Here is a 72,089-nt window from a genome sequence, read left to right as displayed (position 1 = left end):
CAAAAAGTTATACATGAATGTAAATGGTACATTATTTATGACATCAAAGAAGTGGAAACAACCCAATGCCTATCCACTGATGGTGAATGAATAAAGAAAATGTGACATAGCAATAAATGGAATATTATTCAGTCATAAAAAGGAATGAAGTACTGATTTGTGAATCTTGAAAACATTATGCTAAGTGAAATAAGTGAGACACAAAAGGCCACATGTTGTATGATTCCATTTATATGAAATATCCAGAATAAAAAAACTGGTCAAGACAAAAGAAAAATTAGTGGTATCTAGTGGTTGGGACGGGGGAATAGGAAGTGACTGCTAATGGAAATGGAATTTCTTTTAGGGGGTGATGAAAATATTCTGAAATTAGATATTGAGGATGGTTGCACAACTCTGTGAATACACTAAAGACTATTGTACACTTTAAAAAGGTGAATCATATGATATGTGAATTATACCTCAATAAAGCTGTTATTTAAAAAAAAAAAAGAGTGTTTGGGGGAGGGTGGGAGTATAGCTTAGTGGCAGAGCATGTGCTTAGCATGCATGAGGTCCTGGGTTCAATCCTCAGTACCTCTATATTTAAAAAAAAGAAAAGAGTAGAGGAGAATCTGATTAGTTCAGTCCAATGCTGATTAGTTCAAATGAGTTTTGCAGACAGAGCTTGGAGTCAGATCTGGTCTCCACTTCTGAAGCTCAATTACATCATCTGTGACATGGGGAGCAGGAGAAATACTGAAATACTAACAATACTGATAGAGCAATCATGAGGATTAAACGAGGTAGTGTGTATGTAGTTCCTGGAAGATAACAAGTGACTGAAAAATTGGATTCCAATAATAAAGAAAAGTGGGATTTTGAATGTAGACAGATAAAGGAAGGCTCACCATTTAAAGAAATGAGATTTGGGGAAGAGCTGAGTGTTTTTGGTGATACATGGCTCCTGGCCTTGACTATGTTACAGGCAACAGGGCCAAGGGAGCAGCTGCATTCTCCTGCTGGTCCCCAGCTCCCATTTCTCTGTGCTTGTCTGCAGTCAAAGCCATATTAGAATCAACAGGAAGGAAGGATAAATTTCCTAAGCATTGTGAGGCCTCTGGCCACTGGCTCAAGGGCTGAGGCCAAGTAGTGAATCCACAGCCACTGGTCTGCCTTCCTGCCCTTCATCCCAGTGGTCTCTCACTCCAGCAAAGACTGCCTCCTTGCATTGCCCATGGGGGAGAAATCAAAAACTTGATGTCCGCTGGTCTGTATGCTCCACTCAGCTCAGGCCTGGAACAGTGGATTCTGCAGAGATGAGAAAGTCAGGCAAAGAACATGGTCAAGAAAGACAAAGAGAAGAAAGGCTAGCTGGGTCTGGGTGATTCAACCCCAAGGCTATATCTTTACACTAAAATGTAAAGTGTACATTGTCAGTTTCTAAAATATCTTATTGATTCTAAAATCTACCACTGATTTAATGATGACTTTTAGGAGAAAGGGTATGAGGTGGAAGGAGAAATACTATTAAATTGTAAACAGTTTAATTTTACTCATCAAAAATAGCTCTAATTCATTTTTAAAATCTGATCTCTTTTTTTCTTTCAAAATTACAATCAAGTTTGAGTCCATCCTCTTCACACTCTGAAGCCTAAGACTCTGCAGAATGACTGGACTGCAGGCCTTCCTGCAGAGTCCTCCTGATGGGCTGCTTTTTATCATGACTCATGCTACGTGACCTCTTCGATGTTCTCAGGATTGATAATATAATTTTGAGTCAAACTGAAGAATATTGGGTTCCCATCTACAGTGTCTGTTCAGTCAAACTTGTAATCCTTTAATTGAATCATATACTGAAGAAGTTAAAGGGCTTCTCTGAAAAGTCTTTGGAAACTCTGTGATAAATAGGCGTACAGCCCCTGACTAGTCCTTCATGGGCCATGAATCAATTAACACCGACCTCTCCTGGCTTTGAGAATTCCATGATTTATTATGCCAAGATATTTGGCTAAGTTAGCACATGCTCAGCAATCACAAGGTGAAGCTCACTCTTCTCCTCAGCAAGTCTTATTTGGCTTCTCTCATTTTCTTTTGACCTTTTGTTACTTGGGTAGAAACATTCTTCTTACTTTGTGGGGAATATTCCTTTGTGCATCAAGTGGGAAATCCTCTCTTGAGTGATAGAAACCAAAGAGACCAGATATCCCCTCTTCCCCACCTCCTGGTACTTGGAATATAAATCATGCAGCATGGTCAATCAGAAGTCAGGTCTATGACCTTGAATCTTGGGGGTCTTGTACAGAAAGCGTCAAGCATCTGGTGGCAGTGGTGGCACTGAGAGCCCAGCGGGCACTCCCCTGAGGGTCCAGTGGTGGCTGCATCAGTGGTAGCATCCTCAAAAGAATGTTCCTGTAGAGTGACCTCAGGGCTTTGGCCTGCTAAACCTGTCTGGGTTTTGCTTATTTTCTGAGTCTGGTTGCTAGCGCTCCTCTTAACACCCCTGCACTTTCCATTGTCTTTTTCTACTTAAGGAGGTCAGAGCAGGTTTCTGTTTGTTTGAAGGGTACCCGGGATTTGTTTCAATTCCATATGGTAAGACACGAGGATGTGGAAATGACTGTCATGAGGGAAGAAGATTTTGCTCATAGTTTTCCTAGAAACAGGAGGCACAGGGTACCATGCAGGGCCACCCCTGGGGAAACACTAGAGTTGGGCAGGAGGCAGAGAGAATGGGGGGAGATTGTAGGCAAGAGCCTTTATTGTGATTTCCCTGGGAAGGAACGGGTGAAGCAGAGTAAGCAGGACTAGCTAGTTTTAATAACTGAGGCAGGCTGTAGGGTGTAGGGTCTGTCCCTAGTTGTCTGGTACCTGGCCATGAGATGATTAGAGCAGGTGGACAGAGAGCCAGAGTGGAGAGCCCCTTAAGAGGCACTTAAGGATGTAGGCTCCAGATTGGTTGGTTTGCGTATCAAAGGAATAGTCTCAGGTGAGTCATTTACTATCTCTGGGAACTGGCTAACCCTGGGAAGGGTCAATCTCTCCAGGGTCAGCAGGGCCCCAAGATGTCAAAGCATCAAATACAGAAACTGGAAAATGTGGTTACTGATGACCTCTGAGAAACCTGACTGTACAACTTTGATTTTAAAAAAGAGTTCTGATTTCAAAATGTTAAATATGGAAAATGAAAAGAAGCATGTATCGTACACCCAAGATGGTATGGAGAATGCAAGGCACTGCTCTAAATTCTTTGCTCACATCTTCCTATTAAATCCTTGCAGCAACCCTATGAAGCAGCCATTATTTTGACTCCAGACTTATTTGTGAAGAAACTGAGTTTCCGAGGTTAATAAGCCATTGTTCTAAAGTCAGACACAGGAAAAACCAGCACCTGAACTCTTGTCTTTGTAACTCCAGAGCCGTGCTTCTAACTGCCTTGCTCACAACCTCTGCATCGTGCTGCTTTTGTGGATGCGAGGTTGGTGGGCCAGGGGCCAGGGGTGAGACTAAGTGGAAAGTCCAGTTGCCAAAATAGGGTAGAACCTGGGGGGACAGATGCAGCTGTCTGCCCCATAACCTCAACTACACAGGGGAGACAGCACATTATGTTATTCTCCATGAAAAACTTCTAATGAATCGAAGGTAAGGGGAATCCTAAAATGAAGCCCATGTACCCATCATCATCATCATGGGTCAGTCTTGTTTCCCCTTCACTCTCACTCACTCTTGGAGTGACCAACTATCCCAGTTTGTCCAGGACTTCCCTAATTTTACTACTGATGCCCAGTGTCCTGGAATTCCTTTTGTCCCAGCCAACCAACATGGCTGACCACCCTATGGCTTCCTTCCAAGGTGGTGTGTTATTTTACCCAGAAATATTGCAGAATGCATCTCTAAAATATAAGGACCTTTCAAAACTTAATTACAGTACCAGCATCACATCTAAAAAAATTCTTTGAGATCATGAAATACCCAGTTACTGACCAAATTTCCTCAGCTCTCCTGTGTGTGTGTGTGCACTAATTTTATTGAAAGAGGGTATATGTAAGGTTCACATACTACATTTGGCTGATATATCTCTTGAGTCTCTCAATTTAAAGTTCCTCTTTCCACTTGTTTCTCCATTTTTCTATTTAAAATTTCTGATATGTCTTGTAGAGTTTCCAACATTCCGGGTTTTGCTGATTCATACCTGCGGTGTCATGTAGCATGCTCCCTTGTCTTCTGTGTTTCTTATAAATTGGTAGTTAGATCCAGGTTTAATTTTTGGATGAAGAGGGGAATGATACTTCATCTATGGTCTTGTGTACTTCCCAAGAATTATATCAAGATGCACATTAATTCTGATGGACCCTCTTTAAGATTTAGCAGTAGGTACAGGTGGTATCAGCCTGATCCACCCATTAAAAAATTCTTCTTTAGCTTTTCACCCAATTATTTTAGCCACCATTGATATTATTGCCTAGATCCATTATTTCTTTTAGGAGTACATAGCGTTGATACTCTATCATGCCTTCATTGTTAGCTGAGATTTTTCTAAAAGAAGAACTTGCCATCTTCAACTTTTTGTTCACCGCTAAGTAGGGTTTATACAAATATCAGGTAAAACTTTTTAATGTGTTCCTTTTATTAAATTAGTTTTCAGAAAAATATGTCAGTATCTTATTATCTCCAGAGGTGAATATTGAGGTTTCTTTTTTTTTAAGATCATTTTGAACTCCTTGATGTTTTAACATATTTTATTTTAGTTCATTATATATATTTTTCTTTTTGAAGTTAAAATTGAAGCACCTTTGGCCAGTAGGAATATCACCTTGGGACCCCTCTTGAATCTTTTTGACCTGACCCCAGTAGTCTTTGATATCCTGCCTGCCTTCTGGTACAATGAGATGTTCTCATTTTTTTATATTTCTTAACCCACATGAGGAATTGACCGCTTACCCAAAGAACTTGAGTTCCTTTTAGTGGGAAATGGTATTTAGAAACCACAGTCTGGGCTGTGTCATTGTTTCTAGGGTTTTTATGTAGATAGAGCTAGGAAGTGAGTGTTTATAAAAGAGAAAATACATCATGTGTTCTTATTGATCTCTCCAACTCACATTTAAGGTCAGATGGTTTATACCCACGTTTTCTGACTCTGTATTTAGGTATTTCTTCCCCATGACAAAATTCTCAGCCCCAGTTACAGCAACGTAACTCCTCACTTGCTTACCCTACAATATTCTTGCAATAGTTCCAGAATAGCAAAATCAATATTACAACTAGGAATGCGGTCTTTGAAAACAACTCGCAATTTCCTTGCAGTCGTTTTCCATCTTAGACTGTATCCCAGTAGGGACATGCAGGCGAGTGACTGTATTTTACGGTGGTTTAACATAATTCCTAAGTCGCCCACTTGATATGGTTTAGTTCACTTATTTAATTTTGCTTTAGATTTTAAGAGATTAAAAAATTTTTTTAATTTAACTTTATGATTTTGTAAAATATTTACATACTTAAAGAGTAAACTATTTAGAGCAGATTGCACTCAGAGAAGTCTAGTTTCTGTCCCTCTGCCCTCCACATCATGTTTCTTACCATGTCAAGGTAACTTAAAAAAAAAAAAGTTTTTGTTTATTCTCCCATTGCTTTTTTACATGTCAGCAAATAAATATCTATTCATATCTGCTCCTTTTCTTAGGTTAAAAAGTAGCATTCTGTAACATTCTTCTGAACCTTACTCTTTTACATAAGAATGTATGTAAAGATGTACACACGTGTTTTCTCTGTCAGGCACAATGCTACTTTCTTCTGCTTAGGACCTTTTGATAGCACTTCAGTATTATGCTTGGGGCCATTTTAGACAGTGATGTCACCATCAAAACGTAAAAAAAGGCAAAAAACATGGCACTAAATACTGTGTTTACACACTTGAGTTTACACTGCAAGAACTGAAAGAAGGCAGAGTTGCCTTGTTTGACCTTGGCTGATGATGTGCGCATCAGACAACTATTTTTGCTGTTCTGTGCATACCTGGCAGTGAGCGTGAGAAAGTGCCACCCATATTGACTTTGGGTTTACAAAATAAATTATAGCTAGTCATTTAATTTGCAACTACAGAATCGCAAATAATGAGGAATGATTAAATTGCTCACTTCTTTTTTTGGTTGCATAGTACTCCATTGTGTGGATGTACCATAGTTTTTTCAACTGGTCCCCTATTGATGGACATTTGGATACTTTACAGTCTTTTCAATTACAAAATAATGTCACAATGTATATTATGCATTTGTGCATTTAAAGTTTTGACAACTTCTTGGAATGGAGTCTTTGAAGTGGGATTGCTAGTCAAATGATAAATGCATACATAGTTTTTTAAAGCATAGACAGTTTACTCCCCCTTAAGGGCTATACCATTCTGCATTATCACCAGAATAAATGAAAGAGTCTATTTTCCCATGACCTCATCAACAGACTATATTATCCATCTTTTGGATATTTGCCAATCTATAAATGGTTATTTCAATGTGATCTTAATTTGCATGTCTCTTATTCTCAGTGCCGTAGAACATCTTTGCATATTTCTATGGTGCATTTGTATTTCTTTTTCTGTAATTTTTGGTTTACTTATCTTGTGGGAAGAGACTTCTCATTGGCAGGGAAGGTAAGAAGTAAAATAAAATGCTGTCAGAGTGGGTGTTCCTGATAAAGAGACAGGAATAAAGAACACAAGCAGTGGGAAGGATCCTTGGGGGACAAACAGGTGGCAATCTTCAAGTAGAAAATATAGTCATGCCTTTTAAGGCAAGCTTGGCATGAAAGAAGGCACTGGCTCTCAGCCAATGTCTAGAGCTTAAAGCATATTTAGAGCCATGAGACAGGAAGTGTGGCAATGGGGGCTAGACAGGAAAACAATCAGATTAAGAAGAAGGGAGCAAGCAGAAGCCTTGTCATGTGGAAATGTTCAGTATGGTGGAGAAGGAAGATAGCTGAATCATTGTATAGTCAAGCGCACTGGCTCAGAAGTCATATAACAATTATATTCCTTTTCTCTCACTTAGTTTGCTCTCACCAAGTTTTACCATCTTCCTGAACCTCATTTTCCTCATCTTATAAATAATAGATGTGACCGCCTAAAGTTTCTGTGAAGGTTAAATGAGATTTTTGCTTAGTGGATTTTGCACCATTTGTGGTATACACTAAGTGAATAAGAAGTGATAGCTGTTATTGTGATATAGAGGAAACTCCTTACCTTCATTAGGGCATGCCTTAGAATAAAGGTAGGGCAAGGAATGATGGTAGGAGGCTTGGATGGATCGGCTATGAAGAGCAGGAGTTGCGAGATGAGGTGGAAGGTGACTTCCACACCATGGATTGTGCTTCAGGAAATAGAATATACCTTATGATACTCTGTAGGGGAAGGAACAAGAGTACAATGAACACTTTCTTTAATATCTGTGTTAGATTTGCGATCTTTGCCACCAGATCCAGGCACACTCCCCTTTCTAAGTATACTCTGAACTAGTTCTGGATCAGTTGGTCCTCCCTCATTTCAATTGATGTTTTTGGATGGTGATGATATCCCCCTTCCATCTTCGCTAACCACAGGGGAAAAGACATAAACCAGGTCAAGTTGGTTCATACTTATGTCTACTCATTTGAACTACACTGTGGCTGGTTCAGGGATGGGTACATGACATAAACAGAGCCAGTGAAGCATAATGAGCTTTTGGCTGGTCCTCAAGGGAAAGATATTCTCAGTCTTTCCAAAATGAATTTTAAACTGATAGGATGTAAGTTCTGAAAACATTACGGTTTTCTTTGACCATGATAGAAGAACCTGTGAAAGAAAGAAAGAAAGAAAGGAAGAAAGGGAGAAAGGAAGAAAGGAAGAAAGGGAAAGAAGGGAAGAAGGGAAAGAAAGGAAGAAAGGAAGAAAGAAAGAAAGAGAGAAAGAAAGAAAAATGAAGCCACCGTGAGCCACCTCACGGTGAGTTAAGCTGTAATTTAAAGACAGGAATTAAGTCTTGTGACAGCATGGTAAGCCCTGATCAAACTATGCCTGCAGCTGGTACAGCTCCTGAAATGTTCGATTGTGTGAGTGGATAAATCCCTTTGGGCATTTCTCACACAAGATGAATATTAGCTGAGAGTGGCCAGCAGTTATTGTTCTACCCAGTTCGTTTATTTTCTAAACACAGGGTGCCTCCCATGTTCCAGGCCAATGCTTATCTCACTGGAAGTTCAAAGCATCTTCCAGGCTCCAGGGAAATAGGTCCTTAATCTCCAGATGCTGAAAAACTGGGAACAAGCACAAGATGACTCTTGTGTACTAAATTTTTATCCAATCAATTCCACTTTGAGAGGCAGCAGGTGTAGCATTTCATTACAGACACTCCAAACTCTGAGATCCTGTTCCCATCTCTGATCTGGCTCCTGCCTGCCAGCACTTGTGTGGCCTGTTGAGAGACTATTATTAAGATGGAATTTGTATAGATTATTTTCCAGCCAACGAAATAATTTCCTTGTTATTTATTGACAGGGTCTAGTGTGCAATATAAATTTAGCCAATTTGAAGAGCCCGGCTCGCTGATCTTGTTAGAGAGAGCCAAAGGCTATTGTCTGCTTTTCACATCAAGTTAGCACTCCTGCTAGAATCTCATTTCTAATTGCAGGGGGTCAGTTTAGGATGCAGAGAGACCTCTGCTTCCCAAGCTGATAGTGCATAATGAAGCAACGTGTTCTGAATCCCCAGAGAGCTTATAACTGCCGGATGCAATAAAACTGAACATTCACTTGGCCCACCCCCTGTAGAGAACACTCTGGAATCCCTTGCCTAATGCATATAGCAGAAAGAAAATTGGAAACTGGCCAGAAGGTGTCCCAGAATTGACCTAAGATTTTGCACTAAAAACATCCATGAGACTAGGGGCCCTTTAAGCCCAGGATTTTGGCTCAAGCTAGCATCCCAAAAAGTGTGTCGTGGGGATGTGTTGGTTGTGTCCATGACAGTCTCAGAATGACAGAACTGTTTCATTCATCATCTCAGAAGTCCCAAATTACCAACCTATTAAAAAAGTTGTATCTGTGCTTATAATGATGGGTTGGTATTTATATTCTTATATGTTTATTAAAAATTACCTAGTAAATATTAAAATGTATAAAGAAGAAATAATCATACTACTCAGATATAGTCTATTTATTTTGATGATGTGTTCTTAAAAAGTTCTAGGCATAGAGGAAGCCCTATATTGGTGTTGTCATTATTGGTGTTGCTTATAAAAACTAATGGAAACTGTTTATATTGTTTTATATATGGCTTTATTCCTCTTAACATCAAATGCATTTCCATGCCATGAAAAAGATTTCCATTGCATTACTTTTAGTAGCAATGCAATAATTTTCCATTATGTGAATATACCATAATTTATTTACTCAAACCCCCTGTTGGTGGATATTTAGGATCTCTCTCAACCTCTCTCTTCTTCTCTATTTTGCTTTTGTAGGTGTGCTATGCCTAACATTCTTATAACAACAACAAAAAAAATTCTTCACGCAAGTCTATTATGGTTCCCAAGGATAAATATCTGGAAGTGATATCTCTGGGTCAAGGAGCATCAGCATTATAAGATGTCTAATACATATCACCAGATTACCTTCCAGGAACCTTTTAGCATTTTATACTCCCACAAACATTTCCTATCTCTGTAGACGCTTACCAAAACTGTGTATATTTTAAATTTGCCTTTTCTAATTTCTCCTTGAGTATCTTGTTTTTTGTTTTTAAGTACCAAAGAATTCATGTCATCTCTATCCTTGGTGGAAAAAACTGTACCATTGTAATCACTCTAATAAAAAGAGAACTGGCTTTGAAGTCACAGGCACTGGGCTCATCTCTTCCAAGAGAGGCCATGTTTTGGTTATCTCTTGCTTCATAACAAAACACTCCCAAACTTAGTGGCTTAAAACGATAACCACTGTAGTGCATCTTGTGGTTCTGCGGGTTGACTGAGCTCAGTTGGGTGGCTCCTCCGCTCCACACAGTGCTGACTGAGATGGAAGTGGTCCAAGGGCTTGATTGGGCTGGAACAACCAAAATGGCACAGCTGGCAGTTGCTGCTGACCTTCAGCTGGGAGCTCAGCTGGGAGTGAGTGTCTCAGTTCTCCATGTAACTTGCATTTCCACATTGTGGTGTCTGAGTTTCATGAAGCAGGAGATGGAAGCAGCCAGTTATTTTAAGGCTTGAGTTTGGAAGCCCAGAATGTCACTTGTACCACAGCCTCTTGGTCAAAGTCACAAAACTCAGCCAGGATTCAAGGATTGGGGAGCAGGCATCACCTCTTCATGTGAGGAATGGCATCTGCGTTTAGGGTGGAGAGGGGTTGTTGGAGGCTGTTTTTGGAGACTGATTAATAAGGGCAGCAGGAAGAAATGGAATGAATACAAACTTCAGAATCAGAAGGCTCTGGATTTCAATCTCGATTCCCGACACCACTGTTACTTTGGACACATTACTCAACTTCTGAGTCTTCGTTTCTTTCTTTGCTTTTTTAAAATTGAAGTATAGTTGATTTACAACATTGTATTAGTTTCAGCCTAGTGATTATACAGATTATGCTCCGTTATAGGTTATGACAAAGTAATTCCCTGTGCTATGCAGCATATTCTCACTGCTTATCTATTTTATACATAGTAGCTTGTATCTGTTAATACCATACCCCTAATTTGTCTCTCCCTGCTTCCTGAGTATTGGGTTCTAAATCTGAGAAAGAGAGATAACAATATCTGTAATCAAGAGAGTGAAAAATTGTATGTATACATACATAAATCTCTATATATGTATACATATATGTCTGTATCTCTCTCTTTCCATTTACCTATGAATCTCTCTATCTAAATCCTATGGATAGAAAGCACAGTGGTGTCAGTGGAAATTATTATTACAATTCCTGGCTTTGCTAATATCTAGCTATGTGGCTTAGGAAAGTCATTTAGTCTCTGTTGCCTCATCTGTAAAATGAGAAGAAATGATATCTCACAAGGTTGCTAAGAAGATTAAATGAAATAATATACTCGATGTCCTTTGTCACCTCTTGGCCTTGTTCCAAATAGCTTATTCCTTTCTTGGGATATGGAACCGAAAGCAGATACAGGATGCATTGTTAAATATTATTTATGAGGATTCTTGGCTGATAATAGTAGACCTTCTCCCTCCTAAATTGAAAACTATGATTTCTTCATCTTTTCTATCAAAATATGTAGAAGATCCATGTAAATTTGGATTTTTGTGTTGATTTTAGAAATAAACATACACATAGATCATGGCATAGCAGGGTGAGGGAAATTAAAATCTTACCATCTGGTATCAGTTGTCATTCTAGAGAAAGGGCTGTTGCTTTTCAATCTTCAGTAAAAGCTATATGTAGATGCTTTCCAGAAGGATATTTCCTTTGTATACAGGAGGAAGGAAGATGGTGGACTGAAATTACAAATAAAGTCCTGTGTCCTAGATTTGAGGTGATGCTAGGACAGATTAAAAAACAAAACAAAGCACACCCAGTCCTTCTGAGCAGAGAAAAGGGGGCTGAACAAAAGTATACACTTTAGGAGCGCTGGGATATGAGGTTGGAGTTAAGATAATTTCATCCAGATCTGCATGTAGGGCAGAGTGACTCTAGATAATTTCTATTACTGTAGAAATTGAGGCCACTGTAATTTGGAAAATCAGAGAGAGACTATTAGGGAAGTGCGTTCTCTTTATTTTTTGTTTCACCACTGAAAGAAACCCCCAGTAGACTTCCAGTTACGCTTCGCAGATTGAACACATCCATTTATCTCCATTCCTCCCTGGAGACTCCCACTCAGATGACACTGAAGGAATAAAATAGTATAAATAGAGTGAGAAACTCTCGTGAGAGAGGAAACAATAACGGATATGATACCTCAACCAAGTTTTGAGCAATGGAATGTGGATCGATGAATGGTAACTAAAGTAACAGAGTTAAGAAAACTAAAATCTAAGAACTTGCCAAGGGGGGATATAAATAAAAATCAAGGATGTTAGCGTCACAGACCCTAAGAAAATGTCAGAAATTGGAGGTGCCAGCTACCTCGGAAAGCATGAGCAAAGGGTGTAGGGCCAGTTGATAGACTTCCAGATACTCAACCTCATCCTATGAAGCCAAGTAGGGAAGGGGACGTGAGGATTCAGAAAAATCGAATCAGGATGGCTCTTTATGCAGAAATGTCAAACGCAGAGACCAGTGGGCATGTGAGGCATGAAAAGAGAAGGGAAGGATTAAGTGAAAGTCAGTGTACAGAATGGAGAGACTCTTTCTCTGGGCTCCTGGAATGCTGGCAGCCAGGATTATACCTCCAGTTAGAAGATTAGAAGAATCTTCCAGAAATAAACAGGAAAGACCAGGAGAAAAATAATGACAGATACTAACTTTAGGATTATCCCAATAGAATGACTTGGTTCATGAGAGTGAAATTCTTCCATGAATTTCAATTGATGAACCCTATGCACAAGTCTTTCAGTCAGAGTGTGAGTGTGTGAGTGTGTGTGTGTGTGTGTGTGTGTGTGTGTGTGTGTACTTCATTTAAATATTAATGCCTAGTAAAGGGTAGTCAGTCACTCAACATGGGAAAAACATGAAAACACACACAGTAAAATGGAACGTGAGAAAAAGAAGCAATTCAGGAAGCAGAAGAAAACTTCAAATTAATGATAATTAAGATCCTCATGGAAATTAGACAAAATATTTCATCGATGCATCAAGAGAAGGATGCTATAAAAAATGGACCATAAGAGAACAAGAAGCAACTCTTAGAGATTAAAAATATGGAAGCTTAAAAACACGGAAGCTAAGACAAACTTTCAAAAGCATAATTGAAAGAGAAAGACCAGGAAACATCCAAGAAACAAAAATCAAAGAGATGCAAGTTAGAGAAGATTTTAGAAAACTAAAGGAGCAATTCAGGAACTGTGTAACTACCAGAAACTGCAGGGAGAGGAAAGAGAAAATGGCAGGAAGGGGATTATCAGAGAATGAATGCTATAAAGTCACCCAGAAGTGAAAGATATGAAGCTCAGGGCTATGGAGATTTACTGAGTACCCAGTAAAATAAATTTAAAAACTCATTATAAAGCACATCATTTTTAAATCACAGAATGCTGAGGATGCAGAGATAATCCTGAAAACTCCAAGGGAATAATAACAGGTCACATGAAAAGGATTAAGAATAAGGAATTGACATTGGACTTCTCAACAGAAATGCTAGAAGCTAGAAGACAATAGATCCGCACTCTCAAAATTACAACCTAGAATTTATTACCTACTCAAAATGGTTACTCAAGAGTGAGGATATAATAAAAACTATTTTCAGACATACAAGGACTCAAAAATTTACCTGAGAAAAATGTGACTTTCTGGGAAAAAAAAAAGAAAGAAAATCAAGAAAAAGGAAAATATGGAAGCATGAAAATGGATTTAATAGAGCAGAGAAGATAAAGTTTCAAGAGGTGGTGGAGGAGAGGAAGGATGGAGGTGATGTAGGATGACAGTTCTGTAGCAGATCTGGAGAGCAACCGTTCCGTATTGGAGAAAGTGGCACAGGTGTCCTGGAGGGGCATCTCTGCGATAAAGGACTGATAGCTTAATAATGAGTTTATCACATTAAAGTTTTTTGGAGTTCTGATGAAGATTTCTAAAAAGAATTCATATTAGGTGCATAGCAAATCAGTCAAAGAGGGAAAAAAGGCAATGACTTTGGGGAAAACTACACCTGTAAGAGGAAGAAATTGAATAATTGTACTCGGCTGAACTGCCACAGTGATGCATATGCTGATGATGGAGTTAACTCAAGAATGTGGTGTCACTGAACTGGCAGATGTGAGTGTGTGTGTGTGTGTGTGTGAGAAGGGCAGGGAGAGAGAGAATATCTTCCAGTATGATTAACAGGAAGTTAAAATTGATTGGTTGAAAAACAACAGCATAAGCATGTTTTTTAGAAATATGGAGGGAAACTACCAAGAATGGCTAAAGATTATAAGTTATTTCCTCTGAGGAGCAGGATTCAGCTGCGTGGAGGAATGAGGAAGGAGATTGCTGGGGTTTTTTGTTTGTTTGTTTAAGACTCTTGGCTTTCATGACTTTAGTACTCTTGACTTTTTGAACTTTTAACACGTGACACTTTGACAACAGTAAACAATTAAATTTAAAAAAGAAGACCTCTCAGAACAGGATCTGGTCACCACTGTTTGAGGGTGAAATGTGGGTGAAACACATCCCACTTCAACCTTGGCATTCATCACTCATTGGACACTAATTTTGTGCCAGACTCTAAGTCACTTATGGCGTCTTGTAATCTTCCTATCAGCCCTTCCCGGCAGGCACTTTTCTCCTCACTTTGCAGGAGCTGAGACTCTGGGAAGTTAAGTAACCCTGTGAGTACATCTCAGAGCAAGGATTCAAGCACACATTTGTCTGACCGCCAAATCATGCTTTTCCCATCAGCCCAGGCTGCTTTTCTGTATTTGGTGTCTATTTATGCTCCAGACTCACCACAGAATAACAGAATCTTAAATCCAGAAGGAGTCTTACAAATCATCTAGTTCAAAGCATTTCATTTTGTCAGTGGACAGATTGAGGTTCTATCAGTTTTGTGGTCGTTAGCAACTGACCTAGCCCAGTTTCTGCAACTTCCTTCGTCTACGTGAACGTTGTGGGAAAAAGTCAGGAAATGAGGACTCCTCCAATGAACAGAAATCCCAGTTGTGTTTTTATCCCCAAGAATAACCATACCTGGCTATTTCAAAAAGAGAGGAAAGTGAAACAATGGGAAATTTCCAGGACCAGCAGTCTGGGCATCCTAGCTACAGCCTTGCTTTCTCTGAACTGTATTTCGTACCCGACATAACATCCTGGAGAAGTCCTCATAAACTTCATGAAGTGACATGTGGCAGGTGATAGCTTCCTGGGGATGAGAGTCTCTAGGGAAAGAGTCACGCACTCTTCCTGTAGGGGTTTCCTACATGGCATGGGTCAAAACACGCACCCCATTACAGCACCCTGGAGCAGAAGAGGTGCAAAGTGAGGCAACTGAAAAAAAAATCTAACATTTTTTGAACACCTACTGTGTGCCAGGAACTGTGCTAAGAACTTCATTGTCTCATTTTATGTTTGGAGCAACTCTAAGTATCATTAGTACTTCCATTTGACAGATGAAAAGACTGAAGATCAGAGAAGCTAAACTTCTAGGAAAGGTTGGGGCTTAAATAGAGCCCAGATTGCTCGACACCAGGCCTCCTGCTTTTCATTATTATGCTCTACAGTCGATTCCTTATTCTATCACTCAAGGTACCTCTGAAACAAAGCAGACCATTTGGAAGCAAACATCAAAGTCAATGAAGTAAAAACGGCTCCACTCTGCTTGTGCTGTGACTTTTGCCTGGAGTATGCTTGGTCCCTGGACTGTCTGACTTCCAACTTGCTACCTTACTCTTTTGCCTGATTATTTCCCATTAATCCTTTAAGGCTAGCTTTGGACATCATCTTCTCGGGCGGTCTTCTTCTCACCCATTGGCCTGAGTTAGAAGCCCATCCTCTCACTCACCATCTCTTGTCATTTCTGATCATATTTTGTCATCATTCATTTGTGCACCTCTTTCCCACCAAACAAAGACTGCTGCAAGGGCTAGAACAAGTCTTAAACATTGTCTGTGGTGGGCAGAGTATTGCCCCACCTCCGCAAAGAAGTCCGTGTGCCAAACACTGCAACTTGTGAGTATGTTACATCACACAGCAAAAAAGATTCTGTTTATCTTGAAATGTGGAGATTGCCAGATTATCCGGGTGGCCGCAATAAAATCACAGGGTCCTTCTAAGAGGAAGGTAGGAGGGTCAGAGTGAGAAAAAGGAAACATGATGATGGAAACAGAGGTTAGAAGATTCCATGATCCAAAGAATGCAGGTGGCCTCTAGAAGCTGAAAAAAGCAAGGCAATGGATTCTCCCTATAGCCAGCAGAAGAAACGCAGACCCTCTGCAGCTTTGATTTTAGAACTTCTGACCTCCCAAACTGCAAGGTAATGCACCTGTGTTGCTTTAAGCTACCAAATTCATAGTAATTTGTTACAGCAGGCATAGGACACTAATACATGGCTCTAGGGCTTAGATAGCACCTGATACACAGTAGGAACTGAATAAATATTTCTTTAATGAATGAATGAGTCATTTGTAGTGCAGTGTATGTGCCTCTATCCCACATACCTCCCTCTATAGGTAAAGACTTACAAGTAAGCAGTAAACAAATTTTGGGAAGGACGTTGGTCTGGAAATCTGTAGCAGAGGTTTTACTATTACAGCCAACCAGCACTGGTTTGGGCAGCTTCCCTGTGAGTAAATCCAATAGATTTACTCTCTGACTTGGGAAAACTCATTTAATCTCTCTGGGCCTCTGTTTACTCATTTGTAAGACGGCAAAAGTTAGTCCAGTCTTCTCCCTGACAATGAAGTTCATAAGGACAGACGATGTTATTCAGCTGGAGTACTCCTCAGAAGACAACGTACTAAATAAATACCGGATAGCATTATTGTTGCATGAATAATAAATAGTTAAGAAATAAATCCATGTTTTCAAAAACAAAGCCAGACACCCAGAGTCACCTGTCACTTAGGGAAGGCTGTGTTCTCTTCCTGAACTAAAACACTTAATAGCTTTACTTTTTAATAATCTGTAACTTAAAACAGAGCACATAACTTTAGGTTTAAATATTAAATATTAAATTGGACAGCAGAAATCCATCACATACTTGAACCTGCCTGGTTTACTCAGGGTCTCCTAGGTGCTCGAAGAAATCTAAACACTGTTTATATTCACTGAGGTCATTTCTTTCTTTCTTTTTTTTTTTTTTGCCAGACACACAGGCACCGTATACATCTTTTTATTGATTGATCTTGAAGAGCTGAATGAAATAGACCAAATACTAGTGTCTGTACATGAAACAGCCCATGCAGCATGATGAATCTAGAGGTTACATTTAACAGACATGGCCAGTTATTCTGAATGAGGGAGTGGAGTGTGCTTTGTCTCTTTGGTCCATGCCTGTTTCTTTTTGACTCCTCATGACAGCAGCTTTATGAAGCCTGAGTTGCAGCTCTGGGCCTGATCTTTGTGTACATTTTTACTGCAACGATGGTCTAACAACCCTCTGGGTGTCATCGTCACCTCAGCTCCAGTTCTCAACCAAGACCCTGAGAACACGTTTCTTGATTGATGAAGTCTGAGGTTTCTCTACCCAAGGAAAACAACTTTGAAGTTTATCCTCACTCTATCTGCTTCCCTTGTCTGAGTGTCAAATCCTTGTTCAGACACTCAAAGCCTTCTGTCATTCAAAATACATTCCTGGGAAATGAGTTGATGCTAGTCATTTATAATTCATTCTTTAGCTGAGCCATGTACTGAAAATACCTAACTCTACTGTTTAGGTGGGTAAACTTAAGCAGGTTATTTCACCTTTGAAACTATTTCCTCACCTGTTGAAAAGGATGGGATAATTAAATGTGATAGTGTTTACATTGGGTGGTATGTTAGTATTCACAAGTTTGGAGGTATAAATTGAGTCATATTTCCTCTAGTGATCAGATTAACATAACCTCAACCCCAATGCTGGCTTGGCAATAGCTCTTCTGAGCATGTAATGGAGGGTGTACGTAGTTGGAGGGGGAAGAAGATAAAAGTGTCTCTTCCTAATGTGATGTTCAACCACAGTTGCTCCATGCTATCTTAGGGCTGGATTCTCATTTATAGGCCTTCAATTTATGTGCACTTGCAGCCCCCAAATCCAAAATACAACTATAGTGTTCAGAAGGCTGGGGCACCTGAAGTTTCCAGGCTAAGCCACAATCTGTGGACAGAATCAGCTCCTGTGACTGTCGAGAACTTGGCATTGAACCAAGATAAGAGGTCAAGTTCCCCCTTTATTTCATGGTGAGTCACATGGGGCCTTTCATTATCTTTTCATATTCACTGCTTGTTCAAGACCATCTTTGCTACCATGGATAGTCTACTATCATTGAAACTCAAAATGATAAGGAGTCAGTTCTCCTTTAGGAATTTGCCTATATTCCTGTCCAGTAACCGTTGAATTCTGTATCCTAAAAGTCATAGAATGAGGTGGTCTTTGTCAAACCATAACCTTCTCCTGATAACATATATAAAATGTGGCAGTGGCAGGGTCATGGCTTCCTTCTTATTTCCCTTGTAATGCATTTATAATTACCTTTTTCATTTCTCCATGTCTCAAAATTTCCCCCTTCTTCCAAACTCAGACCAATGCCACCTTCTCTGTGACACTTCCTGGCTCCTTCAGATCACAGTTGCCTACTTCTCTGAATTCTTCAATTAGCTAATTCATCCATTTCAACCTGCCTGTACACATGATATCTTTGAATCTCTCATATTGTCTCATAGTGCTGGAGTTAAGCAAGCAACAAGAGTGACAGAAATAGCATTAAATAAATGGACAGTCATTTTCTCATGTTAGACTTTGGACCAGGCCCTTTCCACGTGTTATTCATTAACAGTTACTTATTGAGCAGATACCCAAGCATCTAGTACTGTCCTAGGTGCTGAATATGCAGCACTGTGCTATACAATATATCCTTACTGCTTATCTATTTTATACAGAGTAGTTCGCATCTCTCAGTCCCATACCCCTATCTCACCCCTGCCCACTTCCCTCTCCTCACTGGTAACCACTACTTTGTTTTCTATATCTGAGTCTGTTTCTGTTTTGCTATATACATTTGTTTACTAAGCATAATACTCTCTAGATCCATCCATGTTACTGCAAATGGCAGAATTTCATTATTTATAATGAGTAATATTCCACTGTATGTGTGTGTGTATATATGTATACACACACACATATATACTATATCTTCTTTATCCATTCATCTGTTGATGGACACTTGAGTTGCTTCCATATCTTGACTATTGTAAATAGCACTACTGTAACATTGGGGTGGAGATATCTTTTTGAATTAGTGGTTTCTTTTTTTCCAGATATGTACTCAGGAGTGGAATTGCTGGATCATATGGTAGTTCTATTTTTATTTTTTTGAGGAACCTCTATACTGTTTTCCATAGTAGCTGCACCAATTTACACCCCCACCAACAGTGTACAAAGGTACCCTTTTCTCCATATCCTTTCCAACATTTGTTATTTATAGACTTTTTCATGATAGCCATTCTGACAGGTGTGAGGTGATATCTCACTGTTGTTTTGATGTGCATTTCTCTAATAATTAGCAATGTTGAGCATCTTTTTTAGGATCCTATTAGCCATCTGTATGTCTTCTTTGGAAAAATGTCTGTTCAGCTCTTCTGTTCATTTTTTTGATTGAGTTATTTTTTATATTGAGTTGTATGATCTGTTTATATATTTTGGATATTAACCCCTTGTTTGTCATATTGTTTGCAAATATTTTCTCCCATTCCATAGGTTGTCTTTTTGTTTTGCTGATGGTTTCCTCTGCTGTGCAAAAGGTTTTAAGTTCGATTAGGTCCAGGTTCTTTACATTAATTATTCATTAACAGATATTTATTGAGCAAATACCCAAAACATCTAGTACTGTACTAGGTCCTGAATGTGCAGCTCTAAGACTTGCTCAGTTCCTGAATTCTTGGGCCATAGGGTCTTGATCAGCTACAGCAAATTACAGTTGGTGGCCTACTTCTGTATAGCCCATAAACTAAGGATATTTTAGTTTATTATTTTACATTTTAGAGGATAAAAGAGAGGGAGAGAGAGAATATACAACAGAGACCCCATGTGGCCTGCAAAGACTAAAATATTTACTATCAGGCCCTTTACAGAAATTGTCTCCTGACCCCTGATGATCTCATTTTATCTTCCCAACTTAGCCTGCAAGACAGATTTTTAATTATATTCATTACTTATAAAGAAACTGAAGCTTGAAGAGGTGAACTCTCTTTTCCAAGATGATTCAACTAATACTCTTATGAGGTGGCAGTTCAGACTAGAGCATTTGGCTTGTCTGAGGCTAATACCTGTGTGTTCATTCTAGACTTGGAGGGAAAGACTAGTTTTCAAATCTTAGCTCTGCCTAATTCAATTATGGAATCCCTTTCTTCTCCTGCCACCATGTTCTTTCTGAAACACTATTAATTCATCATAGAGGAATGGGGAAATCATGCTTAAAAATGTCAGCCCTTGATATTTCAAGGAAAATGACTTTCAGGATAAGATAGAAAGAGTGGTGGTCTTTAGAATTATGAACCTTAGTTTTAGTCCTCTTTAGGCCTCAGAATCTCTAAACATATATATCGCAGTTGAATTATTTGACTTCTAAAGTACCTTCCAATCTGAAAATTCTTTCCAAGGGTATGTATCCTTTACTCCAGTTGGATTGTACACATTCCTCTTTCTCTCTACAGTGGCCATATTATAGCTAGTGACCAACTGAATAATGATTAAATATTTAATTTAAATGTTTTATATTGGGAGGGTATAAAGCCCTATCCATACCTCCAAAGTCTTACTTATTCTGTTTGAAGGGTTGTTGGCATTATTTCATGCTGCTCCGTCTTGTATTTTGTAATAAGGAGGGCAAAGATTCTCTAAGACAACCAGGATGAATGGTGACCAATTCCTAGTGGTGACCAATGAACCATTTCCCCCAGGATATCCAAAGTTGATAGCACCTCAGCCTGCAGTCTTTATTCTGACCCCAATCAAATTAACGTTGGCTAATCAAAAGTGAGCTTTCTGAATTTGCAATGGAGGATGTACTCACTGAGGTATCTGACTTGTACCTACGTGACCCAAATAGCTTACAAGGAGATACTTACCCGTCTATATTTTACAACCCTTTCCCCAAACCTGGTTCTCAGTATCTTGCCTAAGTTCTGCTTGTTGGGGTCAGATGCTTTGAGACATATTTTGGGAAATGAGAGGTTTGCTGTTTAATGGAACAGATAATTTGTATTTCCAAATATTTTCAAGGACAGTAGCTCTCTGTCTGGGCTGTGTCTTAGGATCATCCAAGAAGCTTTTAAAAATGCCAAGTCCTGGATCTCACACTCAGAGATTCTGATTTAATTGATCTGGGTGAGAACACATTTTAAAAGCTCCGCTGGGTATTTGAATGTGCATATGGGTTTGAATTACCATTCTAGGAAAAGGTATATGCAGATCAAGTGGCAAAGGAACTAAGGTATCTAACTCTGAATTGCCTGATTTAAGAATCAAACTCTTATACATTTATGTAAAAATAAGATACATGTGGTGTTTAAATATTTGCTTTTTCAATGTATAAAGGTTATGATTTTGTGGATTCTCCCAAAGAAGAACCACAGAACATGTTTTACTGCTTTTTTATTAGCTCATTTTGAGATACCCAGGCAAAACTGAGGATAGATAAACATAGATGACCACCTTTTGGTATAACTTTGAATGATTTACAGAGCTAACTCAGTTACAGTCATGTTCAAGGCTCTTCAACTCATTCCTTTAGATAAACATTTCACATTATTGCTTTCAAATATGAATTTTTAAAATTTACTAACCTTATTAATTTTGCTTCCTGAGTTGAAATTTCCTTTTCTTTTTCTTGTCATTAAATCCTGCTCGGCAACATTTTAGTGAACTGCACAGCCTGTAGGAAAAAAATAATTCCTGTTTTTGCCACAAAATAACATTTTGTAATGGCAGGAGAGGCAACTTTGGCAGGCTTCACTATGTTTACCGTAGAACTTTTCCCCAGATTTGCATAAAGGGACACTGAAGACTGGGGCAAAGCAAAAGTGCTGTGGGCAAACTGATTCTGTTCTGGGGAGGTAGGTATCAGAACTACCTACGCACTGTGGTCGCATCATCTCCAACTGTGTTACCCTTGTAATCAGAAGAGAAAAGAGGAAGGAAGTGGCCAGCACATCTACGATATGATTCCGTTAGTCCAAAGAGGTGGGTCAAGGGCTTATTCAGTAACGAAAAACGGCTCCAGGAGCAACATTTAGTATCGGGCATGCAAGCCAGCACACAAGTTTGCGTTCAGAAGCCCCCACAGAGGTTACTCTGGTTCTGCAGAGGCAGTGATGCAATTAAGGGAATGGGCTTATTTTAGAAAAGGGTCCCCAAAAGTGGCTTGTGATTGGTGCACATTGTAAAGGCATGGCTGTCAGCTGATTGTGGAATCCTGGTCTCCTGTGGAAACAGTAAGGGCTTAGAACAAATCGATATGTACATGATTTTATTCTGTGGATGACACTGTCTTAATTTGATTCAACAGACATTTATTGGGCATTTACTATGTCCCCGGTGGGGAGTTAGGTAGTAGGAATAAGGGATGAACTCATAGACCTTGACTTCAGTCTGCTCACAGCCTGGTAAGGAAGAGATCTTTAAACGATGAATTGCAGTTCAGTGTTTCGAGGAGCCTGTGTGCAGGGAGCGTGGTTAGCTCATGGAGAAGGGATGGTTGTTTCTGTTGGGTGAAAAGGGATGGTTGGACAGAGATAGTTTGGTTCATGGGCCAGAGACACACTCAAAGGAGGACAAAATGGAAAATGAAGCTGTTACAAAGATACAGAGAGAATCTCACTGAAGCAATGCAAGAGGCACCATGGACGCTGTAAAATCATCGGGAACTCTCATTCTGTGTCTCTGACCACATCATCTCTCTTCAGCCCAAATTCTCTTCTCATTCATCTACTTATATATAGGTTTACAGAATCTTCTGGTTCAACCCCTACTTGCATCTCCAAGCCTCAATTCCACGTCCCCAGCAGAGAGAGAGGTGGTTGGTTCTACTAGGTTCATGTGCCTGCTCTGGTCCGATTAGCCGAGGCAGGGTCATCATGTCGGTATGATGGGATGGGCTTTGGGCTTTTCTTGTTTGTTTAAGCCACTGTAAGGAAGGAGGAGTTGGTGGAGCAGTCACTACCTGGGGTCACTGGGCCACTGGGCTTTTGGCATTAAACTAACTCCTAAACCAAAAAGGAACTAGGGAAGAGGTGGTTTATATCCATCCACATGTATGTGCACAAACTTAGAAATGAACTGTTTAACAGTCCAGAATGACCCCATTCTGGCGAGCCTGGGGTTGAGCAAACTCTTTTATGCCATTCAGTGATCGCAGTGGCTCTTCCAGCAACAGAAAAATGGGATAGATCTCAGGTAGTCTGAGAAAGTTTAAAAGCTCTTGTTTTGTTCATAATGTAGTGTAGCATAGAATCCACTGTGCTATTGTGAATTCAGTTAGTTGTGAATTGAGCATCTATTATGTTCAAAACACTGCAAGGACTATAGGGCAAACAGCATGGAGACTAGAAGCTGTTATGAAAGCTCCACTTGAAAAGAACACAGTGATTATTTAGAAGAAAAGCTTTGACAAATGATTTGATCAACAGTGGATGCTCCAAGAAGTAGGAAAAAAAAGGGATTTCAATGAAGCTGTGGGCTCCTAAGGAAATTAGGGAGAGGGAAACAGTCTCTAGACAGTATGGGCGAGTGGATGTTGGTTCAAAGAAAATTCAAAGAGAGATTTTAGGTAGTTGAATTTGGTGTGCAATGTAAAATCTTATCTACCCCATGGAATCTTTAGTACATTTTTACATCATTCAGTAATGCATTTATTACATTCTTTTCAGGGTCCTTTTAAGAATACATAATAAACTCATATCTAGACCATCTGAGTATGGAAGAATGCATGGACCCAGTTCTCAAGTTGTTTACAGTGCACAAGTGAATGTCATCAACCTAGGAGAATGACTTTGGATTTTTCTGGTTATCTGTCTGTCAATCTTATAAGTTAGCCAAAGCATCAGAACAACACACCACTTGGGCATGGGACCATCCTAGGACCATCAGAACACAAAAGCGTTGACTACTTGTGTTGAGCTATACAGTGTTCCTGTGTCGGGAGCACAAAGAGGAAAAATACAGAGCCCTTGACCCCAGGGACTCACAGTCTATTAGTGAAAACAGACACAACCCCTCACTTCCCCCTCGTAAGCTTGCAAAAATATGACACAAAATGAATCAATATGATACCATAATTGAACTTCTGTAAAGACTCTTCAACAAACATTGGTGCATTCCAAGGGCAGCAGAAATTCTGAACCAAGAGCACTGAACTCAGAAAGCCCCCTGATGTTTGATGATTAGTGGACATTTCTGACAGCATCACTATTAGTTCTATTGATAACACTTGGGAAGGGTCAAGTTTTGCAAAGACTTTCTGCCCACTAAGAATAGCAAGGCATCGATTGATTCTGAGCGTAAGAACAATGTCAGGACCCAGATGGAAGTGCAGTTGCTCTCATTGAGAAGCTCTCCTTTCCTCAAATAAAGGCCCTGGAAAATCCATGTACAACAGCCTCTAGTTAGACTGTTGGACTTGTTGAGTACCTTGGACCCCTAGCTTTTCAATGCTAGGTCTTTTGTACCTCAGTCTGAGCTCAAATGCTGATCATTGAGGAAGTCTGTATTGACCACTGATTTAAGTAAGGTAAAACCCTTCCTCCCATCACTGCATTAACATCACACGATTCATGTCCTTCTTAGTACTCGGCATAATTTGAAGTCATCTCGAATATTATTAGGTTGCCTGTTTACCACATGGAGTCTTCAGTACACTTCCTGTTATTCAATGATGCATTTATAAGCATAAATTCTTTTCAGGATCCTTTAAGAGGATATGATAAGGTAGCTCATATCCAGACTACCCAAGTATGAAAAGAATTGCATGGACCCAGCTCTCAAGTTGCTTATAATGCCTGTCCTCTGGCCCCCTCCTCATCCCCTTCTAGGATAAAAGCAAGCACTATGATTGTCTTGTACACTAGACAGAGGCCAGCACAGATCGTACCTTTGTGTCTTTGTGTGAGGTAGAGAAAATTGCCCTCTCTGAACAGACACGTGAGGAATCGTCACACCTTCTTAGCCGACACAGTTGTTGACTGAAATAAATACGCAGCCTAAAAGTTAAGAGTTATGTTTTATTTGGCAGGAGGACTCGAGCCGGGATGACAAGCCTCTCAGATGGCTCTGAGGGACTGCTCTGAAGAGGTTGGGGAGGAGCTAGGATATATAGAAGCTTTACAACAAAGACCAGGTAGTTGGGACAATAAAAGATTGCTTGTTATCTAAAGAAAGCCAGGCATCTTAAGTTAAAGAATTTAGTGCTTTTCTATGTATGGGAGGAAGCAAACATTTGGGCTCACTGAATTCGTTCCTTTGACAAGCACCTAGCTATCTAGGGCCAGTATTCTGTCCTTTCTTATTCTGAGTCCGCTCAGAGGGCACCATTGTGAGTGGCTGCAGAGGCTGGGCTGCAGGCCTGTCCTCGCTGGGGGGGTGGCGGCAGCCGCTGATGACTTGGTTTCAGCATTCTTTGTTTACTGATACGGTTGCAGTGTTTTTGTTCACACAGTCACACACATTCGCACCTCCATGAGTAGATTCCAACCCCTCACTTTCCTTCTGCGTGCACAGCAAGAACTTCACAGCACAGGGCAGAGCCCTGCTTGACCACTGTCACTTGGATGGCCCTTGGCACACAGTAGGTGTTCATTAATATTTAGCAAATGAAAGAAGTACCCTAAAATCTACCGAAATACTCCATGTTATACAGTGATAATCTTTAGGAGAGCACAAAGAAGCCCTTGGGAAGCCTTGAGACCCAGCTGATTCCCTCACTGAGCAGACCAGGCAGAGCCAATGAGAGGCTCATGGCAGGAACACAACAGCACTTCAGTAGCACAGGCACCAGCTGAGGATGACCTCTGTGACCTTCTGACACTCCATAGGTGCACCAACCTCAGGGGCTTTTACCTAAGTACTACTTTCAGCCGTGTGCTTGTCCACTGACTTTCTAGCATCCTGTAGGCAACCAGGTTAGGGGGACTGGTTCCTTCTCACTGATCACCTCTTTCCAAAGGATCTGTAAGCACTGGCAAAGCCAGTCTCTAGCCTTTTAAATAGCAGAATCAAAATCTCGCCAGTGACTTTGGCCAATGCGAGGCATGCCAACAGATCTGCCTCAGATGGAGATGTGAGAGAATTTTGCAAAGTAAAGAAAAACCCTCATTGTGTCCCTAAATCAAAACTTCAAATAAGAACACAGCTTTAGCAATTCAATCCCTGCAGAACTAACCTTTGTTTCTCAGTGGGCTGCTTCTGAGAATATGCATCTTGCCTAAAAGGAAATGGGAGAGAACTTACAGAATGGCTTGTGTGTTTACCGCAAAGGAGGAAAGGCTGAAATGAAAGCGAAGTTGGAAAGGAGGCTTGCTTCCAACTAACCCAGCCTCTAGACGAGAGTCCTAAGATGCAAAAGGAATTACCATAAACATGAATCTGAGGCCCCATTCACAGATGTGCAAATGCCACTCCTTCATCTGCTGTTTGTATAACTTACTCCCAGCAAGGGTAACCAAGTTCTGGGGGCTGGCAGGCAAGCACAGAGATCAGAGTCTACTTTCTTCTATTCTTTAGGAGTCAATCTGGGACCTCCTCCTGGAAGCCTTCCTAGATTTGATAAATGCCTTCCTCTGTGTCCCATAAAACCCTGTGAGTTTCTTTGTTATTGAATTTGTCACACTGTAGTAGAATTATCTGTTCATGCATCCATGACAGGGATATTTTATTTGACTTAAAAAAAATCTTTAAAGTCAAATATTTAACACATTGTCTGGAATAAAATGACATCTCAGTAAGTTCTTAATGAAATAGTCAATGGACCATTCTATTAATGGTTGCTTATTGAACTCACGCTATTTGTTGTCCCTTTGCCACACACTAAGACAGTACACAAGAAATAAATACACAGTAATAACAGTGCTAGCTGTCATTTTGAGTCTATTATGAGTCAGGCACTCTGCTAATTGCTTTACAAATAGTTTTCTCACTAATACCTTAAGGCAACCTTATGACCTCCATTTCATAAGTCAGACTGAAACCCAGGGAGATGAACTGACTTTCCCTCAAAGCCACTCAATAGTCCAGAGGAGAACCAGTATTTGAACCAATCTCCAAATCCTCAGATTTTCATTCTATAGTAGGTGACTTCTCTGACCTTAAAAAGCATGTGATATAATAGGGGGAGTGGGATCAAAAGTACAGTGCATTTGAAGCATTAGATAATCATTACATGCCGGGCTGTAGAAATGGAGAAATAGGAAACAATGCAGCAAGAGTTCTCTGTGGACTGGATTAACCATGGAAAGACTTATGAGGGATCTTGGACTCAGACTTGGAATAAAAATGGGACCTAAATATATGGAGGAGAGAAGGTAGAGGAGGGAAATGTGTTCATTGAGTATAGCAGAGCATACTGGTTAAGAGCTTGAGCTTTGAAACTGGACAGAACCTGGGACTGCATTCTGACTCTGCTACTTAAAAGCTGTGAGAACTTTTGGGATTTGTCTTTTGAGCCTCTCCACCCCTCTATGTAAAAGACTTATAATAGTACCCTTGGTATTAGTTAAGAAAGCTTTCATATGAAAGTAACAGAAACATTGATGAAAATGGCAATCACAGAGCTCTATCCAATGAGAAATTAGATAAAACATAAGGACACATAGGCATCTCCAGGTCTGTTTAGCAACTCAGTGGTGTTATCAAGGACCCAGGTGCTTTCTGTGTGTTTATTATTCTCAGCTGTAAGCATCTCACCCTCATGGGTGAAATATGGCTGCCACAGCACCAGTCATCACATCCACATTCAAGGCTGGAAGAAATAGGAAGGAAAGTGCCAAGAAGACTTGTCCCCTTTATTGGGTAAAGTAAAGCATTCCCAGACACTATTTTTTGGGAATTTCCCTTGTTTCACTGACCAGAACTAAGTCACGTGTCCACTCTGAGCTGCAGGGAGATTGGTAAAGTAACTATCTGGTTTGTTTTCATTCCCTCTATAGTAGGAGATGAGGATACACAGGTTGGGGATGGCTTTGGAGTTAGACGAACAAGAGAGTCAGCCACACCCATCTCACTGACAGTTTACAGAACAAGGGAAAGAGGACAAATAAAAGGGCAGTAGAACTCTCACAGTAAGCAGCAAGAGCACGCTGCTGTCAAAAACTGTGGGACAAAATACAAGTAACTTTTGCATATCTTGCTTTATTCAAAGATGAAAAGCCGGATAGAGGGATTTGGACTTGCTCTGTAACGGCTACAGTGACAACAATGGCACTTGCTAAATGCCAAGCACAGTTCTGAGGACTCTCTGTCCACTGTATCATTGAACCCTTGTGGGTACCACGATGATTATTTCCCTCTCCAGATGAGGATATGAGAGGTGAAGTAACCTGACCAAAGGCCACATTTAGAAAGTAGCAGAGCTGGTAGCTGAGCCCAGGCAGTCCAGTCCGACTCTGGGTCCTGGGCAAAGCTTTGATCCTTGAGCTCTGCAGCTCCTCTGGTTTCTGAGCTTCTCCAAGCCTCTTGAGACATGTGAAGGATAGCCTGACCATTCAGCACAGTAGCCCAGTGTCCAGCACCATGTCTGGCACACCGTAGGATCTCAATCAATGTTTATGGAATTGATTAGATAAGTGAGTGGACAGGTGAGTGAGAAAAGGGAAAAATGAACACATGGGGAATCCATTTAAAGTGGACACGATGATGATTCTCTTCAAACGTGCGACAGGCGATAGGAAAGATACTGTAATCTATGTTGCTCTGGAGATTCAAGCCCATGTCGTAGGGCAGTGATGGATGCGATTTGAGTTTACTGTAAGGAAGAACTTTCTCACAGTGAAGCTGCCCTCTGTAGAACAGTGAGTTTCCTTAAGGTGTTCAAGCCAAGCTTGGAGAATGTCTTGCTGAGGGATATTGTAGAGAAATTCATCCATCACATGCAAATTGAATAGAAGACTGTAGGAGACCCACCTGAATGCTGAGTGTATGGTTTTATGTGGGTACCCTCCCCTCAAAGTAGAACATAAGCATCACAGCCAGGCTTTGGAATCATGAAGACAAGGGTTCAATTCCCATGATGCCTCTTACCAGCTGGGTGACCCCAGGTCAATCATTTCACACCTGGGAACTTCAGAGTCTTCCCCTGTAGAATTGAGGTGATGCTAATCTCACAGGATTGATGTTAGGATTAACTTGGTACTTGAGGAGTGGGAAGAGCCAGCTGCCTGCTTGGAGATTAATCATGTTCTTAGACAAACATCACCACAATGAACTTCAGATGATTAATACTGCTTGCCATCACCAAGATCACCACTGACAATAATGATGATAAGATTCACAAGGAGATGCTGGTCAAAGGGCATAAGTCCTAAGTTATAAGATCAATAGATGTTGGGGGTCTAATATACAGCATGGTCACTCTAGTTAATAATACTATATCACATACTTGAAATTTGCTAGGAGAACAGATCTTAAGCATTCTCACCGTGAAAAAAATGGGTAACTATGTGAGGTGATGGATGTGTTAATTAACCTGATTGTGGTAATCATTTCTCAAAGTATATGTGTATCAAATCATCATATCATACACTTTAACTATATACAGTTTTGTCAATCATGCCTCCATAAAGCTGTAAAAATTTTAAAAAATTAATAGTACATACCTAGTAATACTTATGGAGTACCAGCTCTGTACCATGTATTGTATTGTGCTCAGCAATTCACATGCATCTCATTTAATCCTCTCCAAGCCCCACAAGCTATGCAGCTCCTCTGGTTTCTGAGCTTCTCCAAGCCTCAGTTTCCTCATCTGCAAAATGGAGAAGCACCTGTCTTGTCAGGTTTCGTGAGGCATGAATGAGTTTGTCCCTGCAGAGGGCTAGTGGGAGTGTCTCCATGTGATCAACGCTGCATGTATGGAAGTGACGTCAGCATCCCCATTTCCAGTAGGTAAACAGAGGCTTAAGAGTCTCCCTCAGTCACAACTCTGGCAAGTACAAGACTGGGATTTATGCCCAGCCCGTCTTGACCACAGCTGTCGGCCATCTCCTGAGCCATTTCTTCTCTGACGGGCCGTACACGTTGGCCCCAGGTACCTAATGACACTCGTTCTGCTCAGGGTGCAAACTGCCACTCAGCCAGACCAGGCTGTCAGCCTAGTGACAGAGAAGACAGGAATTCAGAGACCTTAGCTGGACACAAGCCCAGCCAGAGCCCCTCACAGCCAGGAACAGAAGTCTTTACTGGGATTAGCTGTGCCTCAGACTCCCAGGAAGTGATGGGTTGAGAAGGGGGAGAGTGAAGCAATCAATCACGCTAAATTAGCGTAATTATGCACCCTGCACAGTCCTGCCGCGAGCCCTGTGCAAAACCACCCCCAGCAAAATGGCGTTTAGCTCCCTAATGGGACTTGCCTTCCATTCCTGTTAACAATTCCTTAACAACAGTGATTAGAATGAAATGCCAGGGCAAGAGAGACGACTGGTGTTTTAACACGTATTTTAATAAATAAACTAATGTTATCTGGCTCCTGGCACAGAAGTGTCTAAACAGTGTTCCGGAGACCTATCAATCAGCTTTCGGTAGCCTGAGATCTGCAGAGGACCCCCGCAGGCCTTCGGTTGCTATAGCAACCCCAAACCAGGAGTGGTAGCTGTAAACTTAAAAAATATGACTTTTTCCCAGCCAGCCACGCTTCTCTATCAATACCGAAACCTTTGCCTGAATTCCAAGCGAGTGGAGGTTTTTTTTCCTCTCTCCAGTCATAAGTCTGACTTGGAATCTATAGCAACCAAAATTAGACGATAAATCATCTTAATGGTGCTTTTCAGAGAATTCTTTACTGGATCAATTCAGATCATACAAGGTGGCAAGCTTCTGAGCCCAGTCACTAATAATGGTCGTGTCAGAGATGTATGGCAGGGAAGGAAGGGATTGGGGTAGATGCTGTTGAAGTTAATCTCTTTGATGATTGGCCACCAAACTTCAGCTGTGTATCCCTTGCCTCAGCTCAGTCTGTCTTTGAGCTGCTCTCTGGAGACATCACTCCACGAACTGCCTCAGACTCCCCAGAAATAATAAAATCCCACAATCTCTGGCATTCGTCAGCCCATCACACAGTTGTAGGGGCACAAGATAGCATAACCTAGTAATCAGGAATTTAGATCCCTACTCCAGCTCTAGGTTTGATCTAATAGTAGCTGTTTGAATGTGGAAAGTGATGTAACTTCTTTGAGTCTCAGTTTCCTCATCAGAGAAATGGAAAGAACAATAGTGTTTCTCTTCTCTGCTATTTGTCAGGATTGAAGAAATATTTGCCAAGCACCTAGCAGGGGCTTAGCATATAGTAAACCCACAAATGATGTTTACTATTATCCAAAAAATGTGGGCTGTAAAATAATAACAGTTATTGAATCTAAGTGGCATTCATTATACTAACCTTTCAACTTTTCTGCACGTTTAGGAAAATTTTATAACAAAAGTTATAAGAATTCTTCTCTTCTCAGATGAAGAGAAATATAGTCAAAATGGCAATAGAAGTCGATGTTCAAGTCCTCAAATATTGTACCAAGGGCTTACCATGTGTTAGGCACTGTGTTACATGCTAAGATCGCAGAGGTGACTGAGACGGTGGGGGTTCCTCTCCCCACGGAACCAACACACTAGTGGGAGAGAAAGAGGGTAAACTTAAGGACCAGGTACACTATGGGAGAATCATTCCCCAAGTTGCAGGCAAGGTTGCTTTAAGAGCGCAGATGCGGGGCAGTGAACTCAGGCTGGGGCAGATCTACCAAGATTTGAGACTTGGAGGATGAGAAACCAGGTGGGCTAGCTAAGCAAAGTGGGGCTGGGGAGGCAGGCTAATGCTAGTGGCAGATGGAACAATGTACATAAAAGCTTATGGTTACCAAAGGGGAAAGGGTGGGAGAGAGAAATTAGGAGTTTGGGATTAGCAGATACAAACTATTATATACAAAATAGGTAAACAACCGGGTCCTACTGTATATCATAGGGATCTATATTCAATGTCTTGTAATAACCTGAAATGAAAACAATATGAAAAAGAATATGTATAGGTATAACTGAATCACTGCTGTATACCGAAACTAATACTGTAAATCAGCTATACTTTAATTAAAAAAAAAAGCCCTTGGTACTTTTGAGGACCTGAAAGAATGCCTTCCCCTCCCAACAGTGACCAAATCTACTGATCTGTCAAGGTTTAATTTTATTTCATTCTGTTCCAATAAACATGTACGCCCAGTCTGCTGTCTTCCAGGCTCTGTGCTAGGCTCAGGGAATTGAGTTGAATGGATGAAGGTCATATTTGGACCATGAGCTATAATTTGCTGATCCCACTTGTAGAGCACATTTGGCACCACTGAAGTATCCCTCTGTCAGTCAAGAGGGTTGGTCTCTATACCTCTGTATCCATCAGATCAGCTGGGCTGCTTCTGGGCAGATGAGGGGAGGTGTAATCGCTAATGCAGGGTAGTTTCTATCTGCTTCGATCAATGTTCTGTATAAGGGGGACAGAAGCAAGCCATTGGTAGCCAACATTCACAGCAGCTGGGGCATGGGCACAGCAGCGCAGTAAAGGGGATGCAGGTGGGACAGGGACAGCATTTACTCCTGCCTGTGATGTTCCAGGCACCTGGTACACTGATGGGCAAGACAGACAAGTGCCTTGACCTCATGGCCACGCCCATTCACTTACATATCTTCCAGCCGCTTTCCTGCTACAACACCAGAGTTGAGTGGTTAGGACAGATTGTGTAGCCTGCAAAGCCTCAAAGATTTACAGTCTAGCCCATTGCAGACAAAGTCTGCCAACCCCTGCTGCTGAGTCCTCCCCCCAAGGATCAGGCCCGGACTAGACTCTCCCTGGGGCCACGGTCGTGCGCCGCTCTTTCTCCTTCCGTATTCTGTTTTACTTCTTCTCTTAGAGACTTTTCTTGAAGAGTTCTCCCTTAGTAAACCACGTGCCTCATTCCCCTATCTCAGCATCTGCTTTGAGGGGCCCCACCTAAGACGTAGACATGTAATAAACATTTGTTGAATAAACGAGTGCTTTCCTGAGTTCCTCGGAGAAGATGACAGGAGGTGGATCAAAACGTGAGGGAACATGCACAGAAAAGGCTGGAGGGATGCCAGAGAGAGAGGGGCAGAGGCTGGATGGTTTTCCACCCACCTGGGTATGACCTTAAATCCTACACGTACCTGGTCCCAGGACAAGAGCTGACTTACGCATGTGGCTGAGGAAGCTATTTTGTGCTATGCTAAATAAAAGAAGAAACGAATGAAGGACCTTTTCCAAGGTCTGCATTGCACCTTCAGAAATTTGCTTCCTCTGAACCTATTCCTGGTATTTGGCCCTGGAGGAGGGAGGACCAATTTTATTTTACATCCCTAGAAAGAATCACTTACAAATAGAGCTCCTTATTAGTGGGGAGGGGTCTCTCAGCAAGCAGCCTTGGTCTCCCCACGCTTGGAAGTGTTCCCAGCACACCCCGATCCTAGCTCCCACCTCGAAGGCAAGAGGAGGGAGGTAAGGTGATTAACCAAAGTGGATGCCCTTCACTGGGCCACGTTTACTGGGGAGCCAGAGCCAGTACGTTTTAAAGGCATGTACCAAGCTAAGTCCCTCTCTTCTGTTCTTTCCTTGCATCTGGGTGGATGAGGTGCGCTAAGAGCCCAGACCAATCCCATCCTCTCAGTCAGCACCTGTCCCCGGCCCCCATACCTACGGGGTGGTCTAGCTGATGAGTTGCGTTAGCCATCTGCCTGATGTCCAGAGATCCTCTTCACTGTGTGCAGTCAAGATTCTGATCTGGGTTAAGAAGAAGGTGAGTATTAAATCCACGCTACCTAGACTGGCCTCTTCAGAAAAGTCCAGCATTGTAGTATTGGGCATTGGCCCCGCTTACAGCAAAGCGATCTTTGCTTCCATTTGGGTAAAGTTCCTTGCTTGTATCTCCCGCAGGAATTCCACCAAGAGGAAGGATAAAAGGTGGGACAGGTCAGGGGATATAATTGCCCCCCTACCATCAAGTAGCATCAAAATGTACCCTAAATCTTAATAATCTGTTCAGCTAAACGCAGGATGGGGAGAAAATGCTTAGAGACAGTGTCCTGGCGAACATGCCACTTAGGAACCTCTCTTTGTGAGAGGCTGTTCAGCTCTTTTTTTGTTTTCTCCATTCCTATGACCGCGTAAGGTGATTACCCGTCCTCTCCAGAGAATGGTGGTGATTTCCTATTGAGGCTCTGGGCACCTTTGCAAATAGGGGCTTAAATTAGCAGCACTTCCTCACCAGAATGTCTGCTTGCAGCAGGCCACGAGGGCTTCGCTTCTGTTTTTGGATCTGCCGGCGGCACACAGACAGTTCCTTGGAGGCGAGCTCATTTTCCTTTGGAAGTATTTAAAAACAAGCTGTCAGGGAGACCACCCACACCCCACCCCGCCACTGCAAGGCTAGTGTTTCTTGATGTGCATTGGATGACCTTGTAAAGGTTTCATTTTCGTGGCCTTCCTCCCTCTAAAAGAGGAGGACTTCAAAGTTCAGGGGTCCTTGGAGTGTGGATGGGTCAAGGCAGCTTCCAGATATGGGAAGAATCCAAGAGTTTCTTCTTTTGCTAGTGATGATGATTGTGATCTGAATAAACAATAATAACCGCGAAAGATGAAGGAGCAAAAAAGTTCATGACACAGGTTTAAAGAGGCTCAGGGCCGTACTTGCTGTTTGTTTGTTTGTTTGTTTGTTTGTTTGTTTATGGCTCCGCTTATTTAATACTTTATTCTGGAGATCGTGCCACTGAGTGAGGCCTCGGCTCTGTCTAACTTTCCACCATATGAAAGAAACAAGAAAAAGGACTTTTTGAGAAGTCGTTACATGCCAGACAGAGTGCTAAAACCTTTACGTATTATTTCATCTTCACTATAGAGAACTAGACCCATACTGCAGATGAGGAAACAGAGTCCCAAAGAAGGGAAGTGGCTTGCTTAAAGCCACAGGGCTAGTAAGGGTGAGAAGTGTGATTTGAGCCCAACTGGTTTTGTTTTTGTTTTTTTTTTTTAGTGAAGATACCGGAGATTGAACCCAGAACCTCGTGCATGCCAGGCGCACATTTTACCACTGAGCTGTCCCCTCCTGCCTGAGCCCAACTTTTACACGGGCACGCAGATTTTATTTTACTATCCCACCATAGTTCAGTGGTTCTCAGTTGGAGGTTACCTGAATCTAGTGGTTAGAGACCAGAGATGCTGCTTGATATCCTACAAGGCATAGAACCCCCTACCCCCGCAACCAACCTGCCATGCTCACCCAGGTATTTTGGGACCTCATTGCAAAGCATATGTCACAGCCTCTGTCCTCTTGGTCAGTGCCCCTTAAGTGTGGTTATTACCCCGGTGACCTCAGGTCTATATTTACATCCCCAGGGGAGGCAGGGGTCTAGTGCCATCACCATTTTATAGGTGGAGACACTGAGGCACAGTGAGATTAAGGGCTTGCCCAGGATCACACAGTACAGACTGAAATCCAGGCCTGTCCGACCCTGCTGCTGCAGGACACCCAGGGTTTCCCACCCTCAGCACTGCAGACATTTGGGGCAGGAAAAGTCTGTGTCGTGGGGGCTGTTCCATGCAACATAAGATGTTTAGCAGCATCCCTGGCCTCCACTCACTAGATGCCAGGAGCATCCTTCCCCCCAGTGGTGACAACCAGGGATATCTCTAGATGCTGCCTTATGTCCCCCAGTTTAGAACCACTGGTTCAGACCATGAGGCTGAATTACCATCCTCGCCCTATCTCATCTCTAGTGACGGGTTTCTGGTGGTCCTAGGATGTAGCACCCACCCCTCCTGAGGTACACGTGTCTGCATTTGCTCTTCCACACCCCACTCTCCTTGGCAGGGCAACCCCTCACCCCACACAATATCGTCTTTTCTCAGATGTGTTCGTGTTGATGATTCAGTGACATGGAGGAATCCGTACCCATGAGCCACTGCTTCTTTTCACCATCCGTGTCTTTCAGTAGCTCATGTCTCTCCAGGATTTGCTTCCTTTGCCCCCAGATCCTCACATATCCATCTCCCCTCCCACAGTTACTGCATCTCTCCCTCTCATCCTTCATGGTGTCCAGCATAGCGCTGAATTATTGGCCTGACCACAGGGGTCTTTAAAATGCTTAAATCAGATCATGTCATCCCTCCACTTAAAGCCTTCTAGCAGCCTTCCTGTTGCACTGAGAATAAAACACAAACTCCTTTCCAAAGCCTGCAAAGTCCTGTCTGGGCAAGGACTTCCTACTTCCTCCCCAGACCTCACCTCCTACCTGCCCCACCTTGCCCGCTACATCACAACCCATGAACTTCTTCCTGTTCACGGGACTCGCCCACCCTCGTCTTACTTCCAGGTCTTTGCACTAGGGAGGACCCCTCCTTGGAGCACTCTTTCTCTAGATTCTCGCTGATTGGCTCCTGCCTGTCACTCCACTTAATTGTCACCTCCACAGACAGTCTCATGCTATCTCCACTCTAAAGTAGCCCCTTGGCAGGTCTCCACCGCACCACCTGTTTAATTCTCTTTAGGGCACGTACCATTGACCCTGGTCCACATGTTTGCTTGTTTATTGCCTGCCCGTCTGCCCACTCACACCTGGATTTAACCTTCACAGGAGCTGAGTTCTCACCTGTTGCTCACCATTGCATCCTCAGTACCTAGAACAGCACTGGCTCAGGGTTGGAATTCAAAAAAAAAATACACGTTGAATGAGCCTGTCATGTCAGTGTGGCATGCAGATTTCATTAAACAGAGGTACCTTAGGAATTCAAATTGTTATTATGGGTAAATAAAGCACTCAAGTACATATTTGGCTCTCCCTGTCCAGTTTCTTTCCAGCTCTTGAGAAGCAGCATGAATAATATATTCTGATTTTTTTTTGATTGAACTGTCAGCATGATTTATTTCATGGCATCTTCTTTCCTCTCCTTTTTGTAAATAATGGTCCGTCTGCAGAGCTTTTTGCTAACATTTGTCTTGTTAATTTGCCTAGAGGGTGGGAGGATGGTGGCGTTTTATTTTCCCCCTTCTAATGGGTTCAGAGGAGAATTTTTTCTGCATGGCATCGAGACTCTGAAAAAAATCAAGGTTATACGGTGCATTGACTCCTTGCCGTTTTACAAACTGGCTCAGACTCATTTCACAACTTGAGAATAATTCAAATTGGAAATCACCTCCTTTAAAACCATCAAATTAATGATATTCCCATTACACTGTCTACCCAACCATGTGAACAATAGGGCTTGAGCTGCAGCTGCTGGAATTCTGCGTCAAAGTAAATAATGCACTAACGAGACAGCAATTTCATTCCTCCCGTGGAACTCCCCAGGCATTTCTTCTTCAAGAGGCCAGGATGGGTTCAGTGCAAGATCCCTCCTGATCATACAGGGTGACTGGAATGAATGTGGACCCCTGAGTGTTGAAGACAGTGTTTGTAGCATGGGGTCTGCTTTCTTGAATTCTGATAATCTTTTGGGGGCTCTCATAGATAACCATCATGGAGATTGGAAACGTCTGTAATTGCTGATGAGCTTGTTAGAATCTCTGGCAACATTTTCTGTGTGTGTGTGTGTGTGTGTGTGTGTGTAGGCAGACCTTGGAGATACTGTAGGTTCAGTTTCAGACCAATGCAATAAAGCAAACATAGCAATCAAGTGAGTCACACAGATTTTTAGTTTCTCAGTGCATATAAAAATTATGTTTGCACTATAGTGTAGTCTACTGTGTTCAGTAGCATTATGTCTAAAAAATAATATGTACACCTTAATTAAAAATTAGTTTATTGCTAAAAACCACTAACCATCACCTGCACCTTCAGTGAGTCCTAGCAGTAACTATAAGGTCACCATAAGAAATATAAAATAGTGAAAAAGTTTGAAATATTGTGAGAAGTATCACAATGTGACACAGAGACTTGAAGTGAGCAAATGCTGTTGGGGAAAATGGCCCCGACGGACTTGCTCGACGCAGGGTTGCCACAAACCTTCAATTTGTAAAAAAAACCCAGTATCTGGGAAGTGCAATAAAGCAAAGTGAAATAACATGAGGAAAGAGAAATAAAATGAGGGATATATATATAAAACGGAGTGTCTCGTTCCATGCACCCTCTCAGCTCCCACACCTCATCAATCAAAATTGTCGGTTTTAGCTCCATAAAAATATTGTTGTTTAGAAGCTGGTCCCTTTCTCTTCATCCAGGCTCTCATTCCCTAGCATGAACCCCCGAACGCTATTCCTGCCTCGAAACCAGTAGCCTGAATCCTGACCATTTGTTAGAATTGCCCAGTGAGCTTTTCAGATACACCTCCAGGCTGTGGACCCAGGCTACACCTCCCGGGGGTCTGATTTAATTGATGTGGTGGGAGGCCGTGGCATTCAAGTGTTAGAAGTGCTCCTGTGTCTCCGGAGTTCAGGACCACCGCTTTAGTCCGGCCTGGCTCAGACAGCAAACAGAGGCATCTGTGATAACACCTGCCTGCATGTGTCATCCCTGCTTGGAGTCCCAGACTGCTTCCCGGTGGTGCCGGCAGAGTCTAGTGTGGGGTCCTGCTGAGAGACCGGACCCTGGCCGCTTTGGCGTTTTATCCCTTCTCGCCCCCTCACACGTGCATAGTACGGTCCAGCCGAACTGGCTGATGGCCTTTCCTGAGAACAGCATGCCTGCTCACACCTCTGACTTCACACATGCTGATCTTGCATCTGGAACGCCCTTTCTCCCCAAATCTGCATGTAGGTATTTATTGATCTTTCAAAAGACCAGCCTTGCCTTAGGTTTTGCTTCCTCTAAGAAGTCTCTCGAGTAACCCTCTCTCCTCTGTATTTTTCTATTTTTGCTGTGCTTGCATAGTTTGCTGTGTTGTTGGGGCTACTGTAATTGACTCCCATTTGCATCAGCCTTCCCCATTGGACCCCAATGGCCTTGAAGGCAAGGACCACATCTTCTCCATCTCTAGGATCCTAGTACCACACACTGTGCTGAACACACAATCAATGCTGAGTGAGTGCATATGACTAAATATTTTCCAGGTGACAGCCCCAGGGAAGTTGCCTACTCCTTTGCTTTCAAGTAGGATTGCCTTTACATTTCTCAGAGTACATATCCACAAAGATATTTGGAGACAGGAAATCCGTGAGGAGTGAAATGGAATTAGCACACTGTTGTGAAGTGTTAAAAAAAAATGCTGGTCACCCTGGATTGAAATCCTGGTTTCGCTTCTTACTTCTTACCAGCTGTGTGGCTTTGGACAAGTTACTTAACATCTCTGAACCTCAGTTGCCTTGTCTGTGCAGTGAGGATACTCATACCTAATTCACAGGGTTGTGATAAGAATCAGAAAATAGAATGTCAGTAAAATATCTACCAAGAATCATGTCATTGTATGGACAAGTGTTTAATAAATAATAAATTAAGGTCCCTTATCCCCACTTCCTTTACCTGTTTTCCTTTAAGCTTCTGGGAAAAATTAATTGAGACCCAGGGAGAACTACCCCTAAATAGCAATTATAGTCACAGCCAACATTAACCGAGCACCTCACTCTGTTCTTGGCACTTTTCTCAGGACTTAATTTTCATGTTGCTGTTGAATTCCCAGGAAAACCCCTTAAAGCTGGCACTACTTTTATTTCCATTTTATAACTGAAAAATTGAGGCTTTGAAAAACTCATGGTGATAATAATGAGGGAAAATGAAGATCTCAACCAGGCAGGAGTTTTATTTCCAGAGCTCATCCCCATGACCTTTCCCAATGGCCGCCTTCCTTCTGGGCCCCTATCTGATTTTGCTGAGTTGACCAAGAATAATAATGAAAGGGCCACCTGACTAGTTGTCGATATTAAATGAATCAATTGCTCATTGTATTATGTCCTCTCTCCTCAGGCCAAACCTTGAGAACAAGCCTAGAAACATTTTGCGTGTTCTGGCGAACAGGGCGGTGAATTGACAATACTGCTTGTTAGTGATTAGGGCGAGATGATGTGCTCCGTTGTTGGTAATTAGTGCACTAACGTAGCGTGGGTGGTATCGCTCACAGCGGCTGAGAGGTATGGAAGCTCAGAACATTATAGACATCTGGAGTTGCAAGCTTTAGAGGGTGGTGTAGTGTGGACAGTAGGAGAGCTGTAGGGAAGTCAGGGGACCTGGCTTCTTGGCCTGACTATGCCTCTTCTGTGCTGTGTGGCTTTGGACAAGTCATTGTACCTCTCTGGACTTCAAGTTCTTCAGAAGTCAAATGAAGAAGATGGATTCTGGTGTGCACAGGAGAGAGGAGGAAGGAAATGGGAGATGCTAATCATGAGGACCGTGGGTAAAAGGGATGAGGTTGATTCATCCTGGTTTTCACCACTGAGAACACAAGGACCGAACCCCTAGGGAGTGATGTATTTAATTAATCAGGTTGGGTCAGGCTATGCTATGCTAACAACAGACCAACCCAGAAGGGTGGTGATTTAGCACAACAGTGGTTTATGTGTCACTCATGCAAATCCCAGTTGGATAGGCAGTTATCCAGGGCTGCCTTCCTGGTGGTGACTCAGAAGTACAAGCTGCTTTGATCACAGGGCTCCCAGGTTGCTGCCAAAAGGGGACAGACTGCTCTGCAGAGTATCTTGTCCTGGCCCTCAAATGCTCCAGCCAGGAAGTGACACAGGTGACCCACATTCACATTTCACTGGACGGCACTAGTCAGTGGTCCTGCCCAACTTCAAGGGGCTGGAAATGTGGAGAAGTTCATGGCTGTGAAGTGAGCTGTAAGTAGTGTTTCTGATACAGGGACTGGGGCGGCATATGAACCCTTTGAGGCTACAGGTAAGGAGAGGAAACAGCATGTGTCAAGCACTTCCTAAATGTCAAGACTTCTCTACATTTGTTATTCCATTCATTCTTTACTGCCCCTTCTGCTGTCATCCTCATTTTTCACAGGAGGACTTCAAGTCTCAGAGAGTTACATGTGAGTGTAGAAGTTAACACTCCTGGTAATTTGCTGAACTGGAATTTTAGGCCAAGTATCTGATGTTAACGCCCATGCCCTTGCACCTCACTATGGCATTTAAGGGGTTGTTACAAGCATCTCCTAGGCTATATCATCACTGGGTCCCCTTGTCTCCAAAACTCTGTACCTCTCTTGTCCTTCTGTGAAATCTCTCACTAGAATGAAAAACAAAACGGAACTAATTCCCTTGGTTAGGTTAAACCTCACTGATGCTGACTGCAACTCTCAGAATTCAACATAGTATCCTGTCTATGGAGATTCAGTTTATTCATATGTTTTCTAGTTGACTTGAAGTACTTACTGCCTTATCAAAAGTCTCTGTGATGGCTTATAAGATTGGGAGAGGAAAAAAGAGAGAGAAAGACACAGCTTGGACTCATTATTCTCACAGCAACACACAATGGGTTAAAACTCGGGGCAGAGGGAGAGCATGTGATTTTCCCAACCATAAGAGAAATAAAACGTTGTCCTCCAGATTTGTGTCCTTTAGTCTGCCCTTCAGAGCAGGCAGCAGTGTCCAAGGTGCTAGGACAGGAGTTTCAAGGAGAAGATGTTGCACAGCATCAAATGCCATGGACAATTCTAGAGATGGCAGAAAGGCACTGGATGTGGCAACAGTGGTCACTGCTGACTTTTTGGAGGGTGGACTTCAGTGGAGCTGTGGGAACAAAGACCTGATTTCTGGATGAGTCAGTAGGAAGTAAGGAAGCAGAGATGATGGGCGTGGGATATGATTTCATGAAATTTGGCAGTGATGGGGAGCAGAGGAAGATGGTGGGAGCTTGCAGATGAAGGAAGTGCTAATTAAATTTGTTGATTGAGTGCTTTTTTTGGCTTAGCCAGTTTAGTTCTTAGTTACTTTCTGTCCATTAGTTTGATTGCTACTTAGGGAACAGGAATTGGCTTTGTCACTGGCTATTTCAAGTGATAATTTACAAAGGTCAATCTACTGAAGAAAACCCGTATGTATCACCGAATCCACCGGGGATTATTTCACAGCTACTCACTGTTTTGGATGATGCAGACCACTGCTTTAAACCATTAACACAGATAATTAAATGCTGGCTTTAACCGATCAGAATTTCTTTCTTTCTTTCTTTCTTTTTTTTATTCATTGTAGTGCTGTGGTTGAGAGCATGGACTATGGCACTCAATGGTTTCACATAACCCTGAACATGCTATCTAGCCTCTCAGTGCCTCGGTTTACCCATCTGTTTAATGGGAATAATAATAGACCGTGGTGCATAGGAATATTGGGAAAATTGGATGGGTAAATATATACAAGAGGATTAAAAGGATCCTGGCATGTAGTAGGTACTCAATGAAAGGTTATCTATTTTGTCAATGTTTATTGAATGCCTGAGGTGGGTCAACATTGTTGGAACATTGGGAATATAAGTGTGGAGGAGAAATGTGACCCTTGCCTTCATAGACCTTACCCACGATGTTACAGAGACATAGATGGGAAATTCCAGTATATTGTGACATGTGCTGAGATGGGGCAAGTGCAGGGTGTTACAGGACATATGAAGGGCACCTACGACAGACCTGCAGAGAGTAGACTTCATGGGGGCAATATCTAAGGTGTGTGTGAGGAATTGGGAGGTGCTACTTTGTGCCTAGGAATAAAGGAGGAGCTTGCATCCACTCTTGGCCCTCCCCAGTTCATTTCCCACACCAGTCAGAGGAATTTTTTTTCTTTTAAAGCACAGTTTGAGCCTGCTTGTAGTACTTTAATGATGTCCCATGGCTCTTGGGGTAAATGCAGACATTGTCTTAGCATGGTCCTTAGGGTCCTGAGTCCAGCTTCTGCCTCCTCTGCTCTCCTCTCTCACTGGATCCTCTGGCTCTGGAAAATTCTGACCATTTTTATTTCTGAAAGATGCCCTGTTTCGTCTAGTCACATATTTCCTTCTACCCAGCCCTCTTGGCTAAGTTAATCTCTACTCATCCTTCATATTTCAGACAAATGGTACTTCCTCAGTGGCCTCCAGGAGGGGACATCCCTATTATAACCTCCATGCACTTCTCCATCATGGCACATGGCAGTCTATACACTTCTGTGTGTGATTATAACCAGCCATGTCTGCCTCCCCCAGGAGGATGTAAGGTCCACTCAGACATGGATCGCACATGCCTGGATCCCCCTTAAACTCGAGCACTTAGCACTACATAGTGCCACTCGACAAGTATTTGCAGAAAGAATGAAGGAGGCTCCTTAAAGGTGAGCATGTTTTAAACCTACACATCCAACAAACCCAAGGCCCATCAGAGCTCATCACTGTCTGATTCTGCAGTCATCACCAGTGTCTGCCTTCCTGGTGGTGGGCGTGGGTGGCCAAGACAGCCAAGTGCACAGCTATCCGCTCTGGCCTTGCTGGGGGGCCAAGGGACTCAAGAAGGCCAAGTCCTGGGGCTTCAGGGGAAGAATCTGAATGGATTTGGAGAGCAGAGCTGGTGAGAGAAAGGTATCTTGGGTCATTAAACACCCAACTTTATGTACATAGACCCTTGTCGCATGCACTAAGCCAGGAGGAGGAGTCATCCCTCACAAACATCTGCGATGGGAAGCTGAAATGTTCGAAGTTTATTACCTTGTGTTCAGAGAGCTTCTGCTTATGGAATTCACTAGAATAATCCAAATGGCCAGGTGAGTACTAGTAGGAAGAGGAAAAATCCTGGAGTCACACAACTGGCTTTTATTCACTCTTATCAGCCTTAGGACTTGGGCAGATTCCTTTGCTTTCTCCAAGAGCCTCAGTTTACACATCTGAAATATGCAGATCATGACATTTTACAAGGTTGCTACAAAGATTAGAGGTAACACAGGTAGGTGGCCAGCACAGGACAGACACACAAGAGGTGCTCAGTAAATGGTGGCTGGTGACTGTTACAGGCTTTTGGCAATGTATAAGCAAATCCCACCCATGTTTTAGAAAATATTTCTTATAATGTCCCTTTAAAAGGGGAGAAGATTGAAAATTCTGCAAAGAAGATACAAAGTTAAAACCAAATTAATCATCCCAGCTTAGCTCAGAATGCTAAATATTAATGTTCCTCTTTAGCATGTGTGGCATATTATGTACAATTCATCTGAATATAAATAGTCCAGAGTGTGATGTTACATTATTCATGATGAATCAACTGTCCGTGCTCTGCACGGTGCATCACTCAAATATGCAGCACTCTCGCTAATTAATCAGCCTGTAGAAAATGGATTGTGCTCTTCGGGAGGGGGGACTGAAAGGGTCTGATGTTTATTGAGCATTTATTATGTGCTACGTGCTTTCTATAAATCATCTCACTTAACGAACAGCCCTTGAGGTTGGTAATCGATGTGCCATAGACTCTCCCTCCGCCCTCTTCTTCCAGGCTGTGAGACCCCTCCTTCCTCTACCCCATGTCCTCACTAGTAACTTCGACTCGTCAGCACTCAGGTGGTCAGAGAACCAGACTGCAGCCTCCCTAGAAGTGCGTTATTTTTCTTTGTGTAATTAAGGAAGTGAGTTGGTGATAGTGGAAAAATGAAGAGCCTGGGAAGAAAGAAACAGGCCATGTGAGAGTGGCCACGGTAGAAATGCTACTGGTCCATTTCAGTAACCTCTTCAGTAACCTCCCTCATCTATGGCAGCGCATAATTTTCCCTGTGCCACTTAATGCCGATGTCCTCTCTACTGCATGTGAGGAGGGGTGTTAGGCTATCTGCCTGGCCCAGCTACTCTTTCTAAAAAATGGAATTAGAGTCTTCAGAGAACTTGAGGAACGCAGTGATCTTAGTTCTCAAATACCAGTGCCTGTAATCATTAACAACTCATTTGCTGGCGTGTAGGTAATTAGCCTTCAGTCAGATGTGAAGACAGAGAAGTCTGTGGAATTGTGTGCCATTCCACAAAAGACGTGTGGTTGCATTTTTTAAATTGCATAAAAGATCATTGTAATCTTGATGAGTTTATAGCCTATAGGGAGACCCTGAAGCTGGGTTGGAGCCTGGATGTGGCAGCTGGTGCTGGAAGTGAGAGTTCAAGGAGCCAGTTCTCACTCGGTTCGGAGTAGGAGCACGTCTGTGGCTCACGGACCTAACACAGAACGTACACTTTACACCTTAGTCTGACAGCCCTCCTCTATCAGCTATAAGGCAACGGGGAAATAAAGGGTCGATGTCCTGCAGACCATGTGAAAAACCCCACCTGTGTGCCTTGAATTACGAGCAATGGAAAAGAAGACAGACAACAGGTGAGTCTGGATAAATCCGATCTCAGGACTTGGCCAAAAATGGTAGGGTCAGGGCCTCCTCTGTGAGTCTCACATTGCAGCCAGCCCCTGGTAGCTTTTAGGAAATGTGAGCATTTAACTGATCCAGGTAGAAGCCCCTCTGTTTGACTGTGGCTGCCAGGATGGCAGTGGGCAGTAGTGAGGAACTGTCAAAATGGCAGCAGCCATGGGACTGGCTCTGGTTTCCTGAATCCTCCAGGAGAGGGAGCTGCTGAGCTTGGGAAGTCTTCCATCTTCCTGGTGGGCTGGGGGATAACTGACCCATGGCTGCAAAGCATCTTGCTACAAGCTGAGATGTTGCTGTTAACTATTATTGTTAACTATTGGTACTGTTTCTATTATTACAATCGTTACAGTTGAAATTACTATTACAGCTATTATTAATATCCTATTCAGAGCCATAGGGCAAGGTCAAATTCTGGCTGCTTCAAGTATCAAGTTTACAATCTTTGTCAAATCTCTTTCCTTTTGTTTTCTCATCTGTAAAGTAAAATAATAATGCCTGCTATCTCTGTCATACAAAGAAGAGGAGGGTCTGGAGAGAGAGCAGGGGCCGGGGGATGTGTTGAGAGAGAGGCTGAAGGCTTTTGAAAACCACGTAGAGCTGTACAGTGTTAAGCCATATTGTTTCAATTAATTCATTATCTATGTAAGAAACATTTGCGACATTTCATGGCAAAGGAGAAACATGTACATTATACCCCAAACTCCAAATTTCTGCCCCATGAATTTCTGTTAGAGAAATGAATCATGAATCAATTGTGGCCCAATAGCAACCAAAAGACCTGTTAACTTTGTCATTTATCTTGAGTCTCCAAGTTCTAAATCAATATTTTATAAGATTCTCATGAAACTAAGTATGTGAACCTAATTCTCAGTCTCATGGCAAAGTCTTCAGAGAGTTCCTACTAAGGTTATACGCTGCTTTAAGGACTATTCCCAAAGGTTTGTCCATTTAAACAATGCTTTCTTATCTTTCTGTTAAAAAGAAGGCCAGAGTTACCGTTAGCTGTTAACATTCCTTGAATAAGGATATAGGAGATTCCTACCAAGTGTCCAGGAAAAAAATGTTCACCCTTGTAGATATACGTGTGTGCCCTCTTTTATCTGAAAGCAAGTACTATGCAGTATGAGATGTGTCCCCCTTCACTGTGGCTTCCTGGAAACAACAAATTCATAGCAATCAGTTGATCTCAGGTTCCTGGTGACGGCTTTTATTCTCTCTTCCAGATTTATCCCTGATTGGCTGTTTCTGCATGTTATGCTTAAAAACACAAGGTGTGTTCAGGGAACAGGGAACAAAGCAGCCTGCAGGAATTGCTGGACGTAGTGATTTAAATAGGTTGGGATACTTCAGTTTTTTATATATTCAGAATTTCAGCAAGACCCTTAAAACTAACAACTGTGCTCAACAGTGTCTAGTATCATGTTTTTTCACCCCCACCCCCGAGACAGAGATTCTAGAACAGATTTAAATATTTGAAGAACATTAAAGATCATCTTTTATCAAATGTTAAAATGCGTGAGCTTCAAAATCAGACATAGCTGGTTTCAAACGCTGGCTTTGCCGTACAAAAGCTGTGTAACTGTAAAATTCCTGCAACCGCTTGAACCTTAGTCTCCTCATCTTTACAGCAATGATAGTGCCTTCTAAATCACAACGTTGTTTACAATCATAATGATAATGTATGGAAGCCCTTAGCATAGTAGCTGGCACACAGAAGTGGCACAAAACATGGCAGTTACTTTTTTTTAAAATATAAGGAAATGAATGAGATAATGGGAGAATTTAGAAGACAATGAATGAATGAATATTAAATGAATCATTGGATTAAAATATAAATACCCCAGTGTGGAGGTCACATACATCTACCTATTTTAAAGCCTTGAGAAGTTCACATGTGTTGATTTTTTAGTTTATTTAATGGGATAGGATGGAGGGAAGGGCCTTGCTTTCAGAAGGCATAACATGGGGATTATGGGTTCTTTAAGTGGGAGGCATAGTGGGAAACAAAATTTAAAAAGGGCCTAAATGGGAAGATGGAAGTATGCTGGGGGCACATTTCATCTGCTCGAGTTACTTGATTCAAAGGTATAGTTTCCTAATGCTTTCTTATGATAATTTCAACATACTGAAAGGCTGAATTTTACATTGAAAACCCATATACCGACTACCTACTTTCTAGGGTTATATTTTACTCTGCTTGCTTTATCACATATCCACCCATTTATCACCTCTCTATACATCCACCCTTCTTTGCTTCCACCCATCCATCCATCCAGCTTACACTTTTGATGCCTTTCAAAGTAGGAAGCAGACATCAGCATGCATATCATTAACTAGAGATCAATATTTGCTTACCGTTCTTTTTTTCTTGTAATATTTACATACAATGGAACGCACAATTCTTAAGTGTAGCATTAAGTGAGTTTTGACAGATGAATACACCTGTGTCACCCGAATACCTATCAAGATGCAGGACATTACTGTCACCCCAGTAAGTTTCCCAGAATCTCTTCACTATCAGTCTTGCTCCCATCTCCTCCAGAGGCCATAACTGTTCTGATTTTTTTCCCACCATAGCATAGTTTTGTCTGTTCCCGTTTCATATAAAAGGAATCATATGACACCTTACTCTTTTGTGTTTGACTTACCTCACTTAGCGTAATGTCTGTGATGCTCACCTGCACCACTGCACGGGTCAGTATTATTGAGCAGTACTCCACTGAAGGAAGATGCTACAGCTTGTTCACTGATTCTTCTGTTGACAAACATCTGTGCCAGCTTTGGACTATTATGAATAGAGTTGCTACTGACATTTCTCTTAGGTAACCACGTAGGAGTGGAACTGCTGGGTCAGAGTGTAGTTATTGTGTTTAGTTTTATAAGAAACCAAAGTGGTGAACCCATTTTACCTTCCCACCAACGATGTATGAGGGTTACAATTGCTCTACATCCTTACCGATGTATCGTGTTGGCAGTCTTTTTTGACTTTGACCATTCTGTTGGGTGTAGAGTGGCATCCCATTGTGGTTCAAAGGTATACTTTTTTTCCATTTAATATTATTTGGGATACATCTTATATTTAAGTATTAAGTATTTAAGTTGTGTTTGTTGCTTTTTATTCTTCTCCCTCTCGGTGAAACAATAGATCCCATACATCCATTGTGCTTGTTAAAGTCAAGAGTATCTTTTACTGAAGAAATCCCATTCTCAAGAGATTGCTGCTATGAGCTCCAACACAGGGAACCGTCTTTGTGGTGTTCAGTACAGTAATGCCAAGGGCCTGGGAGAGTGCCGGCACACAGTATCCAAGGGAGGAATGAGTAACTGAATGGTAGGTCCTTGCATTGGGCCACTTTGGATCTTCTGGGCTTTTGACTAAGCCTGAAAAAATTGAGATTAGATGGATGGTGTCTATTATACTGCCCAGAAGCCCTCTTTTCTAATTATTTTGTGCAATGCAGACACCCAAAGGAACACATACAATGAATCCCAAGTCAACTCTTTGGAAAGTCAAAAGGCCCTGGCTTGATGGGAAATCAAATCAAGCAAACTTCACGCAGACATTGGAAACCCATATCCACATTTCTAGGATGAGTCAGTCAGCGCTTGGAAGTGATCAAAAGAGGAGGAAACTAATCACTCAGTTTTGATCCATTAGCTCAGCTGTAATGTAGCGGAGCTAATGCAGTCATAGGCAGCAGACAGCTTCTCTGGCAGAAAAAAAGAGAGAGAGAGAGGGAGCCTTTCACTTTTGCAATGAAAATTAAATGTGGAAATAATTCCCAGCTCTTTTTGGAATATTACTGTGCTATTAACTAGGCTAAGATCATTAAAAGGTAATGGCATGAAGTCGCATGCATCATTATTTTAAGAGAGATGGAATGAAAATATACTGTCGATCTTTTCTGCTTCTTGCTTTATCCTTGGCTTAATAGGCATCAGTAAGGACCACTGTGAACATATATTTTCATATTAAAGTTATGGCTTTGGCCTTGAAGAAGTGAACCTGGATCATTAGAAAACAGACTGACAGCCCTCATGACGTAACTTCTGGATTTTTTTTTTCAAATAAAGTTTTCATTAGTATAAAATTAAGAGTAGTTCTCAAAAACTGAGTTGCTTGGAAAACAGGTATAAAGTTCATCATAGACTTGAAAGAAGTACACTTTCCCCATCACTATTTTCAGAAAAAAAAATTAGTGGAGAATTATATGGACCTTTTTACAATCACCGGGATGTATTTATGTTTCATTGAAGTTATGGCTTCTAAAGTTGTAGGGAAATGTGAAATGAGATAGACACTCTGCCCCACAGACATTTAGGAAATTTTACTGGCCACATAGCATATCCCGTATCCAGAATGCCTAGTTGGGAGGAATGGGAGAAGGTTTTGATTTTAAAGAAAGGCTTTCATAAAGGTAGTCTGTGTTCAGATTACAAAAATTCCCACACTTCCTTCTCCTTCCAGCCAACTACAGTAACTACACCTGTGACAAACAGTGTGATGGTACAGGAACAGAGTCAGGAGTGATTGCAATATTTATCCTTTGTCCAGAGAGCTGTCACTGTGTCCAGTCTAAGTCCATGTATCAGACAGAGGGGAAAAAAAATTCTTTCTCTTCTCTCTCCTGGGGTTGGGAGGAGGGCTGTAATCGGCTCCCAGGCTTTCAGATATGTATATTTAACACAAGTATTTGAACCCCATTATCTCTGAAGGAAAGGAACAAAGAGAAAATACGCAAACAGGATGTTCTCTAATGGTGAATTGACACACAGGAGCAAAATCTGAAAGCTTTATTCTCCTTTCGAGTTCACTATCAAATCTATGTGAGACCTCCATGTAAAATTTAATATTATAACCTAACGGATTGTGGTTACTTAAATGTTTATTTCCCCCTGTGACAAAGGCAGATATTTTCATTGAGGAGGATTTGGAGAATTCAACAAAGTACAAAAAAAAAAAAAAAAGAAAATTAAAAATCTCCAACGTTGTTAGCATTTTGGTGTATTTATTTTCAGTTTCTCCACCTCCACACACCTTTTAGATAATTTATGCAATTATGGTCATATACTATGTGCAATTTCCTACCTATTCTTTTTTTCTTTTTTTAAACATTAAAAAAATTAATTATAGTCAGCTACAATGTGTCGATTTCTGTTGGGCAGCATAATATCCCAGTCATGCATATACATACATGTGTTCGTTTTCATAATGTACTCTTTTTTTTTCACGTGCTTGCATGAGAAATTTCCCATGTCATTAAAAATTCTTCATGAAATCTAAATGGTCTTTTGAACGTTATCCTCTAATTAGGGAGTTTCAAATAAATTTATTTGCACACACAAGTAAACATCATATCATTTGTTTAGGGTTTCAGTCATATGCTATGAAAAACTCTTAGCACTTAACTCAGAAACCACACTGGTGACCTTTAACGTGCATTTATAAGCTTGTCCCTTAATTGTCCCAAAGGATAGGTAGCCAGAGTAAAATCTCTTATAGACCTTTCTCCAACAGAGTTCTTTCCCCAGACAAAACTAGATTTCCAAATCGGGGAAGCTTTTGGATTGGAGAAAGCGTGGCTTCTCAGGAGCCACAGGCTGAGGGGGATCCTGAGACAGAGAGCTGGAGCCCAGGACTGGCCTTCTGGGTCTGCAGTCTGGCACAAGCAGGAATGAGATAGTTTAAGACATGCAGCGGGGGATAGTTAGCTGCTCTCTGGGCAATTGGTACAAAAGTCAATAAACGTAAGTCTTTGAGATGGCATTGATTGATTGATTGAGGTAACATTGGTTTATAACATTATGTAAGTTTCATGGGAGCAACATTATATTTCTCTCTCTGGGTACATATAGCATGCTTACCACCAAAAATTTCATTTCTCTCATCACCATACAGTTGACTCCCTTTACCTGTTGTACCCTCCCCACCCCTTTCTCTCTGATAAATATTACTCTGTTCTATCTTTGTGTTAGTTTTTGCTTAGTTTGTTTTTTTCATTTTTTGTTTGTTTTTAATATTCCACATGTGAGTGAAATCATAAGGTATATTTGTCTTTCTCCATCTGACTTATTTCACTTAGCATGTACCCTCCAGATCCATCCTTATTGTCACAAATGGCAGGATTACATCTGTTTTTATGGCTGAGTAGTATTCCATTGTAGACACATATCATATATACATATATCCTTATGCATTCATCTGTTGATGAGCACTTAGGTTGTTTCCATATCTTGGCTATTGCAAGTGATGCTGCAGTGAACATAACCATATCTTTTCAAATTAGTGTTCACCTCATGTCCATTAGAATGACTTATTAAAAAGGCAGTAACTAGTGTCGGGGAGGATGTGGAGAAAAGGGAACCCTCATACACTGTTGGTGGGAATGTAAATTGGTGCTGCCACTAATGGAAAAGAGCATGGAGAGTCCTCAAAAATTAAAGCTAGAACTACCATACAATCCAGCAATTCCACTTCTGGGTATTTATCCAAAGAGACTGCTGCTTTCATGCCAAGGTGAAAATTCCCTTGCTTTGGAGTCAGAAAGATGTGGGATTGATTTCTGGTCCCACCCTTACAAGCTGCGTGTGCCTGGGGAAATTGCTTGATGTTGCTGAGCCTTGATAAAATAAGGGAGATAGCTGTACCTCACTTGTATGATTGCTGGGAGAACAAATGAAATCGGTATGCGAGACTCTTCCTATGCCATCAATAAATGTTTAGAACTGGGATGATCATTATCCTTCCCACGTTCACCCCATGATGGAGATATTTGAGTAGCACTGTATATAGTGGTTAAATACCTTTGGGATCAGTCTTCAGTTCAAAACCCAGTCTTAGCATGTACCAGCATGTGCCCTTGAGAGCTTATTTCTTAGCCTCTCTGGAGGTCAGTTTACTTCTATCAAGAGGGCACATAATGAAGAGTTTCTTGCTGTGAGGCGGTGAGGATGGAATGATATTATATTCTGTAGGTCAAAGGAAGAGAGATTTCCTTTAGAAAACATTGAAGTAGCAGGTGTGGACTTAACGTTCATGCTAGGGATGCAGCTATGAAAGAGGCCAGCACACCTGCCTTCATGAAGTTTACCATATTTACAGGGGTGTTAGTTGTATGTGTTTACATTCCTGCATATTTGCTAAATGTACAGTTCTGACAAGCTGTGCAGCTTCTCAGAATCTGTGCTTGGCCTTCCATTCAGAATATGGACACATTTGGAGGGGGACATGTGTCTTATTCACAAGCAATTAGGACATCCTAGTAAGGGCCCTGATGGGGTCAGGACAGGACACCATAGGAGAACATAGGATCCAGGAAGTAGATGATGGGAAAGACTGTTAGGTGATAGCAATGCGGAAAATACCACAATCTTTTCCCATAGAGCTGTTCCCAGCCTTACGTGGTCATGGGGCCTCCATTGCTGATACAGGTTTTCCTGGGCACTGAGTAAATTTTAACTTTGTTTTCAGGGTTCCCTTTTTCAGAAGCATATATAATTTCTAGATAAGTGTCATTCTCTCAAGAACAAGATTAGTAAAGAGAAAAGACTTGTCTAAGACTGCAGCTTAGCTGAGAAGCAATGGCTGAATAATAGGATGGAGTAAATATTCCAAATGAAATATTCATGGGTGCAGGAAATAGGATCCGTGCTTAATAAAATGATCGTGCTACGTTCCAGGCCCCACACCTCCCTGACTGCCGAGTCTCTCTGCAAATTATGCCCCCATCACCTCTCCCATGTGAGCATTAAAATATATAATTAATGCTCATTGTTAATAATACATTTCTAATTTCCAGTTGCAAAAATATAGCTTTTCCTTCTCTTGGAGGATCACCTATATTTTGTCATTAACATTTTGTCATAAGAGGAAAGAATGATTTAAATAGATAATAAATCGACAGGCAAGCTGCTGCTTTGGGCTTGGGCCAAACTCTTTGGAGAAGGGATTCATTTATCACCTTGGACTTAGCATGGTTCTTCTGCTGATTTATGTGGAAGGGAATGAGAGAGGATCTCGTGGAGGGGTCTTGAGGCCCTGGAGGATTAGTAATAATAAATACACTACCTGGAGGATCAGCTGTCAGAGTCAGAGCAACTCCAGCCGAGAGAGGGATGAAATGTCTGAGTTTTGGTCCAGATCCTGAGAACATCTGGCTCAACAGTTCTGTGCATCCGTTGGCTTACTGCGCATCTCCATTTGGCTATCTCACTAGCACAGGAGACTCAATGCAATCCACACTGAATGTTTTAGCCTCACATGTGTGTTTTTTTTCTTCTTTCATTGTATCCTGTCTCATCTACCTGGTTTCTTAAGCCAGAGACCTGAAAGTCATCCAGTGACCTCCTGCTCCCTGAACTCTATATCCCAACAATCACAATTCCTTTCAAAGTCGTCCCTCTTCCATTAGCTCATTAGTTCCCTGTAAAAGCCTTGGGATGCAGGTGGGGCAGGATCTTTATCTCTCTCTCTCTTTTTTTTTTTTTTCTTTTTTTTAATAAAAGAAACAAAGGCATTCACCCATAACCATACTGGTAATTAATGACTGTCAGGATTTACAAGTCAAGTATGTCTAATCAGTGGTCCCCTGTTCTTCCCAGTACACCATCGTCGACCAGGAACCTGTTTCCTTCTTTATTCCCCACTTCTCCCTTTCGTGCCCTGCAAGCCTTCCTAGAGCCTCATGGTTGCTCATCTTTCTCTGCTGTGAGCAATTCTACTACGCGAAGACAGTGTTCTGTTACCTTGTCTTACCTACCTGTGTATCGTTGTCTTGGGGGTCTTTTTTGAGTTGGTTAGTGTGGCATTTTCATGAAGATAGATTGACAGTGAGTCAATGAATTGATTTCCTTCCCCAGGTAACATTTTTGTAGTGACAGCTGCCCATGCCTCAAAATTGTTGAGTCCAGACGTTGACGTTTTGGCCCTACCTGGGGAGAAGGATGCTCCTGAGAGCATGGTCAGGGCAGACCTGGGCTGAAGAATTAGATTCAGGTTTATCTCAGACACATCACGAAAATTAGCATCTTTCACTTTGACCTTCTGAGCGAAAGTACAAAATGTGAACATTTCAGGAGTGACGGTGTCCCTTTATGAAAACGCAATCCCCTTGGCCCGGTCTCAAGATGGTGATGGATGAATGACCTCAGGGTCTTCTATGTGTTGATTAATTTGTTGTGCAATACACATTCTGGCATATAATTTCATTCAGGTGTGGGACTTTTTCATAAATACATAGCAGAAACTTAGAACAGTTAAGTAGCAAGTTGCTCAAGATCACACAACAGGTCCCTGGGCCAGAATCCAGTTCTTTGGATTCCTAGATACATAGTGTTGTGGGGGAAATCAGGGTTTGAGGGGCACCAAAATAAGAGGTTCCAAAGACGTGTCATATGGTTAGGACTCCAGGAGTAAACTCAGACACACCTGGTTGCACCACATGTGAGCACTGAGATCTTGGGAAGATATAATTAATCTCAGACCTTCTGTTTCTTATCTATAAAACTGTGATAACGACATCAACAATCCTCCTTATTTTTAATCTTGCAAGTGTATAAGGACCCCCAATTAGTGTAGCTATGAAAAGGCTTGTGAACTGTGAAATGCCATGCAGATGTCTGGGAGCAAAAACATAATTGGAGGAATTTTATGTCTTCCAATGGAGCAGCACGTGTTGCAGGCATTTTACAGCAACAGGAAAGAGGATGAGATAATGAAGATCAGTTTGGGGGGGCGGGGCTTGAAACTGTGTCTGTTAAAGTTCTTTGGCTGCAAGTAACAAAAACCAAGTCTAAGCAAAATGGCTGTTTATAAGAAAATGTGGGGGCATCTCAGGACATGTGTGCAGATTATTTGAGAATTAAGTGGACAGGGGCCAGGATACTGTTGGAAGAAGCATTGGCGTTGTGTTAACAGTGTTGGTATGTCAGTGACTCCTTTCCAGTGTGCCAGACTCCTGGGCACCCATACTTCCACCCCTCCTCTCAGTATTACTCAAGGATTGTCTTTTGTTTTTGTCTCCAGCTTGGGTCAGGAATGGTTTTCCCATCTAGGAGTAAGCAGGAGATGGATTGTTTAATAACTATTTTCAGCCTTAATGTCCCATTATAGATTCATGTACCAAGATGGGAATTTTTCTGCATAAAATGTTTATCTTTGTAACATGATTAAACTTCTCCAGTAGGTCTGAGCCCCCAGAGCCATAGACATAGAAAACAAACTTGTGGCTACTAGGGGGGAAAGGGCGTGTAGAAGGATAAATTGGGAGTTTGGAATTTGCAGATACTAACTGCTATATATAAAATCGATAAATAGCAAGGTCCCACTGTAGAGCACAGGGAACTGTATTCAATGGCTTGTAATAGCCTATAATGAAAAAGAATATGAAAAGGAATATATATGTATATGTATATGTTTATGTATTCATGTGTGTATATGTATATATAACTGAATCACTGTACTGCACACCAGAAATTAACACAACATTGTAAAGTGACTATACTTCAATTTAAAAAAAAATTCTTTAAAAAAATAAAAATGACCAAATTACAGTATCGTATTTTTGCTCAAACAATTTAATCTCTGCTGCCCCTCCTTGTCCTACCCCTCCAGGTTTACCTGCCACCCCCTTTGGGACTGAGATTATGGCAAAGCCTCTCCATGACTTGGATCAGGCCTCCACTCTATGCCCAAGGTGGGCAGAAATACCTTGATTGACATTCCTACCAAGACAGTGAGGGAGGAGTGCTTGGTTAAAGGGAAGGTTGAGTGATGTGGCCTTAGGACATGACACAGATGCTGGGTGGGGACAAACAGTCACCAGGTCAACAAGAACAGAGAAGTCATGCCCAAAAGGATTTTCTGCAGAAAAGAAGCTCACAGACCCTTGGTGTGCGTATTCATGCCACATTTTCCACATATTCCAGGCAAGCCAGTGATCTGGGCCAGTGGTTCTTAAAGTGTAGCCCCTGGATCAGCAGCCTCAGTGCCACCTGGGAACTTGCTAGAAATGCAGCTTCTCAGACTTCCCCCAGACCTTCTGAATCAGAAACTCTGGCAGTGGGACTCGGCACCGTGTTTCAACAAGTCTAGAGCATACTGATGTTTGAGAACCACTGATCTTATCAATCACTCAGAATGTTAAGCAAATGTTCAAAACTTCTTTATTTCTCCACTTCCAATATTTGCTTTCTCTTCATTTCCCCCCATTAGTTCTGCACTCGTGGCCCAATGAAAGAGTTGAAACTCTTTAGAATGCAGCCCTCTCCCTAACCTGACATACATTCACAGGATCGGTTCTTCTGCAAGATTTCTTTAGTGTGCTTATCCCCTTGGCCCCAGAAATATCCTATTATCTGGGATGGAGGGAATAATGTCATATCTCAGTTTCTAAAGAATTCCACTTTTCTCAGAGAAGAGGAATACAGAGACATAGGCTTAAGAATTCAGAGGTTTTCAGGAATCACTCTAACAGAATTGGTTTGCAAAGTACTACCAGATCACTAGGCACAATAAGTGTGCTCAGTACTGCTGAATTTCTCAGAACTTTGAATAAGCTAGAGAGAATTTAGAATCTCCAAGAAAGGAACATAGTATGTAATGTTACCCAGACGCATCCAGCCGGGGAACATATTATAGATGAAACACTGACTTAGGCAATATCCTGAGACACAAGCTGTGGCTGCCCCCATCCTAAGTTCTTTCCCCATGGAGGGTCCTAGGGAGTTTTCTGATGAGCATGTTTCTGGAATATTTAATGGTGTCAATGAAACTTGACATAAGGGTAGAAATTAAGCTGTCCGTCATAAATACTTAGCTCTTACATTCCAAATTAGTGAGTGAGTTCACTAGCCTGAGAGTCAAGAAATTGGGGTTCAAGTTCTGGGTCGTGCCTCAGTTTCGCTAATTTTCGGGATTTGGAGGTGAGGATGTTGGCCAACGTCTCAAGGGCTCTGTGCAGTTCTGATCCTCTATGAATGTTAAAATTCTGAAAGAAGCTATCATATTTTATGGCAGTTCAGTTGCAGCAATTTATCTTTAACATTCAACTTTCCTTTTTATGACCATGACTATGTGACATTTGGAGTGCTTTAGAACATACCTATACAGTCTTTGCACCTTTCTACCTCAAAAGCAAATTTCACAGGACATCTTTAATTGCCTATTTCCACTGAGAGCAAAATAAAGTAAAATTTAGTCTGAAAAATCTCTTACCTGAAGCCTGAAAGAGACTGAATTACATGATGGTTTTTTTCCATAATAAATGTTAGCAGGTATTTGAAGGGTTATCTGACCCCACTGCTGGTTTGGGTTGGGACCTGACCTGTAGGGAGGGACTGGTCATGCAGGTGCATCAGCCGCTCTATTTCCAGTCCTCAGAGGAAAACTGTAAAGCGTTATAGAATTGAAAGAATCTTTCATTCAGAAAAAAAGGTAAAAAAAAAAAAAAAAAGAGTGTGAGCTTTAGGGTCAGGTAGACCCAGATTCAAATCCTGTCTCTGCTATTTATAAGTTTGGTTATCTTGATGATGCTGATATATCTTTGCAAGCTTTGGTGGCAGGGGAAATGAGTGTTCTGGAATTCTAAGAATGCTAGGGGGCAGATTATTTTTTTCGGGGAAACTCAAGACTCTGCTTTTTTACCCGTTACCCTTAATGACAACACAGCCTTGCTGATACTGATTTGGCTTTGAGAACCGAGGGAAACCTTTTTTTTCCCCCCACAGAAATGTCCTTAAATGAAAGTCTAAAGTTTGTCAGTGAAAATTACTTTGCATTTCTGATGTGCACCTTGAGTATATTAAAATCAAGAATTTTTAAGTAAGAATGGGACTTTCCAAATGTGGTGCATGTAAATGTGTACTTTCAGAGACTCTGGGGGCCAAGGGAAGCTAAAATGAGACAAGTTACAATAGCCCCTGTTCTGAGTGGCCACCATGATTCCAGTAGGTTTCTGCATCCTTAGCTAAACAAGTTAGTTACATCAAGGAGGGGGGAGGGAGAAAAAGAGGGAAAGAAGGAAAAAGGCAAATATATATGTATTTTTTTTCCAGAGAGAGAGAGATTCTCATAAACCATAACCCACCATAGATGCTGAATTTATGCATGGGAATATGAATACACATTGTAACCTACATATAACTGCAGGTCTATGTGGCAGGTCATTTTCATCAGAAAATATAATTGAAAACAGATCAAAGCTTCATTCAAACTCTTGAGAAAATGACAAAGAAAGGAATAAATTCCAATTTCCTACCATTTTCTCTGACTCAGCCTCTCTCATACTTAGAAAACTGTCTTTTGCATTTCTCTTTACTGCCTCAAATACTTCTTGATATATAATTTAGGGTGCTCTTTTGTTTTTCCTACTTCTCTTCCTGCTTTAATATTTTTAAAGTAATGTTTATGTATGTCAAATAAGCCTCTCTTATTTGTTTAGTTTTCTTTCTTATTTTAGCATTATTTGGATTCTACCTGTATTGGTCACTTTTCTCCAGAGATATAGAACAATGGTTCTTTTTATTGGGCAGAAGCCAAATAATGCTAGCTGGAGGCTGAGAGGTCCCAAGGTTCTGCTGATACCAAGCTGGAGACCCAGGAGAGCTGATGGTAGTCCAAAGGCCTGAGACTCAGGAAAGCCAATGGTGTAAGTTCTAGTCCACCATTCAGTTAGGGTTAGGGTTAGGGTTAGACTCAAAGCTCAAGACCCAGGAAGTGCCAGTGTTTCAAAGGCCAGAAAAGACCTATGTCCCAGCTCAGAACAGTCAGGCAGGAGGAGCTCCCTCTTATGTGAGAGGGGATCAGTATTTTTGTTCTACTTGGTATTTTGTTCTTCAGCTGATTGGATGAGGGCCACCCACATGGGGGAGAGCACCCTGCTTTACTCAGTCAGATTCAAATGTTAACATCATTTAAAAACTTTCTCATAGACACACCCAGAATATCTGACCAAACATCTGGGCACCCCATGGCCCAATCTAGTTGACACATGAAATTAACCCTCACACCCCTCAACAGACAAAATCCCAAGAGCTGGAGCAAAAAATTTTTTCTCCCTTAACAGGCAGGGAGTGGGGAGGAGACTTAAATTACAAGCATAATTTAACATCTCTTTTTCTTATTCTGGTCCAAATGACCTTGTGAAAAGCCCTGAGAATTAGAGATGGTGTATGTAAAATAACTATGCATCGCATAGGGTAGGGGCTGAGAGGAAAGAAGCTGTATTGCTCAATTATTCCTGGTTTCTCTTGGATCTGTCTAGATGCTCTTATCCTGGGTGTGAGACAATACATAAAACAAAAGGAAAACCAGCCAGTCTGGTCTCCAAGACATGCCCCCTGCAGGTGGTCATGTGGACAACTGAGTGTTAATGCAGCTTAATGCAATCAACTGGCAAATAATGGATTGTCCTACACTGTGGTGAGAGAGCATTAAACCCTGTGGCTACACACAGATATAAGAGAAAGCCATTTCCCTGGAGGAATTCACTTTCTGATAGAAAAGATGGGCTGGTAAACAGATTTTTTTAATGTGCAAAGTGCTAATTAGACAGAGATACAAAGAGTTCCCAGGACACAGAAATGGAGTGATAAGATCCATCTGTGACAAAATGAGGAGACTTTGATTCGAATTTTCAAGGATGAGTATGTGTTCTTCGTGTGAAAGAAAGAGAAGGCGAGTAACAATTGTTTTGCTTCTTATTGTTAGGCACTTCCATGTCTTTCAAATTTTCATGCATAACATTTTTCGTGTAATTTATTCCTAATGAGAACTCCCAAGAAATAGATACTTTAGCCTTCATTTTGCTGATGAAGTCCCCTGGAGGCACAGAGAGGTTAAGTGACTTGCCCAAAGTTTACACAGCAGGGAGGAATGAAGCCTAGATTTGAACCAACCAGTTTCTGATCTGATTCCTCTGGAGAGGAAGGATTGCAAAGATGTAGCGATGTGGAAAAGCCTGGGCACATTTTGAACACGTTTTAGAAGCACAAGACTGATGGTGACACTGCAGGAAAGTCCTTCTCTTTGGGGGTGTGGCTATTGGTGATGGGGATAGAGAAATGAAGTGGGGAGAAGGCGCACAAGGGGTGAATGGTGATGGGACACAGATGGGGACACAGATGGCGATAGGTGAGGGGAATGTTCAGGGTCACCTGTCTCTCACACATAAGGATATGTGTGGGGTCAAGATTACAATGGTGTGACATTAAGAGTGTGGGGTTTACGTGGACCTTATTTTGAACCCCAGCTCTGCCAGTCACCAAGTGGATAACTTAGGCAAGTGACTCAAGCTCTCTAAGCCTCAGTTCCCCCAGCTGTGAAGTTTGGATAATTACAGTATCCAAGTGAGACAATGTGGACAAATTGCTTAGCAAGGCACCTGCCATCTATCAATTGCTCAATAAATGTGATTGTTATTTCTGTTATCCACTTTCTTGGCAGGGTGTAGACCCATTTTTCTGGTGCACCTAATGTAGGGAGCTTTAAGGACAGTCATCGTGCATCCTCGCTAGGTTCTGTGTGTGTATCTGTGCAGTCATATGCTGTAGATCCAGGGGCCCGTAGTAACCTATGCAGACCGCTGGTCTCACAGGCTATTTGTATTTGTTCTGGTATCATAGAAGGCCTGCCTGTGCTCTGTGATCATTCTTGCAGCTCATCTGCAAGACTGATTAAAGCACATTCATCTATGTCTGTAGGGCATGTGGAGGTGCGTGCAGTCGTCAGGATCGTGTGCCACTCTTCACCTGTGTATGAGGCTGGAGTTGCTTACAGGACCTCAGTGATAATGCAGGTCTGGCTCCCTGGAGTGCAGTTAACTAGATTGCATTTGCCATGTGCTCAGGATTGTGCCCAGGGCCACAGTCCCAGGGACCTGCATGCAAGTCTTGCTGTGGACATTTACTGTGTGCTCTTGGGTGGTTTTCTAAAATTCCCTGAACTCAATTTCCCCACCTGTAAAATGGGGGTGGTATTCTATCTTGTAGGGAAGTTGTGAGAATTCAGATTATGTAATCAAAGCATCCTGCATCCAGTACATTTTCAGTAAATGAAAGCACTCTGCACGTTCACCCACTAAAGTTTAAATTCCAAAAGAAAGGAACTCTGTCTTGTCAATATTTATATCCCCAGTGTCTATCGCATACTAGGCACGTACGTGTGCTTGTTGAATAAATAATCAACTAAGTAAGATGGGCATTATTTTCTCCCATTTTACAGATAAGAAAACTGAAACTCAAAGAGGTGAAGTAGATTATAGTTTACACAGTTACCAAGTGAAAGAGAAGGTATTTGAACTTGATTTCTAGAGGACTCCAAAGACCACATTTTTTTTCTCTGAAACTTGAGACTTGATTCTGCCAGATTTTGATGAAAATTAGAGTTTAATGTCTTAATCTCCTTCAACTCTGCTTTCTTAAAGGGATGTTAACAAGTGTAACATTTCCTGAGCATCTGTCACTACCAGGGACTGTGCTGGATATTTTACAAATGTTGCCTTATTTAACTTGCAAAAATCACTTTCTGAAGTAAATATCGATGTTCCTGGTGGCCATTTGAGGAAACTGAGGCCCCAAAAAGTTGCCTAATGTCACAGAACAAGGAAGCAAAGAAAGCCAGGATTCCACTGACAGCATGTTAAATGCCAAGGTGATTTTATTTTTTTAATTTATTTTTATTTTTTTATTGAGTTATAGTCTGTTTACAATGTTGTGTCAATTTCTGGCGTACAGCACAATTGTTCGCCAAGCTGATTTTAAAATTCCTTTTCACATACTTGTTTGCTTTAGTCAGAGTTCTAGGCTCAACCTGGGTGGAATCTCTGAGATGAAGGATTTCAAGCAGACTTGTTACAAGGGATCAAGTAGGCAAATGCAGAAAGGTGGATGCTGAATTAGAATCAACATATATATGAGAGTCTCCCTGAAATGTGGTGGTTTCTCCCACTCGAATCCCACCAGGACATGGCTGAACTCCATTTACATGCTGGGTAATGGATGTGTCCTAAGGCAAAATTACTTATTTAAACCATCAGGTGCACAAATCAGATTTCAGTTACCAAGAAAAGTACATTGTAAATCTATTTCTATAGAAAAGTCAGAGAGGAAAATCTTTGATTAACAGCTGATGCATATCTCACAATCCTCCACCACTGTTGCTACCTGAAAATTCCCAAGCAGAATGTGGGGTTTTTCTTTGGTAGGAGGCAGTCCTTGCAGAGTGCTGAGATGCTTGGAGAGCACCGTAATTCAAGGTACCCAAACTGCTTTGCTTTGAGAATTGAGAAAGATAACTACATGACATTGATTTACTCTTCTTCCTTTATTAAAAGGACTCCATTCTGCTCAGGGTAGAAATGTTGCAAATCAAAACTCTTGACTTCCCTGATTCCTTGGAACCTAGGAGTAGCCCTTTGACAGTACTTTGCTGAGTGGAGCCTTCAGGAAAGTTTCCACTTTCTTGATAAAAGGGAACAGATGTCCCTTAACCCATCACTCTTTTCTTTTCCTTCCAGTTTTATTGAGATATAATTGACACACAGCACTGTATAAGTTTAAGGTGTACATAATGATTTGACTTACCTACATCATGAAATGATTATCATGGTAAGTTGAGTGAACATCATCTCATAGAGATATGACATTAAAGAAATAGAAAAAATCCCACTCTGTTGGTATCAGGCGTAAATCCGACTCTCAACAACTTTCACACACATTGTACAGCAGTGTCAATTATGTTTATCATGTTGTGCATTGCATCCCTAGTACTTACTTATCTTATAACTGGAAGTTTGTACCTTTTGACTTTCTGATCCAAGTCCCTCACCTTCTATCCCCCGCATCTGATAACTACAAATCTGGTCTCTTTTTCTGTGAGTTTGTTTGTTTGCTTTTGAAGTGTAATTGACCTACAGCACTTTTAGTTCCTGATACCCACATAGTGATTCAATATTTCTGTACATTTCAAAATGATCACCATGATAAGTCTAGTTGTTATCTGTCACCATACGTACAAAGATATTAGGTAATTTCTTATATTCCCCACACTGTACATTTCATACCTGTAACTCATTTATTTTGTAACAAAAAGTTAACCTATCACTCTTACGATTACTGCTCTACACACACACACACACACACACACACACACACGCACACGCACACGCACACACACACACACACACACGCACGTTTCCTGCTTGATGTTCCCTATATTTGGCTGTGATGCCTGAAGTAGAGCTGACCCTGAGGGAAGAAGCTAAGAGAACTGCAGACGTGCTGGTCTGAGACCACTTGACCATTGAACCGATGTCAGCAGCCTTCTTGTTATGTGAAGGAGGGACCTATCTGTTAATTGGCCATTCTGTTACTTGCAGCTGAGAGCATTCCCCAAATGAATTATAGGATTTGCTGAGATGTGTCTTATAAGGCTTACCACTTATAAGAGCATGCTGCCTGGTTTTCAAAGTAAATCACTAGTGTGTGTCCTATAGTTGGGGTGTGGGTAGCCTGGTCCTCATCTCCTGAGCTGGCCTGAAAGTTTTACTTTTGAGTCTTTTAGTGAATCTAAGTTTAAGGCATGAGCGAGGCTCCCTTCCTCCCTGCCTTATCCATCAGGAGCTACAAGGTCGGTGGGGCATAGAATGGGCCCATGAAGGAGAACTCTTGACAATGTCTCATATGGATGGAAAACAGAGAGATATTTATCAACCTGTTAAGAGATGTGAATTTCCCCGGAGGGAAAGCAGTCGGCTTTTTATTTGAGCTTTGAGGATGATGGATTCAGAAACCAAGCAGCATGGTGGAAGGAAGGCGTAAATAAAGATGATCATCTCTCAGGTGGATTCATCAACATAATCCATGAAGACAGCTTGGTTTTTGTGGACGTTACCCCTCGCTCACATCACAATCCTTTCTCAGTGTTGGGAGTGAGGGTTGTAGAGCTTGCTAAGCCAGTGAGAACCAATATGGTAGTTGGAGAGGAATTGCCTTAAAAGGGTAGCAAATGATGAAAGGTACCTGTTCCACCACTGGCTCTTAAATAGATCTGGCACATCTGTGCAAAGAGCTTTGGCTCATTTGAAAACCCTGTCAGGGCCACCAATTACAGTTGTCTGGGTTGTACACTGTTCAAAGCCAGGGGGTGCCAATTGCATAAAATGACCCCATGTGACAGCCCCATGAGAAGTGCCTGGTGATTTTAACTGTCTCAGACTCTTGTCCCAGCTTCTCTGACACCTACTTCTATTGACCTTGCTTTCCCCCCATTTCTATTCATTCATTCATCTTCTGATTCAAGAAATATTTTTGAGCTCTTACTCTGTTCCAGACACTTTCCTAGGGACTGAGAAAACAATGGTGACAAACAAGCTGACCTCGCCTATTCTTATAAAGCAAATGCCTAATGGGGAAGAGAAATATTAATTAGATAAACTCAGAAATATATGTAAATTTGCAAACATGATTAGCATGGAAAGGAGAAGAGTATGGTAGTAGGAAAACTTAAAATGTAAGGTTTTCAGCTGCTCTGAAAAGTCAGGGAACATTTGAGCTGAAGTCTGAAGGACAAATGAAAGTCACCAGGGCAAAGGGAAGGAAAGCATTCCTGGCTGAGGGAGCAGCAGGTACAAAGTCCTTTGATTGGAGGAAGTACACTGAGTACCAGGGACTGAGAGAAAGTAAATGTGATGAGTAGGGGAGCTGAAGCTCTAAACCTAATTCACTCATCAATCTGATTTTGAAAACCTGTTTGTATCCACTTATTTAATATAAGTCTCAATTTTGTCTCCTCTCCTCACCCTCATCGAAACCCCCATCACCTAGCTCTGCCAAGCCACACTAGAGGATGGAGCCTCACCTCCCACCTGTCCTTGAGATTCATAGGGTGAGAAGCTTGGATACAGCCATGGCATTGGCTACTCCCCAGCATCCAAAGAACCCAGGGCTCTCAAAGCTAAATGTTCTTCCTCCAGATGGGACCAGATGGGCTGTCCAGATATTCTCCATTTGCCATTTCAAGTAAAACACCAAGATGCTACAAAAATAAGCCTGGCTTTTCCACTCTCATGCCTCTTCTTAGCATGAGGACCTCACATTATTCCCGTTGACAACCCTTTTAGAAAATGAAGACTTCAAAGAGCCCAGAGGGAAGGGAGGAGGGGAAAAAGAATACATGAGCTCTTTCTTAAGAAATCTGAAGGGCAGTAGGTGGAGGAAGGGACTGCGTTTGCTTCGTCCTCCACTTATCGGGCACGGTGGTCGGTGGTGAAAAGCGCGGGCTTCATAGAGCGACGGCCTCACCCCAGCTGTGCCACTTGCCCCCCATGGGACTCCGCGCAGGGAGCTAATTCCCTTGCACTGACTCTGTTTCCTCAAGTCCTAAAAAAAACAAAGGATGATTCTACTTATATTCAAGAATTGTTTTGAAGATTACGTCAGATAATTCATAAAGTACTTAGGGCACATGGTAAGTTGGAAATAAAGCTTAGCTCGTATTATTTTTATTATTATTAACAAGAAGAGAAAGGCAGATTTTTGCTTCTCAGATCAGAAAATTTTTTTTTTTTAATTACTAGAGCTCATAAAAGGCGACAGAACAATTCTTTTGAGACTGTCAACATTCCAGACTTTAGACATTGAAAGACCACAAAGATGGTCATCTCCCAGGGGTGCTGTGGAGGTGATTGCACATTGGGAGGGGCCTTCTATGAGGGGTGGCAGAGGAAGGGCATTGTACTCAGTCATCAGGATGCTCCTTCACTATCAGGTACTCTGAAGTTGTGCTGCTGTTCTAAGAGGTTCCTCACACTCTGCCCTTTGGAGAAACTTATGTCATTACTTCTATCTATCTATCTATCTATCTATCTATCTATCTATCTATCTATCTATCTATCTATCTATCTTATTTACAAGATAAACCCGGAAATTCCAGATGATAGCATCCTTTTCTGATGGAATTTTGAACCTTGTTGATGCTGACAGAGCCCAATTAGGAAGCCAGCTCTTCCAATCCCTTCAATCCACCTCATCTTATGGTCATGGAAGAACCTAAGCTCTTTGGTTAGATAGAACTGTGTTTCAGTCCCTCTTAGCTGGCTGTGTGACCTTCAGTAAGTTGTTTACCCTCTCTGAGCCCTGTTTCCTTTTTCAGCAGAAAATGATATCCACATGGTGTGGTTTAGGGGAGGTTAGAGATAATGTCTACATAGTGCCTAGCACAGTATCTGACACAGAGTTGGGTCACAGGAACTGGAAATTGTAACAATTAACACAAAAATAATCATGGTTATTATTGTTGTTACTACTACTATAAACTATAAAAAATGCTGTTCCATTTGAAACAGCCACAGAGGAAGAATATTCTGCAGTTAGTGAAAGAGAGAACACCACAGTGAGATGAGAAAGGCTTGATTTGCAGACTTTTGGGCTCTGCGTGTATGTGCGTCTGTGCCTTTTGTAAGATTGACAGCCCTAAAAAGAAGTTACAAGAGTGCCTACCAGGGGAGAAACTGATCACAAAGTGAAGTGTAAGCAAGAATTATGCTTTTCTTCTGTGCTACAGGAACGGCGCACCCTCTGGGGGCTGGTTTTCATTTGTAATCTTAGTAACTCAGCCGAGCTGCAGACAGCCAACCTTGCATCGATTGTGGGCTCTGCAGGGGAGCTCAGGCACCAGGACACCCGGGGAACACAGTTTTGCCTATTAGTTACCACTCTCCATGGAGTGTGTGTGTGTGTGTGTGTGTGTGTGTGTGTGTTCGTGTTCATGCTAGGACAATTCTAGGTCTTTAAGTGGGACCTGGTAGTGAGAACTGCAGAACTCTGGGCACAAAACAACCGAACAGCTCCATCCAAATGTGGCCTCTAGCAGCAGAAAGCCACGTCCCTACGATGACCCTGGCCCCTCAATTAAGGTGCCTGCCTAAGAAAGCTCAGTGCTGCTGGGAAGTGACTGTTTGTTCTAGCCGATACCTGACGCTAGGTCCTTACCTCCCTTTCTTAGACCATTTACTTAAAAAGGTCTTACAGTTGTGAATATGTGTCTCTTACATCTCGAGTGTTTTTTTCAAGGACCTGAAAGCCTTTTATTTTAAATGCACTCATCAGAAAGGAGAGGGCCTCCGTCTCCCAGCCTCTGTGGGAGGGTGAGATCCTGACTTCCATCACTGCCCGCCAGCAGCCACAGCTGGTATCTTCGCGTTTACCCTGATCCACCCTTTGTGAGTTTTCTCTGCTCCGACTCAACTGAACCCCCCACTCTTCTCCTCCCTCCTTCTCCCTTTAAAATGCCCAAATCACCACTGCAGAAATTGGAATAAAGTTCAGCTTCTTCCCCAGCTGTCAGTAGTTATTGAATAAAATCTGTTTTCTCTGCTTTAGCTAATGTCTGGCTGTGTTTGTCTTTGATGGTGGTAACGTTTTCACAGGGCAGGGTGGATGTATTTCTCAATGTCTGGTCACTGACAGAGGGTCAAGGGATGTTTCTCTCTTTTCTTTCCTTCCTCCCGAACAAGAGACTGTTCCAGGCCACTGTTATAGTGCCCAGATGTCAAGACCATGGGCATAAAATGGGAATAAAAATAATAGCTGCCTAATGAAGTTGTCTTGAGAATTAATTAAGTTAATAGAGTTATTTGATCTGGAGAAACAGAGCATTTCAGGATCACCACCCTCCCCTGGGATTCACTGTGAATTCCAGGGATCTCCTAAAAATTTTGCAGCCCTCAGGCCACAGACCCTTTTGGGGGGGATGTCAGGGGCTGTCCAAGATGGAGCTGGAAGGCATGGTGCAGCTACTGAACATTTAAATATATGCCAGGTGTTGAGCAAGGGACTCCACATTCTTGATCTCAGGTAGGTTTGCCAGCAGAACTTCTGTTTATAAAGTACGGGGGAAAAGCAGATGGACCACATGAGTTTATCTCTTTTCCCTCCTGAAACTCCACTGGAGAGGTAGCAGAAAGGAAGGAAGAAGGAGTGGAGGTGGGAACAAAGGGAGTGAAGGAGGGAGAAAGGGAGGCATTATCTTAGGAAGACAGGGCACAGGTGAAGAGAGAACAGACCAGGAGAGACTGAGATGGATTCTGGAAGGCGGGAAGCAGATGAAGAGGTGATGAGTGACATCACAAAGTGGAGAGAGTTGTCATCCAGGTGTTCTAAGACACAGGATGCTGTGGAAGGTAGGGGTGAGTTGGACTTAACAACTGTACGTGGAACTGTTACCTCTACAGTTCCCCCTGCCTGACATAGTCAGACTCCCTCTCTTCCATCCCTTCACTGCTGCCACACACAAGTGGGATTTTGGGTGATAATAAACAAGAAAGCCTCAGGACTCAAAGTGTCAACAGGGACAGCAGACAGTTGAGAAGAGAAGGGGTAAACACTGGGGCTTTTCAGCTCCCTTCTCACCCACGTGCTTGGAAGATTTTTATCTAGAGAAACTGGCAGATCCATGAGAAAAGACATCAAGATACTGAAATATTTATGGTTCCCAAATGAATAGGCTGACTCACTGCCTCATTACAGTGTAAGGAATTCCATCAGTCAACACCCCATCCCTGTGTGCATGGAAGTCATGGAGGGCTTCCTGGAGTTCTTCTCCTCCATCTGACCACCGCATGGGGCAGGGAATTTCCAGTCTGAAAGAGAAAGGCTCAAATAAGCAAGAAAACCAGGAGAGAAAAGGATAAATCTACAGAATTTAAATACGTGGAGGTAAATATTAGAAGAATCAGCTTAAGGAGTAGAGAGTGGCTGCCCCAGGGATCAGGACTCAGGAGTGAGGAGGGTTGAAACTGCCGATTTCATTGTAAGACTTATAGCACCTCTTGATTAGAAAAAAAAAATCTGTCTATTACTTTGACAAATATAAAATTTAATTTATTTTTTTAAAAAAGAGAACACTTGTTTTTGTGTTTTTTTCCAATGGCAGTACTGGGGATTGAACCCAGGACCTCATGCATGCTAATCATGCAGCTCTACTGCTGAGCTATTTACCCTCCCCCCCCAATTTAATTTTAAAGCAATATTCTTACAAGGAAGGAATGCTTCCCATTGAACAGATGAGTGCACTGAGGCTCAGAAAGGTTAGGTGACTTGCCCAGTATCACACAGCAAGTAAGTCATAGAGCCAGATTTGAATCCACAAGTGTCTGTCTTAAAACCTCAGAGCATTCCTATTCCTTATGAATGATTCCTTGCTCACTATGTAAAACTGGTTAAAGAAAACCAGCAGCTAACATTCCCCTTATGAGTCAATCTTCTATGAGGTCAGTTAGAGTGAGTTGGCTGTGCAGTAAACTCTTCCAAGTTCCTCACGAAGGAATGGAACTGGGGGCCCCGGGTGCATCTGGCTATTTGCTGCAAGATTCTTGGCATGGTCTCCATGGTGGCTAAGACCGTTACTGATAAAACTCAACATGGCAGCCCCCAGGACTACCAGGAGACAGCGAGGAATGAAAAACACACAACCTTAAAATACATTATTGATGTCTGACTACATTGGGAACTTCAGAGTTTTGAGACATTCTTTTGGAGAGTTTAAAAATCTCCTTCCCTTTAAAAAAAATAAATAAAATGGGCCCAATGCCAGAAATCCAAGTCTTTGTAAGAGTTGTTTTGAGTACTGGGCAGCCCCAAAGAATGCCAGCCTCTTGTGTTGTGTGCTGCCATTAAAGGCAGCAGTGCAGGGCTGCTAGAGGTTTAATCTAGATGTTTATCAATAGAGACTGATAAGTTAGGAAGGAGAAAGAGATTGAGGAGGACATACTGTGTTCTATTTCGTTGGGTCTGACAACTCAAATGCAGTTGGAGCTGAGATTGGGGAATCCAAAGGAGGGAGGCTCTGGTTGTCTCTTTCTGGTGGCAGGCACCCTTAACGAGGAGAATCTGAAATCCTAGTTCTGTTTATCAAAGGCCAGTGCCTCTCAGAAGCCTCCTCTGACTTCCCATGGTGACTGCCATGGGCCGGATAGGCTAGGTGCCCAGCTTTTGGCTCCTGTGGAGGCCCGTCTACGTTCCCTGTGTTAGCACCAGCCGTGCCTGAGTGGAATTGTTTGGCTTATTTTTTCACCTCCCCTACCTGATTGTAAGTTTTGCAAGGTGAGGGACTGCACTTGTCTTGTGCGGCACAATAGCTCATGACCTGGCAGAGCAGCTCTGTGCCAGAGCAGCTTTAATAAATATTTCCTGATAGGCCCAAAGAATGGAATGCCATAACTCAGTGGTGCACTCTCCCAAGAAGATGTTTCTTTATTTTTCTGAGTGGTAGTGTCTACCTTCTCATCCTTCTTAGCGTAGCTGGTATGTGACATTCATTCTTACCACAAAGGTTTTTGTTGTTGTTGTTGTTGTTGTTGTTAACAAATAATCCTACACAATGTATATGGACCGTCCATAAAGTGGGGGGACTACATGCATATGCTAGAATAACTGAGAGAGTCTCAACCCGGAGAACAATCATCAGTCCCTCAACCACGGCCGCTGAACCCTTTTTCTGAGTGGATCTTGTGTGTGTGTGTCACTGTATGCAGTCTTTCAGCTTTCCAGTTATCAAAATCATTAGCAAATTGCCCTGCTCTGCCTGACTTGATCCCTTGTTACAACAGGGTGTACCAGGACCTCTTTGTTGAGGTCTACAATCCTTTTCCTTTTCTCCTTTTGGGAAGCTACCAACCTCAGGCTTCAGCCAGTGAGAGGGGAACTTAATTCCTCTTTGTGGCTGCCATCTTGTTTCCTCCTCTTCTTTATTTTTTCTAAAAAAAAAAAAACAGTAAATAGTTAAAGCATAAGACTCATAGTAAGGCTTAGGTAGGCAAGAGGCTGATCAGCTAACTCTTTCAAAGCCGAAATGCCAAATAAATTGAATAGTCCCCTGAAAGCTTTTATGAACGGAATGGCTGGCTTTCCACATCACTGTGCGATTCAGCCTCACGGCTCAGTGAGACTAGGATAGAAGAACCAGAAGGGGTTTTAATGGATCAGATCTAACCATCTCATGGGATAGTTGGAAGGCTCAGAGAGGGGAAGTGAATCACTCCCCAAGTCAAGGAAATCTCTTCCAGCAGTTGGAGAAGTAATTTGGTAATAAGAATAATATTTAAGAACTATTATTTACATCTTCTACCACAGGAATCAAGACAGCCATTATATCATTAGAGCCCCAGGGAAAACAAGAGAAAAAAAATTATCTCAGAAAAGAGCAGGATAAAATATAGGCGAAATCCTTGCATGATAGGAAGAAGTGGAAATCCATTTTTTCTTTTTTCTGACTTACAATGGATTGAGCTTAAGGAAAAAAAGATGTCGGGAAACAAATGGTTTCTGACCATCTCCTTCCAGGATCGAGACTGGAAGCAGGTTGGGATGTGGGGACTAGACACCCCCCAAGCTGCCCCATACCAGGATGGAGACTTCCATATCAAAGTGATCATGGTGCGACAAGATTAGAAAGAAGAGGGGAGACTACAGTAGCAGTCTCAGGTGACGCTGGAGCCCTATGTGGTAGAATGGACCAAGAAGTTTTCCCATGCGTCGTGGTGGAAGAGGAAGAGGGTAGCTAATAGTCTGTTATCTGGGGTTTACCAGAATGAGTCAAGTTACTTCACTGCTAACTAGGGGCTGGGATACAGGACTCCGAATACAGGAGATACAGGCCACATTAAAATCAAGTATATCCAGCCCTGGAGACAGGCAACATAGGGCTGAGTCAGAATCTGGGTCCTGACAAAGTGAGAACACGGTTCACGAATTTAGCAGCCTCAGGCTTCTCCCTCAGATCCTGATACGCTGACCAGGGACCAGTGACCAGCTGGGCACAGTGCACTGCCACAGAGAACAGGGGAACCAAAAGTACG

The sequence above is a fragment of the Camelus bactrianus genome, chromosome 18 (genome assembly GCF_048773025.1).
Source record: "Camelus bactrianus isolate YW-2024 breed Bactrian camel chromosome 18, ASM4877302v1, whole genome shotgun sequence".
Taxonomy (NCBI): domain Eukaryota; kingdom Metazoa; phylum Chordata; class Mammalia; order Artiodactyla; family Camelidae; genus Camelus; species Camelus bactrianus.
The sequence above is the reverse complement of the archived record's forward strand: the minus strand, read 5'-3'. Positions refer to the sequence as shown.